This window comes from Quercus robur, chromosome 12 (genome assembly GCF_932294415.1).
Source record: "Quercus robur chromosome 12, dhQueRobu3.1, whole genome shotgun sequence".
In the NCBI taxonomy this organism is placed as follows: Eukaryota; Viridiplantae; Streptophyta; class Magnoliopsida; order Fagales; family Fagaceae; genus Quercus; species Quercus robur.
This window is the reverse complement of record NC_065545.1, coordinates 20055615-20117364: the sequence shown is the minus strand read 5'-3', so window position 1 is coordinate 20117364 and position 61750 is coordinate 20055615. Positions and strand designations below refer to the sequence as shown.

Below are 61750 nucleotides of genomic sequence, written 5' to 3'. Positions count from 1 at the left end.
TCAATGGTATAGAAATTGAGAGGTAGGAGTTGAGGAAAATCCACAAGCAATTATGTAGAGAATTTTGGGTATAACAATCTTTAACTCTCAACGTTTGTGGCTAGGGTTTTCTCTCAAAAGCACTCCTCAACATATGTGGGTAATGAGGGTATAAATAGTGTAGGTACAGAAAGTGTGTATCAGAAATGACAATCTGGTAAAACAGAACGTTTCGCGAGTGTCTTGTGGGAAGGCCTTACCTGCGAGATACTCGCGAAAACCAGCTGTCTCCATCCTGTCTTGACTCTTCGAATTCCAGTCACGTGCAGGGCACATGCATCACTTTGCGAGATGCATACTCGCGAGCTACCCGTGAAAATACTTCAGTCTTCAATGCCTTGAGTCTTCACACACACACACACACACACTCTCTCTCTCTCTCACAACCCTTACAAATAAATCTCACATGAAATACAGGGTACAAAAGATTGAACATAATTACAATCAAATTTGGCACGGAATTAAAGCCAACAAAACATATAGTTGTAAATTACAACTTTACATAAACATATACCAAACTTAAGAGCAATAATAGATAATAACTAAAACATGATGTTCATAAATTAAATACAACCCACAAGTTTGAAACTAAAACATTCCATGATGTTCGGAAATTAGAATACAACTCACAAGTTTAAAACTAAAATAAAATAAAAGATAATCAACAAGACAATCAAATACAACCATCATCATCTTCAAGATTAATAGTTTCACTTTGAACTTCACTTTCACTAGTAGTAACACTAGTGCTAACATTCTCAATAACCATGGCCTCCATCTTTGGCTCATCAAGTGTAAGGGTAGTATTCTCAAGAATTCCAGCTCCTCCATGCATGTCGCTCTCATTCCAAGAATCTCCTATAATATCCCACATCTTTGTTGCTATATTTGCGCACTACTCATTGCGCCTTGACAAGAGTCAAAGATTAGAATGCAAATATACCAAATCCTCAGCGCATGCAGGAGCCATTTTGTTTCTTTTTAAAGAATGAATGAATTTGTATGTGCTCCAATTCCTCTCAGCACACGAGGATGAACAAGGTTGTCCAAGAAGTTTAAGGGCAAGGGTTTGAAGAGTTGGAAACGAGGAGCCATGGTATTACCACCAAACTAAAGGTTGTAAGGCCCACCTATCTGTCAAGGCATCTAGTGAAGGAAACCTTCCTCCTGAAAATACAGCAAACTCAACTTTCATCACCCTTAAGTCATTCTCATCTTCAAAGTATCAATCCAAACACTTGCTCCTTTCCATAGAAATTTCATGATCCCGATGTGGAGAGATGCGTTTTGGATTCTCCGAAAGCCATTCAATGGAGCAATACCTAGTAAAAAACAAATATAGATGAAACGTGTGTTTTACTAGAAGGGGGAACTAAGGAAAATAGAAAATAAATGTACTTACTTAGGATTTAAGGAATGAGTCAAGCAAGGTAGTGGTGTACAATTTTTAGTCCATTGATCAATGAGTATATCATACACCACATCCCAAAATGAGCTATACTCATCATCTTCCAAGCCTTCGTGCCGATATATTGCTACCTTCACCTTCTCTATCATTGAATCCCACATTTCATACACAAGATGAAGACAAGACTTATCTGTGTCGGCTACTCGTAGCATATCATAAATAGGTGCTGTGAATTCAAGGATATAATCAATAGTATCCCACCAAAGATCACTTAGAATCATATCTTTCACCTTTTAAGCTCTTTTCCAACATCATCCTCCCTATAAAAAGCCCATTGGTCACCAATAGCCATGGTTTGAAAGCAACTTTTTATCAACTTCAACCTTTTCAGCATTACAACAACCGAAGCAAATCTAGTATCAGCAACCTTTTCAGCATTCTCAAGGCATTGTATCCAAGAGGAACATAACCCTGAATGCTATGGGTAGCAGCATATGCATAGGAACTATGATAATATGAGTTCCTTGCAAAGTTAAACGGAAGCCCACCGGTGTAAAACGTCCTAGCAATTCTACTATCCAATTCATGTCTAGCATTATTCTGGAATGCTCTCTCCAAATGAGAATTCACAGTCACCTTCCTCCTCTTACCATCAACTGAATTTGTACTATCACTCCCTTCCTGTCTCCAAAATGAGGGAATAGGTATAGGCCCACGGCCTAGGGGAGGTGGGGGTAAGGGAATTTGACTTCTCCATTCTCTCTCTAACTTATCATTCTCAACTTAATCATGCATTCGTTGCATTTTCAACCTATGGCTCGGTGTCACCTTAGGGCGTGCTTTAATACCTTTATTAGGAATTTTTAATAAATGAGCCTTAACCCTAGAATAGGATCCCAAAAAAACTACGCCACAATAGTTGCACTTAAAGTGTGTGTTTCCACCTGATTTAACAGTAGAACCAGGTAGTTTTTCTACTTTATTCACATACTGCCAAAGAGGAGCTTCATCATTTGGAACTTCTTGATTAGATGAAGGTGAAGTTTCTATGCTAGTAACTTCATCCATTGCAAATTCAATAGATTTAATTTAACCTACAAATAATAACTATTAACTAAATAATAAATCAAACCCAAGTCACAACATTACAGCTTATATAAAAATAAAAAAATTAGATCACAGATTCACAATGAGTAATAGTTAGAGGCTTAGAGCATGTAAGAGTATAATGAGCATAATATATACAAATTATTAACCAAAAAAATTCACACAAGCACAAGCAAATCACCAAAGAAAACATATTTCAGAAAAAAAAATTATGAAACTTTTCAAAGAAACAAAAAATCAATAAGCATAATCAACAACACAAAAACTCGAACATTGCTAATTTATTATAAAAAATTAAAATTAAAAAAAAATTGCTAAATGGGTTTCTCATAAAAAAACATTTTGAATCGATAACTGTTACACATATCGGAGATTTAGCTGAGAAAGCAAAGTGTAAAAGAGAATGAGCTAAAGAAATTACCAGAGATAGTTTAGGGGAAACGGAGAGCAGAGAGCCAAGAGGGGAGACGAAGCATAGAGAGTGAGAGAGAGCTAAAGATTGAAGTGAAGAATGGTGCGTTTTAACTGAGATAGTTTAGGGTTTAGTTCAAACGGTGCGTTTTGCACCTTTTTTTTTTTTTTTTTTTTAATAATTTCAGCCTGAATCAAGCAGTTTGGTGTGTTTCGGCAATTTCGCCCAATACGAACCGATTCGACCCGAGTTGGCGCTGAGTCCACACAAGTTGCTAAAAAAAAATTTAAAAAAAAACTGCACATGGCACCGACGCGCAGGTAGTGGCGTCCCTGCCGCGTTGAACACAGGTGCAACGGCCGTTTTGCTGCATCCGTCCATCCTAGCTCATCAGTATACAATACTTGCACTGAAGTTATATTTTCTATATAAGTTAGTGGATATATGGATTGAGATTTGGTAGCTATTGCACCATGCAAAACCACTTTTGACCGCTTTTGATGGAAAAAGATGAAAAGTTCAAAAAGTTATTTTTAATATCAACCAATTGGATAAAAAATTTAAATTTTTAATATTTTTATCACTTTACCTTTACCTTCTTGATTCTTTTCTTCTACAAATGATGTAATAACTAAGGGCTATTGCACCTTATCTGAATCCGTTAGTGGAGAAGCTTCATAGACACCTCTTTCTCTTTCTTTCTTGCTTTATATTGCTCTCAGCACTATTGCACAGAATTGCTTTTTTCATCATATATGCTCTTATTATTGTTGCACTCAATAATCCCTACAATCATTCCACTTATCATGAGTAGTATTTATTACACATACTAATCCACACGCTCTTATGTTCACATACCAGAAATAAACCGAAATTGTGATTTCAAGTCATGATTTGTGGATTAGGGTATGTTTAACTACATTTTCCCTTCCACTCATATACTTCTCTTCCTCACCTCCTTGCAACAACCACCATAACAGCCTCTCAACCTCCCTAGTTCTCTCCTCTCTTACTCTCTCAAATGGCTCCTTAGTCTATTATCTTCCTTATTTTTGAGTTGGTATTACTATTATCACTCTCCTATCTCTCTCAAGCAATCAATAATAACCAGCAGTCTTAGTTTTTCACCCTTATGAAAGAGTCTGTCTCAGGGAAACCCTTGGCTGAGTGGAATGTCTCAGCTGAAGGAAAGCCACACTGCAACTTCAGTGGAGTTAGCTGTGATGATTAAGGCTATGTTGTCAAGATTGATGTCACTGATTGGGCACTTTTTGGTCACTTCCCAGCAGATGTATGCTCTTACTTGCCAAAGTTGCGTGTACTCCGTTTCAGCAACGACGGATTCATTGGCAGCTCTCCTAATAGCCTCGTCAACTGCTTGGTCTTAGAAGAGCTATTATCATGAAAAACGTGAATCAAGCTGGACCACTCCCTGATTTTCACCCTTGAAATTTTTAAAAACACTCGATTTGTCAGAGAACCGTTTTGGGGGTAACTTCCCCCATCTCAGTAACTAACCTTACCAATCTTGAGGTGCTTAACTTCAACGAAAACGAGGGCTTCAACTTCTGGCAACTTCCCAAGAATATTTCTTCAAGGCTGAAAAAGCTCAAACGTATGATCTTGTCAGCATCCACGTTGCAAGGTCCAATCCCTGCAACAATAGGAGACATGACATCCCTTGTTGATCTTGAATTTAGTGGAAATTACCTTGTGGGTCAAATTCCAAAAGAGATTGGATTGTTGAAGAACTTGCAACATCTTGAGCTTTACCACAACCTACTTAATGGAAACATGCCAGAGGAGATTGGAAATCTGACTGAGCTCATAGACTTGGACATGTCAGTGAATTGGTTAATGGGCAAGATCCCCGAATCCATTTGTCACCTTCCAAAGCTCCAAGTCTTGCAGCATTACAACAACAGCCTTGGAGGAGAAATCCCAGGTGTGATTGCAAACTCAACAACCTTAAGTAACTTCTTTGTCACTTTATGACAATTTTCTGACAGGTGAAGTTCCACAAAATCTGGGACAATCATCATCTATGGTTGTTCTAGACCTGTCAGAAAACAATCTTAGAGGTCCTTTGCCAGCGGAGGTTTGCAAGGGAGGTCAATTGCTTTACCTTCTTGTCCTTCAAAATATGTTCTCTGGAAATTTGCCTGATAGTTACACAAAATGTGAGTCTGTTTTACGGTTTGGAGTTAGTTAATAACCTTTTAGAGGGGTCTATGCCTCAAGGACTTTTAAGTCTTCCCCATACTTCACTCATTGACTTGGCTTACAATAATTTTACTGCTCCTCTACCTATTACAATTGAATATCCCAGAAACTTGTCACAACTGTATGTACAAGTAAACTGGACTTCAGGTTTTATACCTCCTAGTATCTCTCGAGCATCCAACCTGATAAAACTAGATCTTAGTAATAATCTCCTGTCTGGCCCAATACCTTCTGAAATTGGCTATTTGGAAAAGCTAAATTTACTGCTGTTACGAGGCAACAAGCTCAATTCTTCTATCCCAAGTTCACTTTCTATGCTAAAATCTCTCAATGTTCTTGATCTCTCCAACAACCTCTCGACTGGAAGCATCCCAGAAAGCCTATCTGAATTGTTACATAACTCCATCTACTTATCAAACTATTTCCTTTCTGGTCCAATTGTTACCCCATTTGTCCACAAATACCAAACTCCATCAAGGTAATTGGGGTTCCAAAATTTGCAATTTGGGGTTCAAGATGATTTTCTGCCATCCGGCCCATCCCCGTCATTGTGATTGCTGTAACATGGAGCATTACTGTGTAGTGGATGAGACTTGAGGTTAAAGTAAAATTATCAGCTAGAGCCACATGTAGCATTTTATGCTTGTAACTTGAGAATGAAACTTAATGTAAGAAAAAAGAAAGTGATGGGTCGGGAACAGCTTTAGTATTTGAGTTTGTTAGGGTCAGATCAGAGATCATATTAATTGTTGGCTAATTAAAACTCTTTCATGTACTTGATTTGTAAGTTTTGAGTGTCTAGATAGTGGTTGAACTTGAATTATGATGTTCTTATTCAAATTAAGTTGAATTGGAAATAATTGATTTCTTTGAAACAAGGTCTAGCAAAAGACGAAAGCTTTTTTTTTTTTTTTAATGAAAGAGACAAAAGTAAAAATTAAAAAACACGGAATCAAGAATATATATAACATATATTCCTCAAAATATATATATATATATATATATATATAACATAATAATAACTCTCCACTTAAGTTAGAGGAAAATAATTATTTATTTGTCCAACTACTCAAGCAACATGTTCATATTTTATTACTATTATTTTAACTTTAATAATTTGTGTTTCCTCTTTTTAATGACTTGTAAAATAGTTGAAGTTGATTTTCTTAAACATACATATATAAACCATAAGATAATTTATTGCAAAATATTTTAAAATGCACCGCACATTACACGGAACATTTGCTAGTTATTCAATAAATGAGGACAAGTAATACAATTAAACTTAATATATATTCAAATTTCATAAATAAAAAATAGGTCTCAAAAATATCAAAATAAACCAAACTAACAAATATAAACTAAGCTTTAAAATCCAAAATAATAAATTTAAATTACACATTTTTTAAACTATTACTAGTGTTGGTTGAGTCAAGTTATTCTGGTTAAAATTTTATCAACTTGAATCTGACTCAACCTAAGTTCAAAAAAATTTAGAACCAACCTATCAATCCTGGAAAAATCAACCCATGGTGTCTAGTTGATGGGTTGAATGCACAAACCTTACACGGAATCCCCTCGTGCATTATTGTAAAGTGAAAGAGTTAGTCTTCCCATTATTATTCATGGAATTATACATGTATTGCACTTGTGACATAATTTAGGAATCCTATAACGCCTTAAATCTTCAAGTAGTGGCTCTCTATGACAAAAAAGAACACAGAAACCAGCAAAGTGAAAAGGAAGCAAGTCAGTACCCTATTAATTTAACTTTAAATTAAAGATAATAATTTTGAAAACCTATATTCTTTTAGGAAAATATTGAAGTTATTACCAATTTTAATACAATAGACTTACAAAATGAGGTTGTGTAAAATATATGAAACCTTTCAAGAGTAAAAATTGATTTTCTATATTCTTAGTAGCTTAAAAAAAAAAAAAAAAAAAAAAAAAAAAAAAAAAAAAAAAAACAAACAACAAAAACAAAATTCTTATCTTCATAATCCTTCAAATGTGACAAAGGAAATTATGATAAGATCATCATATTTTAATAAACGTAATTTTAAATTCCTCAAATAACCAAACATATGCAAAACCACAATCATTAAAAGTTTGACATATTCAACTATATGCCTTTTTTCATCTTGGATCCCTTTAGGTAGTTTTTTGTTTCCAAGATCTCAAACAATGGAGTGCAAAGTTTCACCCTTTTCTTTTCTTTTCTTTTCTTTTTTGAGAAACAAGTTTCCCCCTTTTCAAAGTAAGAATTTGACAATTTTAAGAAGGCATTATAGAGTAACATGAAGCTGTATTGAAAAGAGAAAACTTGCCTTGACAAAAATTGTTATGTGGAATAGTTATTGAAAGTTTCTCTTAATGGATAAAAAATATCACCTTACAACGTATACACACCCTTGCAAATACAATTTCACAGAGTAGGATTATAACAAGACCTTGAATCAGCTATAGAATTTGAAATTCCTACCCTAGCTCCAAGGGATTCTTCCACCCAATAATAGTCATTATTTCAATTGAAAATATACATGCAATATGGAGTTTTAACTTCAAATGTCTAAACTAAAAGAGACCCTTCCATGATGGTAACAGCTTTTCCTCGCAGTAGTACTCTCTGGTTTTGTTCGTCTAGATGAATGTTTAGTACTCCGCTTCTAGCTGATGCCTGGAAACATTGTAAATTAATATGACAAACACAAAAATACAATTATGAGTTTGCGATAGACATGGTGAAAAATACCTGATATGCAACAAGATCACACTTCCCCAGTTTTTTGCCCCAGTATGGTGCTAGTGTACAATGTGCACTCCCACAAACAGGATCCTGAAACACAAGTAGTATACCTTTATTGATATCACAAACTCACCTATTTGGTACTGCATACCTAGTATCATCAAAGTGCTAACGATCAAAGAACTTGGGACCTTACTAGAAAATGTCAAGTAGGTTTTGGGTTCCAAATAATTGAAATGTTATTGAATTATCAAACAATAAATATAACTCATATAAGAACTAGTAAGCTATCCAATGTATGAAGCATATATTCTTTAAATGCTGGCTGTAAAGATAATGAAGTTAAATAACATATCTTGCTTGTTTATGGCAATAGCATTATCATCATAATTCCATTCTGTAGGCAATGATTTACATTAAAAATTATTGAACTTACAAAAGTCCCTTCCACAACCTTTTGAATTATGAATCTCAAGTGATCATGCTAACAAAATTATAAATACACTATTAACACAGTAAAGAGATGCAATAGATATTTAGCTATAACGTCATGCACTTCACAAACATTGCAATTGGTTGAGACCAAAGACTGACAAATTTTACCTCATTGATCCCAAGTTTTGGCCAAAAGATCCGACTGTAAAAATCAAACCCAGATCCTGAGGGAGCAGCCCCTGAAACAATTATCCCCAGTCCAGGACATTTACGTATAGCATCAAACTCTGGCTGTATTTCAATTACACTTTCTCCTGATGGGAGTACAACCTGCAAAATTGATAAGCTTGACTCTTTAAGTACTTAGAAAGTAGTCATGAATCAGTAAAAAATATGATGTTGCTCCATTAAGAATCATTTTAAAACACAAGGATTAGAACAAATATATTAACCAACCACACATCTAAGTCCAATGATTCGAGCAAGAAAGTCATGATTCTCACTTACCGATGAGACACCAACTCATTCATGCATGTCATTTATTTTAAGCAAAGATTAATCTTTTGAAAGTTTTGCAATGCATATGTACAACAACAACAAAGCCTCCCAAAAGATAATGGACTAAAGATAATTACGATACTAACAAATGTATAGAAGAAAAAGAAAACAATTATAAATTGGAATAGAGCATTACAAAGAGGGCATCTGAAGTAGTAATTTTCTTTATATCAATCACAGAAGCACCATTCAAGGCACTGGAAATTGATGAAACTTCTGCAGAATTGACATCAATTGCTGGAACAGTAGGAAAATTCAATTCAATAAGAAAGCACTCTTGCGCTTCACCATTCTGAATATCTGAACTATCAGATGCCTTAATTTCAAGGAACTTCTTAGCAGTTAGAATTCCGGATAGTGTGACAAACTCAATAATATTGGAATTCACCAAACCAGATGAAAACAATGTATGTGCAGCTGCCAATGTAGCATGGCCACAAAGCTCAACCTGCCAAAAAGGCATCCAATATAATTATTAATAATCACTTCTGATCAAGAATTTGCTAACACTTACCTACAAGATCAAGACACACCAATTAGAATCCAAACTATGGCAATAATCGTATTATATCACAATAAATCGTATAGCAAAACACTTACATGCAATTAGATCATGGTGTGATGCTCAATTTTATAAGTACACAACCATAAATACAACAAGGTATATCTAATCCTATAATAATTGAATCTAACTGTGATAATGCACTTAAATCACATTCAAGTAAAATCATACTCTCTATCACAATTTTTAAAGAAAAAAAAAAAAGTATAATAAACCATTTATCATTATTTAGCCCTTATTCTAGCATTCTACCTCGTTTGATCTAGACATTCTCTAAATAAGTAATAAGTGAGGCAAAATATGTAGAATTGTCCAATACACTATTATAATTGTTATTATAATTCTAACACTTCTGCTTACAAGTGACTTAGACTCCATCTTAATGATTCACCATAAGAAAATTATAAAACAAGATAAATTACTACTTTTTTTTAAAAGGATGTATTATTCTAAAGATCTAAAATTAAAATAATTTAGATGAACTAAGAACACCCCACTAAGGCAAATATTAAAATTCAAAGGGTAGCACTTAGAAACAAATACTTTTTTTTAAAGAGTGGAAGTGAAATTAAGAAGTGACACCTCAGCTACAGGAGTGAACCATCTGATATGGAACCTAGGATTGGGTGACTTAAGAGAGTCGGATCCTGTGTCAGTGAGGCGAGTCAAGTAACAAGTCATGGAGATGTTGAACTCAGCTGCCACAGCTTGCAGCCATTGCTCATCTCTCTCTTCCTCTAATAAACACACTGCTGCTGGGTTCCCCTTGAAAGGTGAGTCAGTAAACGCGTCCACCTGCCAAGTCCCACTACAAACTCAGAATCCTATTCATAAATATATAAGACATACATACATATTACACAGATAGAGAGAACTGAGAAGTACCACATAGTACTTGACAGGTTTCTTTGCCATGTTCCTGTGATGTGACAGAATTTCAGAGGAAGTGAAAATGAAGTTGAGTTGTAGGTTTTGTCTTTCTTGTCTTTTCAGAAGTCCAGAACAGAGATTGGTCAACACAGTCAGCTGGTTTGGTCTCAATTGACAGCTGCAATTTCTTTAGTAAATTGAAACACATGGTAATGTCAAATGGAATTTTTTTTCTAAATAGCAATAAATATTAAAAAATTTAGTTAATTGTCAAGTTTTAAAACAATGTTGAAAACTAGCATCTCGAGTGTCTAAAACTCGAGTTCCAAGATAAAAATCGAGTTTTTAAGCCTCGATTTGTATGTGGATGGGAAAAAATCAATCTGAAAATCGAGTTTTAAAGACTCGATTTCCACAAATTGAATAAAAACGCCGCTATAGGTATATAAAACGTCACTATAGGGCTTAAAAACGCCACTATAGGACTCCCTAAACCTATACTTAAAAAAATTTTTTGCATAAAAACGCCACTATAGAGATTTAAAACGTCACTGTAAGACTTAAAAACGCCACTATAGGTGAAATTTTTTTTGCATGAAACTCGAGTTTTAAAGACTCGAGATCTACGTGGCATTTTCACACTCGCCAAGCGAGTCTTTTGAACTTGAGTTCTAATAGGATCTCGAGTTTCTAAAACTTGAGATGCTATTTTCCTTTATTGTTTCAAACGTTGTCTAACTAACTATATACAATCCTTTTGCACTACTATTTTGCACATTACCTCTGTCAAATGTAATCGTCCTTTTTGTCTCAACCAAAAAATATATAATATATGACTAATAATACCGTAACAAATTATTTTACAATATTTTTATAAATTGGTTTTCATTTAAACCTACTATTAATATCACATTTTTATTTACTAATAATCACTCACCACATCAACAATTTATAAAATAATTTGTATCTCTAGCATTATTTAAAATATATATATTATTATTCTATGAACATAATTTATTGGGTAATTTTGTAAAGATGTCAAGAATTTATTCCCTAATTTGGATGAGGTCTCAAGCATTTAATTTTGTCAATTAAAATCCTGAAGTATGAAACTATGTTCATTTGAAACTCATGTTCATATTTGTTATTCATTAATAGTAGTAGTTATGAATTGAAAAATGAGAAATTATTGATAAAACTTTTTGTAAGGACAGAATTTGGTTCCTAAGTACAAAAGGTAAAAGGATCTAGGCCTAAAGAGTCCAATATAATAAATTTGTAAAGAGTGTGTTAGAAAACTAGGCTCTAATGAGTTGGGTAACAACTATAATGGATTCAAATGAGAATAAAGTAAAGATAGACTGGTTTTATCTAAAGAAAATCGCTTTCGGCACAATCGTCCTCACCACATTAGCAATTTGTAAAATAATTTGTATTTCTAGCATTATTTAAAATATATATATATTATTATTCTATGAACATAATTTATTGGGGAATTTTGTAAAGATGTCAAGAATTTATTCCCTAATTTGGATGAGGTCTCAAGCATTTAATTTTGTCAATTAAAATCCTGAAGTATGAAACTATGTCCATTTGAAACTCATGTTCATATTTGTTATTCATTAATAGTAGTAGTTATGCATTGAAAAATGAGAAATTATTGATAAAACTTTTTGTAAGGACAAAATTTGGTTCCTAAGCACAAAAGGTAAAAGGATCTAGGCCTAAAGAGTCCAATATAATAAATTTGTAGAGAGTAGGTTAGAAAACTAGGCTCTAATAAGTTGGGTAAGAACTATAATGGATTTAGATGACAATAAAGTAAAGATAGACTGGTTTTATTTAAAGAAAATCGCTCTTGGCACAATCGTCCTCACCACATCAGCAGTTTGTAAAATAATTTGTATCTCTAGCATTATTTAAAAAATATATATTATTATTATTCTATGAACATAATTTATTGGGGAATTTTGTAAATATGTCAAGAATTTATTCCCTAATTTGGATGAGGTCTCAAGTATTTAATTTTGTCAATTAAAATCCCGAAGTATGAAACTATGTCCATTTGAAACTCATGTTCATATTTGTTATTCATTAATAGTAGTAGTTATGCATTGAAAAATGAGAAATTATTGATAAAGCTTTTTGTAAGGACAGAATTTGGTTCCTAAGCACAAAAGGTAAAAGGATCTAGGCCTAAAGAATTCAATACAATGAATTTGTAGAGAGTGGGTTAGAAAACTAGGCTCTAATAAGTTGGGTAACAACTATAATGGATTCAGATGACAATAAAATAAAGATAGATTGGTTTTATCTAAAGAAAATTGTCCTCGACACAATCCGAGAAGATCAGTTTTTGTATATATCTCTTGAATTTGATTACAAGCACAGTTTTTGTCGCTACAGTGTTTTTTTTTTTTTTTTTTTTTTTTTTTTCTTAATTCTCTAATCCCTTTCCCTCATGATCTTTTTTCTATTTTATACTATCTTCTTTCTTCCATCTCCACCTTCCACATGTAGATTAGATTGTTGGTATTGATCCTTGTCCCATCACCACCTTGTTAAAGTCTTTAGGAGTAGCTGTAAGGCTGAAAATTACTGTTCAGGTATCACTTCCTCATTAATGTGGCCAGAGAGTTAGTTACAGAGTATTCAATATGGTGATAGCAGCTTTCTCTTAGATATATCATACATTTCATTTGTCCTGTGCTTTCATGATGTATATCCTTATCAATAGAATCTCCTAGAACGTTGTTTCTAAATAACAGACCGCACCTTCTGACCTTTACTTTGCTCAGCCGAGGAAGCATCCCTTCTCGAACCACCTTCTTGGACCATCATGACTAGACCCCTTTCTTTACTCATTAATGCCGACTTCCATAATAACGTTTACCCATCCTCAGCTTACTAGGCGTCCTCGGACTGAGCCCCCAGCCCAATATATACTGTTGGGCCTATCATCCCTACTCACATAATCAGTTTTTTTGACAATTAATTTCTCGCTAGAAGTGAAACTTTCTTTTTTTCAATTGGATCTTTCTCTCTCTACCCTTTCTATCAAGCCAAATTGATTTATGAAAATTCTAAGGTTTTTTTTTTTTTTTTTTTGAGAGAGATGAAAAGTCTAAGGTGAAACTCAAAGTTCAATGTTTGATTTTTGCTGATTTTTCACTTTTCTCTATTCCATTACTATCCAAAATAACAAAAACAAATAACAAAAAAAAGTTTCAAATTAAAAAATTTTTATAAGTTTGAAAACTCATTTGACAAAATTAAGAACCTAAGACATATTTTGAAGTTGCGCATAAACTTGGGGCCTTTTATGTAATTTTCTATAATTTTTTCACAATTTATTATTAGTATAATATCATATTTATTTGACTATCATTAACACCAATTATAAGTTAATAACATGTTATTCATTATAAGTTTTTATATATATATATATATATATATATGCTTTCTCTATTTCATTTTGGAATGCACAAAAATATGGTCAAATTAACAAAAAGATAAAAAGGAAAGAAAGAACTAAATTTAAAACAAGACGAGAAGGTATTTTATGAAACAGTCTCATGAGATAATTTTACTAGCAAGACCCGTTATAAACCAACCCTATCCATCTACCAGCAAATACCCCACATCCTTTTCACTAAGAATCACAGATTGCAACTCTTAAACAAATAAAACAGTCACAGACTCTACAGATTCTTAGTCCCAAAGCTGCTTTTGACAGCAAATCATTGGTTCCACTACTACCATCCTTGCAATTCCACAAATCTGCTATCCTACCATCCCTCAATCCCCCATATCTCCCCATTACTGTCCTTCCCATACACTTACTGAGACACCCTCCATCCTCTTCATTTGCTACTTCAAACTCATAATCCAGGTTCTTCAAAATCTTTACCTCCCATCACCTTAACATCCAGCTCCTGACTTCTTTTCACCAAAACAACTCAACCACATAGTAACCATCACCAGAGTATCTTTCCCCAGGGCATAACAGCCAACACATCCCAAACTTACAAAGCCACTCTATTCCAACTCATAATCACCATCTTCTTATCATAATAAACCTCAGCCCAAAAAAACTCAGCAAAAATACAACATACCATAAACGTCCCACTACATATACACATCCCAAGCTCCTAAAAAAGAGACCTCATCCATCAATTTTTCAGACACTAACCGAAAAAACCAAAATTTCACCATGGCAGAACAAGTTGAAGAGATGGAGTCACTGCTACAACAAACTGAAGCCTCAGTTGCAGTGAGGAATGCATAGTGCTGCACTCAAAGCCAGGAGACATCAAAAAGGTTAATAATCAAAAATTGATGGGCAATATCATCAGTGATATAGTTGCTAACAAAGGCAAGACTATAACCACAATGGGAGAAAATGTTTTCCTAATCCATTTTGCCCCTGAAACAGACAAATGAAGAATTATGTCTTCAGTCTGCGGGAATATAGATGGTAGCCACCTAGTTCTCTTAACAGTTGGGGAAAAAATTAGGTTGTTCTAAAAATTCAAATCTTACTGCAAACTCTCTAGCTAGTTGGGCTTTTCTAGTAATTTTAATGGAACACCCTCCATCTCCTTTATCCCTCATTTTTTTTCGGGTATATCTGATGGAGATGAGTCACATTCCCCATGTTGTGGAATACTACTTCTTATTTATACATCAAAAAGAAAGACCTTAAATCAGCAATCGAAACTGAAATTTCAACTCCAGCTCCAGGGAATACTTCTTCCCAGAAATAGTCATTTATTTCAATTGTAAAAGACATGCAATACGGAATTTCACTCCAAATGTCTAAACTAAAAGAGACCCTTCCATGACAGTAACAGCTTTTCCTCGCAGCAGCACTCTCTGGTTTTGCTCATCTAGATGAATGTTTAATACTCCACTTCTAGGTGATGCCTGAACAAAGTAAATACTGTAAATTAATATGATGAAGACAACAATTACAATGATGAGTTTGCATGCACTAGGGATTTTGAGAATACCGCAAATGCAACAAAATCACATTTCCCAAGTTTTTTGCTCCAGTATGGTGCTAGGGCACAATGTGCACTCCCACAAACCGGATCCTGAAAGACAAGTGATATATATTTATTGCTTAAATCCCACTAGTTTTCACTTCAGTTGTAGATAAATTATTGGAGGAGAGCTTTTGTCCCCACTTTGATACTGCATATCTAGCATCATCCAAAGTACTAATGATCAAAGAACTTGGGACCTTACGGGGAAAAAGTCTAGTGGATGTTATGCAGATCTTTTGGGTTCCAAATAAGTAAGAAATGTCACTGAATCGTCAAAAGATAGACATAAGAACTAGTAAGCTATCCAATGTATGAAGCATTTATTCTTTAACATGGTGAAATTAGAGGGAGGAAAAGAACTGTAAGTAAAGATAATGAGTTTAAATAACATCTCTTGTTTATTTTCAGCAAGAGCATCATACAGACGATGATAATTCATAAAACATTATTGACCTTGTAGTAAAAAGACCCCTCCACAACTTCTTGAATCATACATAAAAATATATTATTAACGTAGTATAACATCATGCACTTCACAAACATTGCAAATGGTTGAGACCAAGGGCTGAAATATTTTAGCTCATTGACACCCAATTTTGGGGCAAAGAATCGATTGTAAAAATCAAACCCAGACCCTGAGGGAGCAGCCCCTGAAACAATGATTCCCTTTCCGGGACATTTACATATAGCATCAAACTCTGGCCGTGTTTCAACCACACTTTCTCCTGATGGGAGCACAACCTGCAAAATTGATAAGCTTGACTCCTGAGTACTTATGAAGTAGTCATAAATCAGTAGAAAATATGGCATTGCTCCATAAGGAATCATTTAAAAATACAAGGAATGGTACAAATATTCCAACCAACCATGCATCTGTGTCCAAAGATTTGAGCAAGAAAACCATGAATGAGACACCAAATTGTTCATGTCATTCATTTTAGGCAAACATTAAGTTTTTGAAAGTTTCACAATGAATATTTCACTAAAGATAATTAAGATACTAAGGTATTGAAGAAAAATAAAATAAATATAAACTGGATTAGAACATTACAAAGAGGGCATCTAAACTAGAAGTTTTCTTTATATCAATCACAGAAGCACCATTCAAGGCACTAGAAATTGACGAATTTCTTCAGAATTGAAATCGATTGTTGGAACAGTTGGAAAATCCAATTCAATCAGAAAGCACTCTTGTGATTCACCATTCTGAATATCTGAACTACTAGATGCCTTGGTTTCCTGAAACTTTTTAGCAGTTAAAATTCCGGATAGTGTGACAAACTCAATAATGTTGGAATTCACCAAACCAGATGAAAACAATGCATGTGCAGCAGCCAATGTAGCATGGCCACAAAGCTCAACCTGGCAAAAAGGAAATCCAATGTATATTATTTATTACTTCTGATCAAGTATTCACTACCACTTAGTATATCATAAACACCTCAATTAGCTAAAGATTAAGACACACACCAATTAGAACCCAAAGCACAGAACTAATTGTATCATATGACTATAAACCAAAACAAAACACTTGCATGCAGTTAGATTATGGTATGATCAATGATGTTCATTTTTATAAGTAAACAAACAATCATAAACACAACAAGGTCTATTAATCCTATAATTGAATTTAACTTTGATAATGCACTTAAAAGTTAAATCACATTCTAGTAAAATCATAATCCTTGTCACAAAATTTAAAGGACAAAAAAATTATAATAAACCATTTATCATCATTTAATCCTTATTCTAGCATTCTACCTCACTTGTGTGATCTAGACACCCTCTAATAAGTGAGGCCAAACACATAGAATTGCGCAATACACTATTATTCTAACACTCATGTGGCTCATACTCCACCTTAATATGTAGGGCCCATTACTTGAAATTCTAAAGACCAAAGAGTAATGATAAATATACAATTAATTTTTCTACATAAATCTTATAGACTAATGTGTTAGTAATCACAAAAAAGTAATCAATATATTATTTATCATATCTTTGAAGTGGCAACAATCTCATTCATCCCCACGTCAATAGCATTACCATTTTCCAATTGTAAAACATGATCAACTACTAAACAATATTAAAGCTTAAAAGCTAATAGGAAGTACCCAATTTAAAATTTTTAACTATTATTCTAATGATCTAAAATTAAAATATAATAAGATGAACTAAGAACACCCACAAAGGCAAATTATTAAAATTCAAAAGGTAGCACTTTGAAATTTTTTCTAATTTATTTATTTATTTTTTTTTTTTTTTTTTTTTTTTTTTTTAATTGGAAGTGAAATTAAGAAGTGAGACCTCAGCAACAGGAGTGAACCATCTGAGAGAGTTTTTAGAAGCAGTGAAAATGGAGTTGTTGTCACTTTTTTTTTAGATGTATATGTAACATTGGTCATCAACGCACATCAGCAGGTTGAGAAGGAATCTGGTGTTATAAGGTCACATGGCCTTTGGTGGATCTCACGCCTATGGGGTCCACAACTTATGTGTTATAGACTTGTGTATAGGGTCACATGAAGGAGAAGACAAAGATTACAATTAAGTTTCAACGCACTAGAGATAAGCAACAAAATCACACTTCCCCAGTTTTTTGCTCCAGTATGGAGTGAAGGCACAATTTGCACTCCCCGTAACGGGATCCTAAAAGAGAAGTGATAAGTAAGGAAACCCCACTAGTTCAATTTCAATTTTAGACAATAACAGAAAGAAGAGTTTTTTTTTTTTTTTTTTGAACTGAAAGAGGAGTTACTCTTTTTTTGGATCCCAGTCATAGGGGAATTATTTCATTGCAAAATACATGCAATATGGAGTTTTAACTCCAAATGTCTAAACTGATAGAGACCCTTCCATGACAGTAACAGCTTTTCCTCGCAGTAGCACTCTTTGGTTTTGTTCATCGAGATGAATGTTTACTACTCCACTTCTAGCTGAAGCCTGAACAGAATCACCAATGTCAATTAGTATGATGAAGACAACAACTACAATGATGAGTTTACATGCACTAAAGATAGGCAAGAATACCGCATATGCAACAAGATCACACTTCCCTAGCCTTTTGCTCCAGTACAATGCTAAGGCACAATTTGCACTCCCACAAACATGATCCTGAAAAGAAGTGAAACAGGAAAGTCGAAATCTCACTAGTTTCATTTCAGTTCTAGACAATTACAAGAAGGGGAGGTTCTTTTTTCTCATTTTATTTCTGCATTCTAGTGTCATCCAAGGTACAAAGTCATTACTTTATTAAAAAAATTAGATACAAGAATTACTCAGTTTTTCAACACATGAAGAAGCATCCTTTAACATGGCGACATTTGTTTGAGTAAAGGGTATTACTTAGGTCTGATAACATTCTATTCTACACAAGAGCCGTATTAAGTAAAGGGTATTACTTAGGTCTGATAACATCTCTCATTTGTTTGTTTTTTGCAATCAAATAATATTAATCAATTCATTATACAGGCTCTAATAAGTGCATTAAACTGTGTCAACCTTAAAGTCCCTCATGACTTGTTGAATCATGTATCCAAAGATGTTCAATGTTCATTCTAACATGATCAGAAACATGTTATTAATGCAATAAAGAGACCAAACAGAGATTGATAATATACCAAGTTCTTGAATAACATTACATTGTTTGAGACCAAATGCCAAACATATTTTACCTCATTGACCCGAAATTTTGGGCAAAAGAATCGATAGTAATAGTCAAATCCAGAATCTAGGGGAGCAGGCCCTGAAATAATTACCCCCCTTCCAGGACATTTACATATCAAATCAAACAGAGGTTGAAGTTCTACAACAGTTTCTCCAGATGAGAGTATTACCTGCAAAACATGATAAGCTTTTCAATGAATGAAACAACCAAGTGCTAGTTCCAAAATTATGGGATCGGTTATGATTCCTCAATAGACTAGTCAGGGTTTGATGAATTAGATACATCATTGAAATAAATAGAAATTTTCAATACAACTGAAACTTGCAGCTGAAGGGCTGCTACCACAGGAGCAGGATAAGCTTACAAAACACAAATGCTTACACATCAACTCCAAACATAAAAGGAGAAAAAACAACTAGACAACACATTACAGACCTTCAGCCATTCACTTTAACTATCACTTAGACCTTGGGGACACTAGAACAGATAGAGAAATTCCCCATTTTCCTCTAGCCTCAATTCTTGCTTTTACTTCTCTCTTAATGGATTGAATAATTCTTTATTCTATCTCTAAACCCCACCATGAAGGATAGCATTTTGTTGCCAAATGTGATGGATAGCAGCTGCCAAGGCTAATTTACATATCTCTGCTCTTATAGTTTTCCCATTCCAATGATTTTCCTCCCACAAAATCTTAGGAGAAACATGATAAGCATTACTTTAAGGTGCTTAATAAATATTCTAAAACCAGACAAAAAGATGCCATTTTTTCCTGTAAGATTCACTTAGACACACAACATTTAATAGACATACTACAACTTATTATACATCTAACCCAACAATTATGGCTGCAAATAAGAACGAGCCATGATTCCAATAGATCAACAAATCATACACAAGTTAGTACATATCATTCATTTTAAGTATATTTTATCGAAGATTTTTCAATGCACATATAACTACTATAGTTATGAACTTTGAAAGTTAAGTATGAAAGGAAAATTAAATCAAAGAGAAAATGTTAGGACACGTTACAATGAGATCATCTTCAGTTGCTGTTCTCTTTATATCAATCACAGAGGCACCATTCAGGGCTTTGGAAATGGGTGAAAACTCAGCAGAGTTGAAATCAATCATTGGGATGGTAGGAAAATCCAATTCAATAAGAAAACTCTCTTGTGACTCATGATTCTGAATATTCGAACCATCAATTGTTTGTATATCTGCAACCTTTCTAGCAGTTAATGTTCCAGATTTTGTGACAAACTCAATGACATCACAATTCAACAAACTAGAAGTGAAGAGTGTATGTGCAGCAGCCAGTGTAGCATGACCACATATCTTAACCTGCAAAAGCCCAGGTATCAATTATTCATTTGATCAACAATTCAATGCTAAATGACTTACAAGTAAATAAATAACGGCAAGATGTTCAATTTTGAAAGAAAATAAGCAATGTTAAGTACATTTAAAAGTAATTAATACTTGTATGAAATTTAAGTGATAAGCAATCTTAACTCAAACTCATTGTTAGAAATGGCAAGACATAGCTCTAAATACAATGTTGGAATAATTAAAAAATTAAGAAAGAGCATAAAGAATTCAAGTGGCACAAAAGATCTAAATACTTGTACTTTCATTTCCATACATGACTGAGGAAGCAAAAAACTCTCAAATAAGGAGATATATTTAGTTTAAGCATACTTAGCTAGTTAGCTGTTCTTGATAAAAATTTGGCGTCCCAAGTAATATAATTTTAAATTATAAATCCTATGAATTTTGAATTTCTTTATATTGTGATACGATTATTAACGAAAATTTGAGAGGAATGAGTATTTTTCCAACCCATTCCATTCTATTCCTCTCAATTTTGGAGAATAAAAATTTGAGGTGGTAAGAGGACGGAGAAGAATGAGTGTTCCTCTACTCATTTTATTCACTCCCACTTAAACTCTCAAATAAGGGAATAGACTTTCCATTTCCTCCATTAAAACTCTCAAATAAATATATCTCCTTTTCTATATATTATTGCTTCCTCAGTCATGTATGGAAATGAAAGTACATACCTCAGCAACAGGAGTGAACCATCTAAGACGGAACCGAGGATTGAGAGAGTTGGACTGAGTGAGGTGAGTCAAGTAACACGTGGTGGGGATGTTGAACTCGGCTGCCACCACTTGTAGCCACTCCTGGGTTCTCTGATCTTCCTCTAAGAAACACACCACTGCTGGGTTCCCCTTGAAAACTGAGTCAGTGAACGCGTCCACCTGCCAATACCAACTCAGACTTCCATTCATAAATAGATAACACATACATAAAAGATTATAACACACACACACAGAGTACCACATAGTACTTGACAGGTTTCATTGCCATGTTCCTGTGAGAGAATTCCTGATGCACTGAAAATGAATTTGTTTCTGTAAATATAAAATGGTCAACGGACATCAGAAAGCAAATTGAGGAAAGAATTGGATTTATAAGAAAAAACGAACTTGCCAACTTGGTGGCAGGGCCGGCCCTAGGCTTAGGCCAATTAGGCCTTTGCCTAGGCCCCCTTACTAGAGAAGACCCCAAATTTGGGGGGATTTATATATATATATATAGATATATATTTTTGGGAGATATTAAAATATTTTAGTTTATATTTTTTTTCACCATAAAGAAGGTTTAAAGAATTAAGTAACGTTAGACATAGAGATAAGACAATTTTAAACAAATAGGTCTTTACAAATAGATGTGTTACTAATCACAAGTAATTCAATTAGGAAAATGTTAAAAATACTATAAATTTTACTACATAACTTTTATTTATTTAATTATTTTTATACAAGATAAAAATTTTACTCTAGTCTAATCTAAGTGTATATATATGCGAAACTCTTTTCTAGAGACTTAAAACTTGGCCATTGCCCCCCACATCCCATAAGGTGTGTGGTGGTTTCCATAACTTTTATAATTTGATGTGACAATGAATATGATAGGTGAATTTCAACAAACTATTGAATGCATTTTTAAATGAATATTTGTGATTGGTGATATATCTTTGTAATTCTTATGTTGTAAATTTTATAATATTTCTAGTATTTTTGTAGCCTCATGTCATTGATCGCATTTATTACAACACCAGTTTGTAGTAAAATTTGTTATAATTTTAGCATTTTCTCCAAAAAAAAAATCATATTAAAAAGTAAAAAGAATGGATTTAAAAAAATATTATTATATAAATGCTAGTTAAATATTATTTAAGTGATAACATAAAGGCCCATTTAAAAATTTCACCTTAGGCCTCCGAAACGCTTGGGCCGGCCCTGCTTGGTGGTTTGTGTGTATATATATATTTAAAACTATTCCACTTCGTGTCCATATAAGACATTTTGGAAACCCCATAAACTAGATAGAATCTAACTAATTGACTACCTGTGGCTATGATTGTGAGCTGGTTGGTTTGTATGGGCAAAATTTGCCAAATAGTAACTTTTTAGAAAAAATTTTGCTATATAAGATGCGGATGAAACATTTTAGTAAGTTGGACTGTTTTTGAAACTCGAGTTCCAACCCATTCCCTCTTATTAGATGAAATCTGACATGGACCCAAAAAAAAAAAATGTGGAACTCGAGTCTAAAAAACTCGAGTTCCGTGTGAAAAATCTTGGAACTCGAGTTTCAGAGACTCAAGTTCCATTTTTTTTTTTTAAAAAAAAAAACAGTTTAATTAACTAAAATGTTTGACGCGCATATTATTCACCAAAAATTTTCTAAAATCAGTCTGAATAGCAAATTTTGCCGGTTTGTATGTATTCTCAAATCATATCACACGTGCAACATACATGAGTAAAGAGTAATGATGAAAAGGCTGTATTCGCTTCACTCCAAATGTACAAGGGGGTAAAGTGTAATATTGAAGAAATATCGAGAAAACTGATATATCTCTAAGTCCAAGGGAGTAAAGTGTATTTTTCAAAAACAAAATATGAAAAATATACTTATTCAATCGCATCTTATTGGTCTTTTATTCCAGTTTAACATATAAGCAATATATATTCCTAGGCCAATAGAGATATGTTAATAAATCTCCTAATTTACCCTTTATTTTATTTGAAATTTTAATTTTTTTAATTCAAATTTAAATTAATTTAAGAGAATTATTTTGAATATTTTACTTTTTCAAGAAAAGTAATAAAGTTATAACCAATTTTAGTATTCAACCTTTGTTTCATTTCAGTCCATTTGGTCATATTTCATCTACTTTGGTCTTATTCAGTCCATTTTGGTCTTGTTTGGTCCTCTTCCGTCCATAATGGTCCTATTCAGTCCACTTTGGTTCTATTTGGTTTGCTATGGTCCTATTCGGTCTATTCGGTTCTATTCGCCTATTCAGTGCATTTTGTCCACTTCGATGCTATTCGGTCCAATTCAGTCTTATTCGGTCAAATTTGTTCTTATTCGGTCCATAATGATTCTATTCGGTCCACTTTAGTTCTATTTGGTCCACTTTGGTTCTATTAGATCCACTGTGGTCCTATTCAGTTTAATTTGGTCTTATTTGGTCCATTCGGTCCTATTCAGTCCACTTTGGTTCTATTAGATCCACTGTGGTCCTATTCAGTTCAATTTGGTCTTATTTGGTCCATTCGGTCCTATTCAGTCAACTTTGGTTCTGCTAGGTCCACTGTTGTCTTATTCCGTCCTATTTGGTCTTATTTGGTCCATTCGGTTCTATTCAGTCCAGTTTGGTCCTATTTGGTTCATTTTGTCCACTTCGGTCCAATTCGGTCCTTGTAGGTCCACTTCAATTCTATTCGGTCCACTTCGGTCCTATTCAGTCCACTTTTGTGCTATCTGGTCTACTTTAGTCCAACTTGTTTACTTTGGTCCTATTCAGTCAACTTCGGTCCTATTCGGTCTGTTCTATCCACTTTAGTCCTATTTGGCCCTATTTTGTCCACTTTGGTCCAATTGGTCCAAATAGATCAATTTTGGTCCACTTCAATCTATTTAGACCACTTCAGTTCATTCCGTCTACTTTGGTTCATTTCGGCCCATTTTTGTGCGCTAACATAATGAGAAAATACAATTTTGGATTAATAGCACCTATTCTAAATCTAAATCTATTAAAAACATATATAAAGATCTCAAACTCATAAAATCTAAAATTTTAAGTATAATATTTATTGTTCCTACGCTCTTGTTGAGCCACATTAATGGCATTTTGAACCACTTTTGTCTAGCTAAATTTAAATGAGTCTTTTTAAACACGAAGGAAATGAATATACAAATGTAATCTTTAAGGCAGTTACTCATTTGTTTTAATATCATTACTTTAAAATGAATTGCATGAGGTTGATTATACATTCAAGCAAAACAAATATATATATATATATATATCTCTAAAAACTAAAGCGTAACATTTATTGTTACTTCGCTCTTTTTGAGCTACATTAGCATAGTATTTTGGTCAATTCAGTCCATTTTAGTCAACTTAGGTCCATTGTGTCCATTCACATGATATTTAAACCATCTAATAATATTAATAATCTAGAAGAACATTTTATACCAAGAGACTGAGGGAGACATAAAGAAATGGTGATAAAGTTTACCATAAAAAAATTATGATAAGGCGAAATGCTTAATAACATGTTATAGTTGATTTTTAAATAATTGTACTTACCCAATAAGATAAAATAAAATAACTGCAATATTTGTATGTATTTGCTAAGTATTAAACAAAACTAAGATCATTTTGTAAGGTTGATGCACATGATGTTTGAATATTTTTCCAGGTTACTAGTTTGTTCTAAATTCTTATAGAAAATCAATGAAAACTTAAGTTTTTAAAAAGCAAATGCAATCATTTTGTCTCCCATATCTCAAACAATGGAATGCAAAGTTACACCCTTTTCAAAGTAGGAGTTTGAAAATTTTAGGATGACATTATAGAGAAAAATGAAGCTGTATTTGAAAACTTTCCTTGACAAACATTGTTATGTGGAACAGTTATTGAAAGTTTCTCTTCAAGGGGGAAAAAATATCACCTTACAGCTATAGAATTTGAAATTCCAACTCTAGCTCCAGGGGATTCTTCCACCCCGTAATAGTCACTTATTTCAATTGTAAAATACATGCAATATGGAGTTTTAACTTCAAATTTCTAAACTAAAAGTGACCCTTCCATGATAGTAACAGCTTTTCCTCGCATTAGCACCCTCTGGTTTTGTTCGTCTAGATGAATGTATAGTACTCCACTTCTAGGTGATGCCTGAACAGAGTAAACATTGTCAATTAATATGACAAAGACAAAAAATACATGAGTTTGCGATACACATGGTGAAAATACCTGATACGCAAGAAGATCACACTTCCCCAGTTTTTTGCTCCAGTATGGTGCTAGTGCACAATGTGCACTCCCACAAACAGGATCCTGAAAGGCAAGTTATATAACTTTATTATGCAGATGTTTTGAATTCCAACTAAGGGAACTGTCATTAAATTATCAAACAATAAATATAAGAACTAGTAAGCTATCCAATGTACGAGGCATTTATTCTTTAAATGCTGTTAGTAAAGAGAATGAGGTTATGTAATATCTCTTGCTTGTTTATGGCAATAGCATTAGCATCATAATTCCATTCTGCAGGCAATGATTATTACATTAAACATTATTGAACTTTTTGAATTATCTCAAGAGATCATGCTAACAAAGTTATAAAATATTATTAAAACAGTAAAGATCTAGCAATAGATATTTAGCTATAGCATCATGCACTTCACAAACATTGCAATTGATTGAGACCAAAGACTGACAAATTTTACCTCATTGATCCCAAATTTTGGCCAAAAGGCCCGACTGTAAAAATCAAACCCAGACCCTGAGGGAGCAGCCCCTGTTGCAATTATCCCCATTCCAGGAAATTTACGTATAGCATCAAACTCTGGCTGTATTTCAACCACACTTTCTCCTGATGGGAGTACAACCTGCAAAATTGATAAGCTTGACTCCTGAGTACTTAATTAAGTAATCATAAATCAGTAGAAAATATGGCATTGCTTCATAAGGAATCATCTAAAAACACAAGGAATGGTACAAATATTCTAACCAACCACACATCTGTGTCCAAAGATCTGAGAAGGAAAGTCATGAATGAGACACTATATTGTTCATGTCATTCATTTTAAGCAAACATTAAGCTTTGGAAATTTTCACAATGAATATTTCACTAAAGATAATTAAGATACTAACTAAGGTATTGAAGAAAAAGAAAATAAATATAAACTGGATTAGAACATTACAAAGAGGGCATCTGTAGTAGTTTTCTTTATATCAATCACAGAAGCACCATTCAAGGCATTGGAAATTGAAGAAACTTCTTCAGAATTGAAATCAATTGTTGGAATAGTTGGAAAATCCAATTCAATCAGAAAGCACTCTTGTGATTCACCATTCTGAATATCTGAACTATTAGAGGCCGTGGTTTCCTGGAACTTTTTAGCAGTTAAAATTCCGGACAGTGTGACAAACTCAATAATGTTGGAATTCACTGAACCAGATGAAAACAATGCATGTGCAGCTGCCAATGTAGCATGGCCACAAAGCTCAACCTGCCAAAAAGGAAATTCAATGTATTTATTATTAACTACTTCTGATCAAGAATTCACTACCACTTATCATAAACATCTCAATTAGCTAAAAGATTAAGACACACACAAATTAGAACCCAAAGTACAGCACTAATCATATCATATCACTATAAACTGAAGCAAAACACTTGCATGCAATTAGATTATGGTATGATCAATGATGTTCATTTTTATAAGTAAGCAAACAATCATAAACACAACAAGGTCTATCTAATCCTATAATTGAATCTTTTTTTTTCTTTTTTTTTCTTTTTTTATTTATTTTTTTTTTTATGGGAATTGAATCTAACTTTGATAATGCACTTAAAAGTTAAATCACATTCTAGTAAAATCATACTCCTTGTCACAAAATTTAAAGGCGAAAAAAAAGTATAATAAACCATTTATCATCATTTAACCTTTATTCTAGCATTCTACATCACTTGTGTGATCTAGACACCCTCTAAGAAGTGAGGCCAAACACTTAGAATTGTCCAATACAAAATATTCTTCTAACACTTTCTCTCATATGTGGCTCATACTCCACCTTAATATGTAGGGCCCACCACTTGAAATTCTAAAGACCAAAGAATAATGATAACTACACAATTTTTTTTTTCCTGCATAAATCTTACAGACCGATGTGTTAGTAATCACAAAAAAGTAATGGATATATTTATTTATCATATCTTTGAAGTGGCAACAATCTCATTCATCCCCACGTCAATAGCATTACCATTTTCCAATTGTAAAACATGATCAACTACTACATGATCTAAAAGCTAACAGGAAGCACCCAATTTAAAAATTTTAACTATTATTCTAATGATCTAAAATTAAAATATAATAAGATGAGCTAATAACACCCACAAAGGCAAATTATTAAAATTCAAAAGGTAGCACTTTGAAACCTTTTCTAATTTAAATAATAATAAAAAATTAAGTGGAAGTGAAATTAAGAAGTGAGACCTCAGCAACAGGAGTGAACCATCTGAGATGGAACCTAGGATTGGACGAGTCAAGAGAGTCGGACCCAGATAGCCGAGTCAAGTAGCAAGTCTCGGCGATGTTGAACTCAGCTGCCACAGCTTGCAACCATTTCTCATCTCTCTCTTCCTCTAACAAACACACCGCTGCTGGGTTTCCCTTGAAAGCTGAGTCAGTGAACGCGTCCACCTGTACCCAATACACCCAACTCAGAATCCCATTCATAAATATCACATACATAACAGAGAGAGATAGAGAGAGGTACCACATAGTACTTCACAGGTAGCTTTGTCATGTTGCTGTGAGAGAGTTTTAGAAGCAGCGAAATTGGAGTTTGTTGTCAAAACATTTTCGTAGATTTATACGTAGCATTGGTCAACGCACATCAGCTGGTTGGTGAAGAGGCGTCCTCCACTCCTCCCTCGTACCCCACACGTGTGGGTCCACATGAGAGAGTTAGTAGGATATATAATGTATTTTATGATATCAGGTATGCATCCACATCAGTTGGTGGATAGTATTTTATAATATAAAAACTCCTTCATTTTACACATTTTGATCAAAAAATCTCCCTCATCAGTTGGTGGATAGTATTCTATAATATAAAAACTCCTCCATTTTACACATTTTGATCAAAAAACCTCCCTCATCAGCTCATGTAAAATTGTGAAAAGTCTTCTAAAAATTTTCCTGAACTACAGTAACCGTGTAAATTTACACGGTTACTGTAGCTCTTCTATAGATTTTTTTCTCTCTCCTCTCTCTTGCCTTATCAGACCCTCTCTCACCCACTGATCAATGCCAAGAAGAAGAAGAAGCAGCCGACCATCACAACAACCCAGCACCGCTAACCGCTAAGCACCACCACTGCAACACAGTACCGCCAACCACCACCACTGCAACACAATACCGGCAACCACCACCACAACAACATGGACACACCAAATCTAGATCCAAATTCATCAAACCCATATACAAATTCATATAAATAATCAAACCAAAATTGAAAAAAGAAGAAGGAGAAGAAGAAGAAAGAAAGAAGAAGATGCTGAAGAAGATGCCAAAATCACCATTTTCTCCGCCCAAAATTTTTGCTTTCTCCGCCCAAAATCCCTGCCTTAATCAAACCCAACCCAAAATCATCATTTATAATAAAAGTATAAAACCCAAATTGTAAAAGAAGAAGAGGAAAGAAAAAGATTCTCAAAAAAAAAAAAAAAAAAAGAAGAGAAGAAAGAGTGGCGGAGATAGAGATAAGAATAAGAAGAAGAAAAAGGGACAGGGGGTGTATTCAGATATAAAAGAAAGGTTGGTTGGGTTAGGTGGGAAATAATAAAAAAAAAAAAAGTAAGGAAAATATTATTTTAATAAAATTGTGTGTATAATAGATAAACTGATATGGATGTTTTATAAAAATGATGGTGTAAAATAGAAAAAGTAAGTATTTTGTATAAGATAGACGAAATCTTTTAGACACGCTGATACGGTTGCTCTATAGGGTTCACATGGCCTTGGTGGATCTCACATTCTCACCCCTTTTATGTGTTATTGGGTCACAAGACAACATGGGCTTGGGTGGATCTGGTTATGTACCAAGGAGACTCCTTTCGGCCTTATCTAGATCTAGTGCTTTTAGTTAAAGGGGTGCTGTCAAATGATTCTACACCGTTGTTATAGTGAATGATTTGCTCCTTAAAAAATAATGCATATGCAGGTCTATTTGGGATTCGGGTTCTACTTATTTTGTTGAAATTGAAAATTTTTTGTTAAAAGTACTATAAATAAAGGTAAAAGTTAGCTGAAATAGTATAATGAAACCTATGAATAGTACCAAAAAGTGCAATGAGACCCATATATAGTAACAAAAATAAACTGAATGGTGAAATAAATTGATAAAATTAATCATGTCAAACGGACACGTGATCATGGATTTCTATTTCATAAATGTCTAATGCTAGCACCTGGGTGTTTTGGCAAATTCAACACATCTCTCTCTGGTGTCATATCATATGTTAACACTATTCTTCAAATGAGCTACATTGTGACCAGTCACTAGAGTATCACCGCAATGAAGCTATATTTAAGTGAGCGTTTGGATAGGAATTATCTGCGTCTGGCGTTTTGTGTTTTCCTCTTCTTTCTTTTTCTTTTTTCCACGCGTTTCAGCTTTTAGGAGACAAATTTCACTATTCATGCACTGTTCACAGGATCTACAGCCACTTTATTCAAAAAAAAATATTAAAAATAGGTTCCACAATACTATTCACATATTTAAAAATTATTTTGTTACAATGTTTTCAATTTTCAGTTTTCCACGAAATAAGTTACATCCAAATGGAAGTGTAAAACAGTCTGCATTTATGAAGCGCTAGCGCTAGTGCTCAGTAAAGCTTTAGTTTTGTAGGTATGCAGATGCCTATGATGTGCAAGTGGTGGATCAAAGTAACTGCTGGAGAGTACCAGTGCAAGTGTCTAGTTGTGGAGGGACGCCGGCAGAGATGGTGCAAATGGGTTGGCTTTTTCCCATGCAGCAAAATCATGTTTTGGCAGGAAAAGTTTCTGCAGGTTGCAGTTATGCCATTTGCAACCGAATGGCAGACAGATGCCTGGCTGTTCGAAAAACATTAATCAAGGCTATAGAGCTTGGTTTTTGCAGACTTGTTTCAATAAGTTCTACAGGAGTTGAGGACCTCTTTTTGGGAAGGAAGGTTCCTTGGCAACTTCTTGTGCTGATTGAAGACGAAATTGGAGAATGCTATTGGTGTATAAATGTTGTGCATGGGAGAGTCACTGCAGAGGATATGGTGTACAAATGGTTCTGTTATAATATTGAGGGATCCATTCCTCTCTCTCTCTCTATGGAAAATGCACAACCATATTCAACTGCATATTGGTCAGAAATTGGGGGCAAAGAACAACATTTATTACAAGTTGTGTTGCCTCTCCCTTCCATTTTCTGCGGTCAACAACCCAACAACCCAAATAAAATTAATACAGCACTTGTTGACCATGTTATTTTATGAAGCAACCAACATTTGACATATTGGTCATTGTACAGAAAATAATTACAAGTAACCAATAAATTGAAAGTTCAAACTACACTACCCATCATAAACAATATCTTCTAAAAACAAATTACGTTAAAAAAAAATTTTACAATTTCCTTTATTGAGCCTAGGCCCTAGCCACAATCAACTTCTTTTGCTGATTAATGGGAATGAAGCATTCACAAGCCAGCTGTTCCAAAGCTACATGTCATTCAACTACTTTTACAGATAATTGGGGATGAATATGATACATATGCATACTTTTATAATAAAGTATGCTCTTATTATATTGACATGAATCTGTGCCCCCACCGGATGGAATCACCAAATTCCTTCCTTGGACATCCTCAGAAAATGTATCAGAGTGATGTTTGGGAGCTCAGCAACACCCTTTTTCTTCTTCGTTATCCTCGTCATCTTTGGTGATTCCGCATCCTTGGGCTCAGTCACCGTCACTGAGACTAAGTTGTAGAACTGTTTCAAGGACAGCATTCATGTATATTATACCAAGAACAACCTCAAAAAAAAAAAAAAAAAAAAAAAAACGAAAAAAAAGAAAGACAGATACTAACAAGAACACTTTGATGTCATACTTTCAACAAATCTTTTAACAATGCATTAACTGAACCAAGCAACTTCTTGGTCATGGTGAACCTTAAATTGATGGATGATTTTCTTTCTTTTTCCAAGTTTTAAATATAGTGGCAGCTAATAGTTGTCTTCCAAAACAAATTATTCCTCAATGTCTAGATAAGGAGCTCAGCAGCACCCCATAAATACCCATTTAGGATATGGTTGCCATACTTGGTCAGAAGCTAGTATAGCTCCAAACCTCAACATGAATTAAATCCTTCCAAATCCAGAATGATATAGTAATATTTGGAGAACATACCTCACAGACACCATGTAACAATAATCTATGAAAAGGATCTTGAACTCGTAGCTCTAGAGCATCCCTATCTCCACTGTCCATGATGAATGCTCGAATGCATTCCTAAAAAAGGAAAAGAAAATAAATTAGTTATTGACAACAAACAACATTAGTTAAATTGCAAACGATGTAGGTACCAAAAGTCCAATCCACAATTAATTGAGATGAAAGTATGCTAAGAATAAAATAGCTCTGACAAAGAAGGAAAACAAGAAAGTGGGCCATTAATAGAAAAAAGATGCAATTTGTGGGGAATTATGGACAGAAAACTGAACTGTAGCAGAAACTTTATAAAGAGACCAGCAAGATTGGGGCAGGCTGCGCTGAATACTTTTTTCCAAAATAACCAAGCAAAATAATCTTTAATAATTTGATAGTTTATTATTATTATTATTATTATTATTATTATTTGCAGATTATTGTCAAGAGTAGACACCAATTACATTAATCTTTTCTTTAAAAACACAAGAGGCAAAAATACTCTTTTTTTTTATAAGTACAAGAGGCAAAAATACTCATAAGTCATCATACCTTTATAAAAAGGAAATTTGCGTCTTATTAATCAGATATACCTCGTATCCCTGAACAAGTTCTGAAAGAAAGCTACGCCGAAGAGCCTCTCTTGTTTTACAATTAACTCTATGCCATGCGTTTAATACAGCCGTCTTATCAGCATCAACACGACCTTTCCTTTTTGTGGACAATCTTTCTGAGGCATCAATAATATTCGCCTACCAAAAAGAAATGGAAGCTAGAGTTGGAGCATGTTGCTACATTGCATGTAAGAATTGCACAACCGATAACACAAGTTACATACCATATGAAGTATATTAAAAGCATTTTATACACTCAAGAACAAATGTCTTTCTCAACATCAAATTACATACCATATGAAGTATATTAAAAGCATTTTATACACTCAAGAACAAACATCTTTCTCAACATCAAATTCAATAACATTGAAATGTGCTTTAGAGAAGCAAAAAGACCTCTTTATCCATGTCTATATTCCTAAATTTGTCCCACTCTCCAACATTAGTCATGCAAAATGGTGACAGCGGTACGTCATCACCTGTAAAATGAATTTCATATCAATATTAATATGAAACATGATAAAACAGTAATGGCCATAAAGACACATCTGTAAAGTGGGAGTTTGTGAGTTCAAACCCGCTTAAAAGTACCAAAGCCCAAGGGGTTTAGTAATAAGGGTACAAGATTCAATATTTCAATTACTATGTAGCGATAAAGTAGTTTCCAGATATTACTTCCCTTATCTGTAGCTCGCTTCTCACATTTTTCAGAACACGTTACATATAAACGAGTAACAGCATCAAGTTCAGAACATGTTGAGGCTTAATCATATATCTTTCATGAATGCACAGAATAGTAGTTATTGCCCATAATAATAAAGGAAAATAATATGGTTGATTTTATTCATATATATAATTACCAAAAGGTGGTGGTGCAAACAAGCCTCTAATTTCTTCTGCATTTAAGCGAGGAACAAGTTCCATAAGAAGACGATCATTTAACCATCTGCGAGACCGTCGGTTGCTAACCTGCAAAGTAAAAAGAATTAGCATTAACATGACATGCAAACTTTTAATGGGATCAAAGTATGACTTTCCAATAATGGTCAACAGCATGATACTCTAGAAGAATAAATACAATCATGATGAGGATTTAAAGAAAAAGGCAGGTGGGACATTTGGAGAAGCTATGATGAGCAGCACAAATCCTAACAAGAAAAGTTTCCATGTAAAGGATTATTGGAACTTCTTGACCTCCAAAATTACTCAAGTTGCCATTTTGATCACTTGGTTTAAGTTAGAATTCCATGAAAAGTAAAAATATATGAGTCAATCTGTAACATAAGATAACTGTGACATAGTCTTGTGGAATACACCAAATGCCTCCATTGGGATGTGCATATATTAATGAAAATGAACAATTGTTCCACCCACAAATAACAAATTAATAAACCAGAGAGCTATACTAATTTCATCCAAATTTGAGATTCCAAGATGAAAAAGAGTCTACAGATCACAAATCACAATGGTATCAGGCAATAATTACAGAAAATGGACTAGAACAAGTTCTAGCACGATCCAATTCATTTCCAATTAAAATCTGAAAAAGAAAAAAAGATCCATTATAGAAAATTACCGGTCCAGTCAAGCTCTCAAGAAACTCGATCTTCTTCTCAAGTGACATCCCTTGAGACTTGGCAGCACTCTCTGCTGGTACAAAAACCAATCAATTACTAAACTTTTTTCCTAAAGGGGGATCAAATTAATTATTAAAGGGGGATCAAATTAATTATTAAAAAAAAAAAATTTATCTGGGTACTCAAATTTTTTTTTTTTTTTTTTTTATACCAAAACTAAGCATATCGAACAAATACAACAAAACCCAATACTCTTCACATAGTGTTTCATCATTCACAGCACAAGTAAAGGCCAAATTCCACAACTTTATAAACATAATTTTTTGTACAGTCAGCTACATTTCAATTGCATTTACGAAAACCAAGAGAGAGAGGAAAAAAAAAAAGTACCTTTACGAGGATCAAAGTGCAAAAGGTCATCTTGTTGCTGAAGAACTTGTGGGGTCGCCATGGTTTGATTGGTTTTGAAGCAGATCTTGGAGCTGTGTGTTTTCTGGGTATTTGAGGGATAAGGAATATTTGAACAAGGTTGAAACTTGAAATGAAACAACAATAAAAGGTCAAGAGTACCAAGGTTATTTAGATATATAATATGCTTTTCTCTGATGCCAATTTAAGGTTAAATGTTTTACTTGTACAACTTGTCTTTAGGTTGGTAAATGCTATACGTCCACGCAACCCGGTTGATTGACACGTGTCCTTTTTGGGTTGGTTTATCTATGTTCTTTCCTTTTGTGTGTGTCAAGAAAAAATAAATATTCAGATCTTCTACCCTCTACCAAATAAATTTCTCTAGGGGTGTAATAGGTCGGTGTTGAAGTCAGTTTTTGCACCGAACCGATAATATTGGTTTCAACATATTTGGCACCGAAACCGACATCTAAGGAACGAATGCTAAACTGACCGATTACATTCGGTCGGATTTCGGTGTTTGGAAGGGGAGAAAAAAAAGCAACAAGAAAAAGAGAAGAAGTTGAGTGGTTTTGGAATGAGAGAAACAAAATCAAGAAGAAACAAAGAAGAAAACATACCAATAGCAAAATCAAATCATAATTGCAGCATTCGGGAGGGGTTGGCGTTGAGAAGAAGAGAAAGGAATAAAATGCTAGGGTGAGAGAGAGACAAAATGGTGGAGGGGCGATTCGAACAAGAGAACACTTAGTCATTAAAACCACATCATACCACTAAGCTACAAACACCGACAACTTAGTGTTACATAAATATATATATATATATATATATTAGTTCGGTTCGGTTGGTTTCGGGTGAAAAAATCAAACACTGCCACCGAACTGAAAACCGAAAAATTTATAACTCTAAACATTAAAACTAAACTGGAATAACAAAAAACTGCCCGAAATTCTAAAATTTCGATTGGTCAGTTTTTCGCACACCCCTAAATTTCTCTAAATCTTAATCATTCTTTTTATGATTTAATGATTTAGATTTTGCTATGTTAGTATTCCACTAACAATAATTTTAATTGTTTTGTTTATAATATTCTTTTATTATTTTAAGAGTATTGTTAGTGGAATGATAACATGACAAAATCTAGACGCTTAAATCATAAAGAAAGAGTGGTTAGGATTTTTTTTAAAATCTATTGATAGAGTACCATAGGAAATTTAGAGAACTAATCCTAGCAAAAAAATGTTATTTCTTTTTGTGAGTGTTTTCTTGGGCCAAACCCTTGTAGTTGATAAGCACAGAACATTTGAGTTTGAGCCCAATCTTGTATGATCTTCTTCTTTCGGTTGAACTCATTTTCAAACCCATGGTGCAAAGCAGCACATTGAACCCCAAAAAATGTATACAAGTGGGCCAGGCATACCTTATGGCTTATGCAATTATATAAATATATGTCTAAGATCTATATTTTTTAATAAATTTAAATTTAAAATAGGCACTCTTCACTTAAGGTCTGTTTGGTTGGAAGGGTGGAAAAGTAAAATGATAGAAAATGGTGGGAGAATGGAAAAGTGGAAGGATAGAAAAGATTTTAATTTCTCTCATTTTTATTTAGTTGGGAGTGGAAAACTGAAGAGATAGAAAAAAACGAATTTGAATAAATTTATCCATATACCCTTGTTAAAGAAAGATGTCTAATTAAAATAAAAAAGTGACAAATAACCACACACAAAAAAAGAGCAATCACCCAAATTTATTTTAAAAGAAATCATGTCCCAAAAAAAAAAAAAAAAAACCATGTCTAGCTATAAAAAAAATAAAATAAAATAATTAAAAAACAACAACAACTATCACGTCCAGCCCTAAAAAATCAAAAGAAAAAAAAAAGCCAACTAGACGAAGCCCATGATGTTCACTTGCACATAGGCATTTTTGTCAATTTAGAAAAAATGCATCTCTACCTAGTTTTCTCTATTTTTGGGAGAAAACATTTTGGTGGGCCAAAGGAGAAAACACCCGGGCCCCATCATTTATTTTCCTTCATTCCCACCTAACCAAACACACACCAAAAAAGTTTTCCTTTCCATTTTCTCTTTAAAATTTTTCATCCACCCTATTTCACCTCCAAACAAACACACCCTTAAACTTGTATTTTCTCATTTTTAAGTAAATGCACATATCTTTTTTGAGTAATGCTACAAGCACAAACTATTCTACAAACATTTTACAAACTACTGATGTGGTATACTCCACCTCAGCTTTTTAAAAACCAAAATACCACATCAGATATTAAAAAAGAAAATTAATAAAAGAAAAAAGAAACCCAGATTTGTTTTGCTTCTAAACCCTTTCTTTGTGCCTCCCTCTCTTCCTAAACCCAGGCCTCACACTTCGACTAACGCCTCTGAAGCACAAAATTTTAAAAATAAAATTGTCCCATAAAATTCTGTCAAATAGGATTGCAACACTTTAAAAATAAATTTGTCACATTACGGAAAACAACAAACTTATTCGTTGGATATGAATGAATAATCACTAATACCACTTGCAATAATTTCACTACTGAATCTCTTTGAATGACGAAATTGTATGCTTACCTACCAAACTGATTTGTAATCATATAATATATATAATTTCCTTTTTTCTATAGAATGAATACTTTTTGAATAGCAGAATGTTGGCCTGTTTGACTGCGAATGGGTTTAAGAAGAGAGGGAGGCGTCGTACGTTTGAGGCAGAGAAGGAGGCACAAAGAGAGGGTTTAGAAGCAAAACAAATCTGGGTTTCTTTTTTCTCTTATTAATTTTCTTTGTTAATATCTGATGTGGTATTTTAGTTTTCAAAAAGTTGAGGTGGAGTATGCCACATCAGCAGTTTGTAAAATGTTTATAGAATAGTTTGTGCCTATAGCATTACTCATCCCTTTTTTTTTTGTAAGTAAGTGCACATAATTAGGCCAAAGTGGATTAAATAGATATAATGGACCGAAGTGTACAAAAGTGGTCTAAATGGACCGAATTAGACTGAAGTGAATTAAAATGGACCAAATAAATTGAAGTGCATCAAAGTAGACCAAAATACTATATGATTCAATAGGAGAGTAGCAAAAATAAATAATATGCTTCAAATTTTAGATATTATATAGATATAAATAAGATTGGATTTTCTAAATTTCATGAATAAAACTGAGCTTGTTTAAAAAGATATTAAATCAAGATTAAAAATGTAATATAAGTTTGAACTTGAACAGCTGGATTCGTATCCAAATTAAAATAAAACAAATCAAGGATAAACTTTAAATACTCAATTCAAATTAGCTCATCTACTACTCTGTGAAATTCCATTTAAATTGCCATTCAAATTATGAGTATATAGATCTCCTATAAAACCATAAGATTTCCGACAATTAATTTAAAAGGTTTGCACCTGGCTAAGGCTTAGTTTTGGCCTTTTAGATGTCTTGGAAAAGTAATGTAGGTTGAATATTCATTCTTTGATGCTAATGTGTGAGATGGAAGAAATTGAACATAACTAATCAAGGGTTTAATGTGTGACAAGGGACCAAGTTTTAGATTTTTTTTGTTTTTTTAATGTAAGATAGCCACATAGGCCATTACAGCATTAGCATAACAATTCCTAACGTACAACTTACAACATCTCCTTTGTTGTCCAAAAACTGCAACCTAAACACATCATAAAACCCAAATACGGCATGTCGTTTACTTGACTTCGATCATTCTCTCTTTCCACCAGCTCATCACATGAACGTACCAATAGTACAGCAACAGAGTATACGTGAGAGCCAAGGGACGCACGCACCATCTCTCTCTCTCTCTCTCTGACACCCACACACACACACTCATTTTGGCTTCCTTCATTCTCTGCATCAAACTCTAACCCTCTCGGAGCTCACCCACCTCCTCCTCAAGCAGGTGATTCTCTGTTTCCATTTTACACTAGTTTCTAGCAATAAGTACTCAAATATTAATAAAGGGCGTTCCTTTTTCTTTTTGGTTTAAAAAATCAAAAGGACCCCTTTTTAAAATTTAGTGTTTTGGCAAACTTGGCTCTCCTTTAACTGTGCTGATTGCATTGTTGACAAGCACGAGTTGTTTGCATTTGCTAGATGTAATATTGGCTTACCATTAAATTGTTTGTTAAAGACATGTGGGTTTTGTTTGCAACTAAAGAAATGTGGGTTGTTGATCCAGTAAAGAAATGGACCAAACTCTTGGTTTTTCTTACAAACACTTGTGCTGCTACTTCTATTTTTGTTTATTTGTTATAAAATTTGTTGGGTTTCTTTATGCTGGGTAAAGTTTACATTTTTAGTAGGTTAGCTTAGCACAAAGACGGTTTTTAAATATCAACCTGAAAAAAAGAGGAGGCCTATAGTGCCAATGGGCTTTAACACTAGACCAGACAGCATATTCCATTCATGATCAAGTTACTTTTTATATGGTTTTTTAATTTCTCTGTACTTTTTAACTTTGTGCTCTTGTATCATCATTATCCACGGCTTCAATTTATCTTAGTTGTGCAAGCATTAACATGGTAAGAATCTTGTGGCTTATGGTAGAGTGCCCGGTTTCTCCTCTTAGTTGATTGTTATAACTTATTAGTTGATAGTTATGGTGTTCAGAAGCTTATTATTCTTGTTTTGCTCATAGTGTTGCAATTTTTATGAGGGGTTGACTGTTAAGCTTACTTAACCATCCCCCTCCTGCCCCCCCAAAAAAAAAGAAGTGTTAAGTTAGTTGGAAGAATAATTAAATGATTAAATTCACCATTTCCTAATAGCTTTAGGTTTTGGGAACAAGGGGTAATTTATCAAAAGCCTATGAGAACCTTTTTAGATACTATTTCATGCCATTTCCTTGATTGTGACTAGTAAAGGTTCAAGAAGTTTGTGCCCTGAGAATATGGAAGGACGAAGTGGCAACGACAACCCTTGGGATTTGATGTCTATGAGTGTTGATGGCAAAGCCAATAAAGCCTCTCCTGTACCTGAAGATTGTCGAACCCAGCACTTCTTTTTGGCAGATGGAAAATGTGGAAATCAGACTAAAGCTCTGCCTTTACCTCAGTGGATTCAGACCCCACAATTGTCTCACAATTATGTCGAGTATCTTGCAGAAAGTTCAAGATTTCTCCCAAAGGCTACTACAGAAGGTTTGTTAGAGAGCATTCCTTCAAGTGTTGGTGGAATACAAGCTGTTGTTGAAGGGGTCTCTGAAATTCAAAATGACATATTATACAACAAATTTGGAGAGGCTCCTGCATCCGAACCTTCTGGTTCTTTCCATGACATGGATGTTTCTAAGGTAAAGCTACATCTATCTACAACTTCTGCATATGCTGCAGGTTCTTTTTGTTTTGGTCTTATGAAGATAATAGATGGTGAGAGATGTAATGGTCCCATAGTTAAGAAATTCTGCCCCTTCAATTGAGTTTTGCTGCATATATTTGCATCAATGTTCCCTTGCAATTGCATGCATAGTATTTCTTAATGTGTTTCTTCCCTAATGCTTCCATATTTTTAAAATTAAGTTCTTTGGTTCAACAGGCATGGTTTCTTAGGCCGCATGATGATGGAGAACCTCTGAACAGATTCACTAGTACACAATATCAGATCCATGCTCAGGTGAGCCTTACTTACCTTTACTTCTTTATTTAGTTTCATTTCCTGCTGAGGTTGTTGCCTTAACTGATTATTTCATTTTGAAGTTTCCACATTTTTTAAAAGATTTTAGAATCATAACACCTACAGAATGCTGTCAAGAATGAAAATTCATGGCCACCAGAACTGATGAGAGAGAATTGTAACGTTCATCAACCTGATCCTGGAGCAATGGTTACTGCACCTGGTTTCCTGTCCAAACCACGTCACAGTGCACCAAAAACAAAAGCTATGATGACTGATCGTGTAAGCAAAAAATCTTTACTGACCACTTGACAAGAAAATGGCTTTTCCAAAACCAAAATTGGCAAAATAAATACATCACATGCTGTCTTAGTTAAAGTGAAGATGTTGTCATTACATTCTTTTCATCTTGATTAATTGTTTTATAATGGTTTGATATCATTACATCCTGCTTGGATCTTTTTAGCTATTTTGACTCGGTGTTTCTTAATTCAGCAGCGCAGACTACGAATTAGTGAGAGACTCAGTGCGTTGCAAGAATTGCTACCACATTCTGCAGAGGTAATCTATTTGAGTATGGAAGCATGCAGACAATTGTGTATTGTGCTTGCTCCCTGAAGATGTTTTTTTCTAAATGACTTGTTAGTATGAATTCTCAGTGTCTAGTTTATTTTGAAATATGCCTTTTTTAACTTAATTATCTCTTTGCAACTTCTTAATCTGATTCTTTTCATCTATAATAAATTTTCATAAGCCACAAATAGAATTAGCATAAACAGTGAATTAATGGATACATGAGCGTCCATCAAACATTATTTAATTCAATGCATAGTTAACTATTTATTGTCATCATGAGTAGGCTTTCAAGAAGAGAAGGTACCTGAATTTGTTGGGTGTAGACCATAGAGAGTAGTGTTGGAGCATGAAAATGTTGTATCATTTACAAATTCTAGTGCAGAGCCTCTAATTGTTATTGTTTCAATTTAGATAGTGGCTTTTTTTTTTTTTGGGTACAATAGGCATTCAGCAATAGTTCCTAGATTTAATTTGGGCAAAATGCATCACATTGATAAGTAAACCTCCTTAGTTGATGCCAAAAACTGGAAATGAACTGTATCTAAGAAGACTGCATTGTTTAAAGATTTAAGTTTCATGAACTTCATGATAATAATTGTGCTAAACATTACTGGCATTAGTGTCATTCAATCCTAACACTAAAGCTACTATGGTCAAGCCTATGTCAGGTAATCCACGGACTGCCCCCTTGTTATTTTCTTGAGGATAAAAAAAAAAGTCATTCAATCATGGATCGACTCTAAATAAAGTGGGACAACATAAGAGGCGAATCTGTTATAATATCATGTTGGCTGCCTCATAATTTATGTTGTTTTTTTTTTTTCTTTTGTTGTGAAGGCTTAAGGCTAGCCAGAAAAAAATAAAATAAAATTATGGCCATCCATTAATTACTTTGGAATGTTATCAAAATCCATCTATATGATATTAATTTTGGTTTTTAGGGTGGTCAAGCATCTGTACTGGATGATATCATTGACTATGTCAAGTATTTGCAGCTTCAAATAAAGGTAATTTTTTACCTTTCCACTCTTAAAAACTACCATCACAGGTACATATTCATGTATATACGAGACGATACTGATTGTTGATTTCAAAGGGAACTTTATGTGCAGGAACTGGGTCGAAGTAGATTGGGAGGTGAATCAAGTACTGAATCTTTCATTTTCCTTGAGGTATTAGTCATCTATGCCTAATCATAAACAGTTTACACAAAATTGTCATGGAAACAATACTAAGCCAAAGCAACCCTTCATGCAAATTAAACCTTCATGTTTCTGCTCATACTATGTATAGAATTTATGTATTTTTATGCTTTTCAGGGGTATGGCCACTACATTAGCAAGCAGATTCTGAATGAACCTCTCGAAGAGATGATGGGAAAATTGCTAGAGGAAAATCCAGCAGCAGCAGCTCAGTTTTTGGAGAGCAAGGGCCTTTTCATGATGCCAATCAATTTGGTTGAAGGACTACAACAAGCCAAATAGACACTTGGCATGCTCATACATGCAAAATTTTCACTTTTGTTTTCATTTCCCTATCTTCCCGTTTGTGGATTTGCACCAGATAATTTCTTTAACAAAAACTGGTTTTTTGCTCAAACAGTTTATCAGTCTTCTACAGATAGTCACATGATTGATGATAGTCAAATTAGTGGCAATGATAGCCCCAAGTGATGTTGCTCCAATTACAAATTGCCACAACAAATTTTGAAAAATTGTGTTTCTAGCTCATGTCGACTTATATTTCTGCATTCTTAACAAGATTCTTCCGCTACATGGTTGGATCCAAGCACAGGTGTATACAAAAGATTTTAAAACAAATGAGTGAGCATTTGTGCCAACAAGCACACTTGCATCATAAATTGGCGGCAGTGATCACCCCTGCTGGTTGTTTCCTCATGGCCAATGGTCTCACAACTCTAAATTATTGAAAATTATTCACAGCTAAAAATAAGCAGAGTTGGCTTTGATCGTGGTGTCCTAGGGTGGGAGAATTTTTTTCTTAGCCTTCTTATCATATTTTTTATGATTATTATTTGTTCCTTAAAAAGAAATAAGAGTAGAAGGCTAGAAGCCTATGGTTTAGGTTTTTATAATTTCACTTTACTTGTACTGTAGAGAGAGAGGTAATATCAAAATTGAATCAAGATAATTTTTTTTTTTTTTTTTTTAATGAATAAAAAGACTTCATAGACGGAAAAAGGAAACTACGCAAAAGGGCCAGCCTCCTTTACAATCACATCTTCAATACTAGGAGGACAATGACCAAGACCAAAACTACCAAAATAAAAATGACTATGGGGGCATATCATGGTTCTTAGTCATTGGCCTATAGGCATATCATGGTTTGTAGTCACATTCACTTGATAAAGTTAAGACAAAACTATTGTTGATTGTTTGCGAATGTTTCAGTTGTGTTGTGCTAATCATCTCAAGAACTTGAAGCAGTCGAGGCAACCTCAGTTCTGTTTGTTCTCTTGTAGTATTCAAAAATCATGCAAAATGTGGATGAAATTAGGGCAATCTTCTTTTTCTATCTTTAGGATTAATCATTTTTGTTCATTTTGTTCGTTACTAGGCTGGTGGTACCAACATTATAGAAGATAAAACACCAACAAATGGTGCGGTTACCAATACACATGCACTCCTATCTCCTTCTCCCCTCTCCGTCACAACCAAGTCCACATTGTCTTTATATTTATTCTCCTCAACTCTCTTCCTTACTCTTTCTACCGCTTTGGTCTGAAATTTGATGAAACAGTATTCAAACATAGGAATTGCAAACCCCGCAAAAATGATATTCACTTTTCACTCTTCTTCACATCAACTCCAACTCCAATAGTGGCAGCTCTAAGAATTTTTTTCAAGGTGGTCATTATAAAACTTAAATTATATAAAATTTAATTAAAAGATAACTTAGTATATTGACAAAAAAATACACACACACACACAAAAATACATAAAGTCCTACAATTTCCTTCTATGAGTTTTCTAATTTTGAAATCGTTGTATGATAGTCTCTTAATGTTGTAAGCTACATCTCTTTCAAAATTTTAGTTCAATAAAAATTTTCTTATGCTTTTATTTTTTGTTTGTAAGGGCCTAATATATTGTTAAGGGGACCAAAGTTGAAGGACAACAAAAATTAGTTGTAGCCTAAGGTTATAACTTTCATTAAACAAATTATTATGACTACATATTTTGAAAATCTAACCATTGAATTGCATGATCTTAATTTATGTTTTTAAAACACATGTTAGATTTCATGTCAATCGGATGCTATTTACTATTCAATCCATTAATTTTTATTTTTATTTTTTATGTATAATTTTACATTACAAAAACTTGAAATTTAAACATTTGATTGATGGCTTGGCTACTGATCTTTGATCTTATTGCAAGCATGAAGAATATAATAAAAAAATCTATCCAATGGTGAATTTATCAAAATTCACATACAATAAAAAAATCTATCCAATGGTGAATTTATCAAAATTCACATACAATAAAAAAAAATAAGTGGCATTATAGCATTAATCTACAACCAAATTTGTTGCCAAATTTTATCCAAAATTTAATTATGTTGGGCCTAAAAAAAATTTAGGGTGGTCACAAATTTTTTTTAACTTTTTTTTCTAAGTCAAAGTGGTCCTGTGACCACCCTGGCTTCAATGTGGAGCCGCCCATGAACTCCAAAAACAATAACAATAGATCCCAATAAAAACTGTGTGAAAATGTATAATGAAATTGTAACTATAAAACTATTCAAAAATTGTATGTGAAAAAATACCTTCAATTCATCATAATTCAGGCTGCTACATTTTTCAATCATAAAAAGTGTGATGAAAGAATCGAGTTGGCTCCAGTACACTAAAAAGTAAGTCGACTCATTCTTTTGCTCTCCCCTGTAGGAGCCTCTCTCTCTCTCTCTCTCTCTCTCATTCCCATGGTATGAGTCCTCTCCCTCCCTCAAATCTGAGTCTAGGTCTTCTCTGGGCATACAAATCCTTTGGATACGTAGTGGTCCTAAAGCTCTCAAGTATGGAACAAGAAGTGATGGATAGTTTACAGAAGCTGCGTCTCACAAAAGAAGAAGAGGAAGATATTCTTATTACAAATACAAGTAGATCTGATTTGATTGAAGAATGCTCTCTTAGTCTTTTTGGGCGTCTTCTCACGAATCGCCATCAAAACCAGAGGGCTCTTAAGAATACTCTAAGACAGGCACGGAAGATGGGATCTGATCTAAGAATTGTTGAAGTGGGCAAAGACATCCTCCAATTTAAATTCAACTCTATGTATCAATTAGACTGGGTTGAAAAAAGTGGGCCGTGGAACTTTGATAGCAAACTTCTCCTTCTATGCTGGTGGAGGAAAGGCCTATCTGTTTCAAATATTACCTTTACCCACTCTCCATTTTGGGTTCAAGTATGGGGCCTGCCTTTCAAGCATATGTCTGAAGAAGTTTGGAAAGATATTGGTAGGAAGATTGGAAAAGTCATAGAAGTAGATAAATGGTCACTACAAGCAGATCAGGCGAAGTTCTTGAGGAAGAGTGGATATGCCCATTGATAAGCCTCTGAGGAGAAGAGGTTATGTAGCTATCGAAGAATAGGGAAGAAGTCGGGTCACCTTCAAGTACGAAAGACTCCCCACATTCTATTTCATCTATGGCAAGCTGGGGCATGATGATAGGTACTGTGCAGCAACTCCTTTAAAGCAATCTCTGGAATGACAATATGGAGAATGGTTAAGGGTAGGAGGAATCAGTAGATTTGGAGGTGAGAAAGCAAAAGCAACAAGTAATAAAAGCTGGGAGTCCATGGGAAGTGATGATTCAAGATTCAAATTTCAGACGATGGCAGAAATTCCGGTGAAGTCAATACAATCAGAGGCAGTGGCAACTCCCGAAATTTTTTCCTCGGTGTTCCTCAACAAGCATAAATTACAAAATCTAATAAAAAGAAAATTTTATATATTGATAACAACAACAATAAAAAAACACGCAAATACATATAGTTTACAATTGTCTTCTACGAGTTTTCATATTTTGAAATCGTTGCATGATAATCTCATTATCAATGCTACAAGCTACATCTTTTTTAATATACACAACCAAGCAATCATTCATCCACTGATCTCTCATTCGATTGTGCAATTCATTTTTTATATATTTCATTGCTGAAAAACTTCTTTCTACTGTTGCAGTAGCAACAGGAAGGGTCAAAGCTAACTTCACAAGCAAATAGACTAATGGATAAGTCTCATGTTTCCTTATGTTCACTAACTTATTAGCAAGTTCATTAACTCCTTGAAGCTCTAAAAATAAGTCATTGTTGCGCATATCAAAAATGTAATTCTGCAGTTGAGAGTCAAGTGCCAAGATATCTATCCCAAGAAAATCAAATGGATAGAACTTTGCTAGACGTATCAACTTTTCCTTATCAAAAGCCACAAATGAATTACTCGGATTCAAACAAGCCATACAAAGTAGCAAATCGGTATTCACCTCTAAAAACCGGTTATTAAGCTCTTGAAGTTGCATATCTATGACTGTGCAGAATAACTCAACATGATAATGATGTAAATTTGTATTTTGTTGGGTGTTGCGTCGTGGCCTCCCACTAACTACAAATATTTCATCTGTGTTCAAGATAGGAATATCATGTGTGGTACAAAATGAAGACACTTCAGTTAATAAAGACATCCATTCATCATCTCTCATCACTTGCAATCATTACTTAGACACTTTAACAAGATCCATAGCATTTACTATATCTTGATTTTTTTTTTTTTGGCAATGCTATTGACAACTCATTTGTGATCCCTAAAATGTTTTTCATCAAGTGTAGAGCAAAGACAAATTCAAAAGATAGAATTAACCTCATAATAGATTGAGCTTCAACTTTTTGGTCGGAGATGCCATCTTTTTCAATAATCTCAAGTGCATCAACAACAGCAGAGAACATTAAAATCAAGTTGAGAATAGTCTCATAATATGATCCCCAACGTGTATCACCAGGACGTTTAAGATTTGTCTCTTGATTCAAACCTTGCCCACTTCTACGTACACCATTCTCTAAATCTTCTTTAATTTTGGCAAATTGTGTATCTCGAAGAGCATCTCGTCTCTTACAAAAGCCTCCAACAACAGTTACTAAATTACTAACCACATAAAAAAATTCAGCAATGTTAATGTGATTTTTAGCAACAGCAACAAGTGTCAATTGAAGTTGATGAGCAAAACAATGGACATAAAATGGTGACTTATTCTCTTTCAAAATTAAAGTTTTGAGACCATTGATATCATCTTACATATTACTAGCCCCGTCATAACCTTGCTCATATAGGTTCGATAAACTCAAATTATGTTCACAAAGTAAACACTCAATAGCATGTTTGAGTGACAAAGCGGTGGTACTTGCTAAATGTACGATACCAAGGAACCGCTCATTAATAATTCCTTTTTTGTTCACATAACGAAGAACGGGGGCCATTTGTTCTTTCACTGAGATATCACGTGACTCATCAACTAATATTGAAAAGAACCCATTGTCAAGATCCTTGATGATGGCTTTGGATGTTTCACGTGCAATTGCATTCACAATGTCTTTTTGAATATTAGGGTGGGTAAGCTTGCAATTTTTCAGAACTTTTTGCAACACTTCATTGATAGATTCATTGTGATCTCCCAAAAATTGTAGAAGCTCAAGGAAATTTCCTTTATCACTTGAACCTTGAGATTCATCGTGACCACGAAAAGCTAATCCCCGGCATAAAAGGAATTGTATGCAATCAACTATTGCATTTAATTGAACTCGATATTCAATTTTATCTTGATTTGATTGCTTAACCAAAACACTTTGAATGTGTTGCTTTTCCTTCAATAGATCTTCTCTCTTTTGGATAGCTTGGTTATGAGCACTATTAACTCCTTCAACATGGGAATTTAACTTCTCTTTCTTATTCCAAAGTTTGAATCCCTTCGTTACAAAAGTATCACCTCCTCCTTACTTACCAACATCTTACCCAAATAGGTAGCAATAAAAACAAAATACGGCATCCTTGTCTACACTATATTCCAACCAGTATCTATACCATTTGGATATAAATTGACGGGGCTTTCCAGAAAAATATGATATAGGGTACTCATCACAGAGTGAAACAGGTTGACAAGGGCCTTTTTATAAATAATATCTTCTTATTTCATCATGATGATTAGGATGATAAGATGATATCTTTTCTCGTAGCCCAGGATTTGAAGGAAGATTTTCTAAGTTAAAGTCAATTCGAATTTGCTTAGAAGATGAAGATAAATCTTGCACAGGAGATGAATCTTGGGTACGTGGTTTTCTTTTCAAATATTTGTCCATAATTCTAGCAAAAGAATAAATAATAAACTATAAGTTCATTTAAAATATTAATAAAATTATTAATTATTGTTGTTTAGTTGTTTCATTAATTTGTTTGTCTATTATAAACTATAATTTGTTATATTGTTGTTTCATTAATTATAAAATTATTAATTATTATTTAGCCTAACATAATTTAATTTATTTGTCTTTTATAATGTATTGGTTAATTATATTGCTTTAATTATTGTTGTTTAGCGTAACAATAAACTATATTGCTTTAATTTGTTTGTCATTAATTATACTGCTTTAATTTGTTATATTGTTTAGCCCCTTGTGCACATTATACTAAAAGAGCCAGACATTACACATCTCATGTGCAACACAATAATTAAAGCAGTGTAATGTGCAGCACATTACACTGCTTTAATTATTATTTACCCGGCCCTATGTGCCCATCAGCCCATCTACCCCTACCCCACTCAACAGACAAGCACAAGCCTCCTGATGCCCCCAATCACACTAGCCGGCTGCCAATCAGAAAATTTCACAATCACAAATCACAATACACATTACACTAAAAGACAATCAATATCTCACCAACGGTCCAACACAAACACCAATACCAACACCAACACACACTGACCAACACCAACGGATAAGATAAAGCCAAATTCAAAAAGACAAAAAACAAAATATTAATAAAGCTAAAGAGTAAAGATTTGGCCAGCCAAACAGAGATCACAGTTCAAAAGAAAGAGAAAGAGTTACTGAGTTAGACTCTTAAAGAATAAAGAGAGAGAGACTCATTCATTAATTTCATTTCATGGTTTTCATTTCAATGAGATAAAGAGATAGAGAGTGAGAGAGTGAAAGAGAGTCAGAGAGAAAGAGAGAGAGATAAATACCTTGAGGGAGGGATCACCGAGCACCGAAGTAGAGCGATCTGCGATGAGGGGTGAGTGATGACAACGAGTGAGTTGCGAGCGACTAGGTTTGTTTTGCTCTGTATTGGGGTTTGGTTTTGGTTTGCTCTGTATTGGGTTTTTTTTTTTTTTTTTGATAAACACCTCTGTATTGGAGTTTGTTTTGCTTTTGCTCTATATAGACTGTATTGGGGTTTGGTTTTCTCTGCCAACGATGTGACCGTGGGTTTGATTTCTGATTCTCTGTATTAGGTTTTTTTTTTTTTTTTTTTTTTTTTTTTTTTTTTTTTTTTTTTTTTTTTTGAGAATATGTGGGTTTGCTACCTCTATAATCTGTTGGGCTCGCCATGGGCTTGGCTCTATTACAATTTTTTTTTTTTTTTTTTGCTTGAAAGTAGAACAAATAATTTTTTTTTTTTTTTTTTTTTTAAATTTGAGGGTGTTCCTTAAACAGATTAAATATAAAATTTTTTATTTTTATTTTTTTCAGGTCAGGGTGTTCCTGCGAACACCCTGACTTGTATGTGGCGTCGCCACTGATCAGAGGGCGAAAGGAACGAAGGTCTAAACGGTAGTTACAACCTAGCTAGTGGAAATGCCTTGGTAGCAGAAATGGAAATAGATACATCACATCAGATGGTGCCGAATAAACTAAGCAGATGGGACAAATTTGGAGATTTCGGGGTAAGATACGGTGTTAGACCATGAAGTATGTGACAAGCAAAAGGTAACTAAAATTGACTTAGTAAGGGAACTGTTCAAAAGGAACAATGATGCCCAGTCAGCTACAGGTAATTAAGCCACTTGTGCTCGATAAGGAAGATCAAGAGGTGACCAACCCAATAAACCCAAAATAGAAGTAAAAAATTGTGGGACATCTGAGGGCCCAAAACAAGGCCCAGACAAAGGAAAAAAGGGCACAAATGTACTAGATCCGGTGGTTGGCAAAAAGAGAACTGAAAATATTGAAACTCATATTGTCTCTGAAGGAAAAGCTTTGAAACGTGTTTATGAAAAGCAAGCTTCTGATGATATTTTCCCCTATGATAAAACGGCGATCGTTGCTTTGCAGCACCGCCAAGAGCCATGATCGCCCTTGGATGGAACTGTTGAGGGCTTGGGGACCCTCGAATAGTTAGAGTGTTGCACGAATTTTTGCAACAATGGGATCCCAAAATCGTCTTCTTAACGGAGACAAAATTGAAGAAAAAGACTATGGAGAAAGAGAAAGAAAAGTCAGGCTTCACTAATGGCTTAATCATACCAAGCTTAAGAAGAAGTGGAGGGTTAGCATTACTCTGGAAAAAAGACATTACGGTGGAAGTTCAGGGTTACTCGGCTAACCATATAGATGCGATTGTCACTGATCCCTCATCGAGATTTAAATGGCGCATTATCGGGTTCTATGGCCAACCTGAAACACACCGGAGAAAGGAATCTTGGGATCTACTTTAGGCTCTAAACATAAAGTTCACACTTCCCTGGATGTGTTTTGGGGACTTCAACGAAATTGTATCTATGGAGGAAAACTTGGGGGGAGTTAGGAGATCGCAGAGGCAAATGGATGACTTTCGGGTTGTTATTCATCAATGTGGCTTCAAGGACCTAGGGTACTACAATCCTGACTATACTTGGTGTAATATGCAAGAAGGGGATGATAAAGTGTATCTAAGCTTGGATCGTGCTCTTACCACACCTGAGTGGATTGATCACTATAAAGACATAAGATTTCACCATCTGGTTGACTCTACATCAAACCACTGTGTCTTATTGGTCTTTGACACTATTCTTCTACAGCCACCTAAAAGGCGAAGGTTCCATTTTAAAGCAATGTGGACTAAGAGAGAGGAGTGTAAAAATATTATCAAGGTGGCCTAGGATGAGTGTACAAAGCTGAATACTCCTAATGGAATTGCTATGAGCCTCAAGCAATGTGCTTCCAATCTTGCAATGTGGAATAAGGCTGCTTTTGAACAAGTCCCAAGACAAATTCATAACAACAGAAAGACTCTCAATGAGCTGGTTCTTAGGGACCATAATGGAAGTTTGGGTGGTAAAAATGACCTCTTAAATAGTCAGGAAATCATGTGGCACCAACGATCCAAAGTTCAATGGTTGAGTTTGGGAGATCGTAACACAAAGTACTTCCATTCCAAGGCATTAGAGAGGAAAAAGAAAAACATCATCTCTAAGGGTCTGTTTGATTGGAGGGATGGAAAAGTGAGAGGATAATAAATGAGGAAGGGATAGAAAAGGGGAGGATGGAAAAGATTTAGTTTTCTCTCATATGTGTTTGGTTGGGAGGATAGAAAATGGAAAGATGAAAAACTCATTTGTTTGTTTGAGAAGAAAAATGGAAGGATGGAAAATGTAATTCAAATAAATTTACTCTCATGCCCCTACTATATAAAACTATTAAATCATTATAATTTTTTATTATATTTCCTTTCAAGTATATTAAATACATTTATAAGTATTAACTCTACTTTTTTTTCAATTACACAAATTATTTTTTATATAAAAAAAACCTAAATACAAAATAAAAAATAAAATATGTAGACTGGGTTTCATTAAAAACAAAAAACAAAACAAAACAAAACACATGTTCACTGGGTTTCACTTTCATCCTCTCTACCCATTGAGCCAGGCTTAGAAAAAACAAAACACATTAATAATTTTTTCTATACCCAAATGCAATAGTAATAATGACTCCCTTGATTTGGATAGCAACTTTTAAGGGTATTTGTGTAATTCTATACTTGGTTTATCTTTTCTCAGTTTTCCTCCCAAATCGGAAGGATAAATATTTGTGGGCTCGGAGTGATTTTTTTCTACAATGTTTTCTTTCCCTCTTGTTTTCTCTCCTAACCAAACAAGGGAAAACAATATTTTCTTCCCTATTTCCTCTCCTCCTTTTCCATCCCTCCCATTTTCACCCCAACCAAATGGAGCCTAAAATCAGGGATGAGGATGGAAACTAGTGTAAGTCCCCTAGAGCCATTGTAGAAGTTGATATTTCCTATCTTGAAAAGCTTACACCACATCCAACCTAAGCAGCATCTCTAAGGTTACCAGCTCAATCTCTACTAGAGTCACTGAAGATATAAACCATAACTTAATCAGGGAGTTCACCAGGGAAGAAGTTGATGTTGCCTTAAAGCAAATGCATCCAACCAAAGCTCCTGGCCCCAATGGTATGTCAACTATTTTCTTTCAAAAATATTGGGATGTTGTAGGTAATGATGTTTCTGGCATGGTCTTAAATGTGCTAAACTCAAACATGTCTATAGCAAAAATTAACAAAACTAATATTACTCTGATTCCAAAAACAAAAAATCCATCTAGAATGACAGAGTTTAGACCCGTAAGTCTAAGCAATGTTGTTTATAAGCTTATATCAAAAGTGCTAGCTAATCGCCTTAAAATGATCTTACCTCACATTATTTCTGAAAATTAGAGTGCATTCCTTTCTGAAAGGCTTATTACTGACAATGTTCTTGTTGCCTTTGAGCTCATGCACCACCTTGACCATAAGAGAGACGGCAAAGATAGTTACATAGCTATTAAATTAGATATGAGCAAAGCATACAATAGGATTGAATAGGGCTTTATTGAACAAGTTATGGAGAGAATAGGTTTCCATGAAAGATGGATTAGTCTTGTCATGCATTGTATTACCACAGTGTCATATTCTATTCTAATAAATGGTGTTGCTCATGGCAATATAATCCTTACTTAGGGCCTTTGTCAAGGTGACCCCCTGTCCTCCTATCTCTTTTTGTTGTGTACATATGGGTTCTCTTCCCTTATTAATGAAGCTACTAGGAATCAATCTTTGAATGGCATAACTATTTGTAGAGGCTGTCCGATGGTCACCCACCTTTTCTTTGCAAATGACAGCCTCTTGTTCTGTAAAGCAAATAGCTAGGAATGTCAAAAGCTCATTGAAATTCTCTAGCTTTACAAAGCTACATCAAGCCAGAAAATAAATGCTAACAAATCATCAGTTTTCTTCAGTAATAATACAACCGAAGAGACGAAGAATGAAGTGTTGAACGTACTTGGGCCTATGCATGACACTCAGCATAGCAAATATCTCGGCCTCCCTTCCATTATTGGCAAGTCAAATATAGAAGTCTTTGCTGAGATTAAGGAGAGAGTGGGGAAAAATTTGTTGGGGTGGAAGGAAAAGATGTTATCAATGGGTGGCAGGAAAATTCACATAAAAGCAGTAGCCCAAGCAATCCCCATCCATACTATGAGCTACTTCTAGCTCCCAAAAAGCCTATGTGAGGAGATGGAAGGGATGATGAGAAAATTTTAGTGGGGACAGCACAATTAGGAGTCAAAAATTGCGTGGATGGGTTGGAAGAAAATGTGTAAGTCAAAACTAAGATGTGGAATGGGCTTTCGAAACCTCCAAGCTTTTAATCTCGCTATGTTAGCCAAGCAAGGGTGGAGACTTTTAATGAATCCCAAATCTCTGGTGGCTCAAATCTATAGGGCTAGACACTATCCACATGAGGATGTTCTCAAAGCTAAACTCGACTTCAGCCCCTCGTATGCATGAAGGAGCATCATGAATGGATTAGAGGTGATTAGAAGAGGAATGCGATGGAGAGTGAGGAATGGAAATTTAATCCACATTTAGGAGGACAAATGGCTGCCTACCCCACAATATACAAGGTAATTTCTCCTCCCAGGCTCTTTGACAATTCCCAATGATATCAGCCCTCATTAATAAAGAATCCAGAAGATGGAATATCGACATTGTTTTATTCCTTCCCTTTGAAGAAACTATAATTCTCAATATCCCTCTAAGCTATAATCTCCCAGATGATAAAATTATTTGGGCTGGTAATAACAGAGGGGTGTTTACTGTGAAGTGTGCCTATTATATTGCTACTAAATTAATAGAAAAAGAGGAACAGGGGGAATGCTCTATAGGAGACTATAAAACCCCACTCTAGAAAAGGATGTGGCATTTAAACATCCCAGCAAAGACTAAAATATTCACCTAGAGAGCATATATGAATGGCTTGCCAACATTGATAAACTTAAAAAAAGAAAAAAGAAAAAAAAGAAAAAAAAAAGAGGAATTATAGTAGATGAAGTCTGCCCGTGCTGTGGAAGAGAGCTTGAGACTATTTCTCATTCCTTGGTTAGTTGTGACTTAGTTAGAAAATTGTGGAGCTACTGGATGGATTGCCTAGTGGATAGCCTGGAAAATTGGTCAAATTTTTCTGACATAGCTTTGGAAGTTCTTGCTAAAGGGACACCCATGGACCTTGAGATTTTTTGTGTGACTGCCTGGTCTATATGGTACAATAGGAATCAAATTGTTTTTGAATCCACATGTCAACTCCTAAATCAGATATGAAATTTTGCTAAGAAGCTCCATCAGGATTTCAATAGAGCTAATGCAGACATGAGCCATAACCGGCCCTGCGAGACCAGTAAATGGGTTGTTCCACCAGTTGGTTTTTTCAAAATCAATGTGGATGGGGCCACCTCGAAGGATGGAAGGAATTCTAGCGTGGGAGTAATTATTAGAGATTTTAAAAGAAGGATTGTAGTAGCTAACTCTAAATATCTATCAGGCCACTTTTCAATGTTAGAAGTGGAGACTATAGTTGTTGAGTGTGGCATCCTCCTAGCCCGAGAAATGGAGCTGCCCCAAATCATCATTGAAATTGATGCAATTGCAGTTGTTCAAGGCATAGAAGCAGGTGGTTCAGATGGCTATCTTGGCCATTTGTATCAAGGCATTGGCTATCTACTCAAGTCCTTTAGAAGCTGGAAAATCAAACATCTGAAAAGGGACTACAACAAAGTAGCGCATGAGCTTGCCCAATGTGCAAGAAGAAGTGAGGAGACACAAGTTTGGAATTGGGGGTCTGCCCACCCTTTGTACACCATCTCACCATAGATGATGTTTGTGCCTAATGTTATGTTTTAAGCTCTACTTCTTTTGTTGTAATTCAATTTTGGATTTCAATGAAATCTTTCACAATTTCCTATAAAAAAAAAAAGGTGTGATGAAAATAATAAAAACAATAGCCTCCACTTAAATGAAGCTGATGCAACAATATAGTTTCATCAAGGAAAAATTTTAGAATGTGGCATGTAATTAGAGAGTAATAGAAATATTTATTTTCTGTAATAGGAAAGGCAGCTGCTTTGCCTTTTAAAAATTAGCATTCATGTGTTCATCATTGGAAGATTATGGGTAGCATTACAGGAGTTTAAGCATTTAATGTTGCTAATGAATAATGCTTAGGTGTTCCAGTTCCATGCACTTAAGACATTGTTTTCCTATCAATAATTATAGTTCTTAAGAGCTAAATATGAATTAATATCTCTTAAAAACTACTTAACATTTGCAAGCAACATTTTTTTTTTATACCATTAAGAGAATACAGAGTTTTACAAAGTGGTTGGGGTAACCCAACTGTGGTGGATTGGCATATAAGCTGCTATATTTGCTAGATTATATACATTACAAACTACAACCTTGGGAACAAAACAAGAATGAAACATCAGTCCATTCTAGTATAAGTGCAAAAGAATTGCCATCATATTCTGTTCCTGCCAGCTAGGAGATCGAGCCTTGTTCATAACTTGAACTGTTCTCTTGCTATCACTCAAAAATAGAATACAGGCATATCCAAGGTTCCTAGCTTTAATAGCTGCTTCCACCACTGCTTCTTGTATTGCTTGGGTTACTTGTGCTACAACACAACTTGAAACACCAGAAAAAATGAGGTTCCCTTGCAAGTCTTTAGCTTCATAGGCAAATCCACTCCTTTTGGTTCTCCTTCTTCTTGCTCTAGCAATTAGGATGACTAGCTGCTAGGGGCCACCAAAGCGTTGGACTGTATGGTTATAGTCTGCAGGCTGAGTCATAGGAGTAGGGTGCTGATTAAAGACCTCCTGATACCTGAGTGAAAGAAAGCATGGACAGCATGGAGAACATCAGTCTTAATAGTGCACCAAAAGTTTTGGTAGAAGAAAGCAGGAATGCCATCAGGGCCAGGGGCTTTGTGAGCTCCAATTTGAAACACAGTGCTTAATTTCTTCATCAGTGACAGGTCTGTTTAGGAGAGCACACTATTGATCAGAGAGCTGAGGAATTGGTAATATCCTGATCTCTTCAAGAATGGAATCAAAGTCTCCAAGAGTAGGACCTTCATAATATTGCTTGAAGTGGTTTACCAAAGTGTTTTCAATTTCAACTGGGTTATCCGTAAAGTCTCCTTGAACTGTTTTAAGGTTCAAAATTCTACTTCTCGCCCTTCTTTGTTTGACCACAATTTGGAAGCACCTTGTGTTTCTATCCCCTAGGACAATCCAATCACTCCTTGCCTTTTGTGCCCACATCAATTCTTCTCAGTGCATTAGGACTTCCAACTCCTCCCTAATAATCTTTTCCTTTCTCACATCATCCACAAATAGAATGGAATTTTGCATTTCTTGAAGTTGTATTTGCTTCTTGTGAATTTCACGATCAACCTTACCAAAAACCTCCATATTCCAGACAAGAAATTCTTTCCTAACCTTGTAAAATTTTTTCCTAAGTTAGGTAGCTCTAGATCCATTAGTGCGAAAATTCCAAGCTTGTTGGACCACATGCTTGCATAAGGGATAAGTGAGCCACATGCGTTCAAAATGAAAAGGTCTATGATGAAAGGGTAACCTGAGCTCAAAATCAAGCATTATTGGTCCATGATCAGAATGTATGATAGGCAAATTCTATAGAGCATAAGAAGGGTAGGTATGAATCCAATCCACAGTAGCAAATGCTCTATCTAGCCTCTCCATTACAAAGTCATCATCCTCTCTGTTATTCATCCAAGTGAATCTTTTGGCCAAAGGCAGCCAATTCACATAATTCCAGGTCAGAAATCAATTGATTAAAAGATTCAGACCCTATAATCCTACCCTCATTAAAGGAAAACTTATCATCCCTATTTAGAATCTGATTGAAATCCCCAATGCAAAGCCAATTGGGGTGAGTAATATTTGCAAGCAACATTAAGATTCACACCCCTTTCAAATAACCAAAGCACATTTAATACCCTCTAGACCTCTAGTAGTTTAGGAGAAAGTTAAGAATAAAAATGTTCATTGAAATCAAAATAATTTTTTTTTTTTTTTTTTTAAAGAGAACATGAAAGACCTCTTAAATTTTAACAACATCCACATAAAATGGGTGAATATTTTGGAATCCAAAAAAAACTAGGAATTAAGTTGTTATTAAAAAATAAATAAATAAAGGAGAGAAAGTATTTACCTCCAAATTGGTCTCCAATGGAAATTGTAACCCTCTTAGAAGCCTCTCCCTTGGGCTTGACCATAGAGATTCACAACAGTGTTAAATTATTGCATCAACAGTAATAAGTTGCAATAACTTATAATTTTTAGTTGCAATAGAAATTTTAATACATTAGAAAAAATTGTTTCAATAACTTAAAATGAAGATATTGTTTCAATAAATTGATATCACTTATAGCAACGAAAATTTCGAATTAATAGCCTATTGCAACAAAAATTATTATTGCAATAGTGATAGTATATTGAACTAACTGAAAAAGAAAATGGGCCTCTTTTGTTTTACACCATTGATAAAACATAGAAAAAGTAGCATTATAGGACAGCTGGACATATCCAGCACTGATGCAATGGAGTCCTAGATAGGCTAAGTCTAATTACACAAAACAAACTTAGGAACCAAAACAGTGTACATGGTTATACCATGTTGAGTGAGATAATGAAAGTCAGTGTCGATGCCTCGTGGCGGTTCGACCTCCCATCACAACGACACTCGCGTAGTTCTCTTTGGAAGGATATGCACGTGCATATGAAGCTCGGAGTTCGGGTGTTGTGGAGGAAGGTTGTACCTTGGATGTGTGACTAGAATATGAGTCAATTTTAAGGAAATTACCAAGAGTAAATGAAGTCGCCACCAATCATTGGGTTTTTTCTAAAGTGTGATTGGTCACCTGACTCTATTTGATTTTATTACCGATCCTAGGCTAAGAAAAATGTCATTTTTCCTAATCTAATATGGATGGGTAAAAAATCTTGATTCTTAAGTTTGGAAGTCTGGTTACGTGTAGGAAAAGGTGTTAGGCACCCCACAACACCTGTCCGTAGACAGTCCTTTGTTTTGGTAAAATCTTAATTTTTAGACAATGACAGTTGCAAACGAACTATTGGCCCGGCTTTAAGCGAATTGGGCTTTAAGGTTTGGATTCAGAAAGGATGTGGTCTCGATCAATGCTTTCCTAGTGTGTTTGGAATCGTTGCCAAATTTCCAAGGCCAAAATCCGGTAGCATTTTGCCTTATTTTTGTGGCGGAAATCTGGCAGTGCTTCGCCTTAAGTGCATCATAGCACACAAAACACTATCCTCACCAAGCTTTTGCCGTGAGAATATGGCAATGGGGATGCCCCATTTTCAAAGCAAAAATCCTGCAGAGTTTCACGTTTGGTGCGCTATGGCACACTGACAGGGTTTCATACTTGTGTATACAACGCGTGCCAACATGCTCATGCTAGGACGAGTCAGAGCCCCTCAAAGCATTAAGCACATTGATACGTGTCACATACACGGGGAAACCGATGTCACTTTGGTGACATGGATTGGGACGGTCACACTATGATGATTGTGTAGATGGCGATGATTGTGCAGACAATATAACATGAATATGCACTTGCAGTAAATGCCTTGAGTACATCCTCATGCCACAAGGTTAAGAGCTCTCATGACTAAAGAGGGTCATTCACCCACACACACGCAAGCATATATATACATACATCATGCACAATACTATCACACAGAGCAAGAAAGTAAAACAAACATTGCCAACGTTCCAATGGTATGGCCCAACAAGGTACAGGAAATGTAAAACAGACATTGCCATACCCAGAGAACGTGGCCCAAACAAAGAGCAGGAAAAGTAAATAGGGTACATGGAGGGGAACCCTAATACATGCTCTAGAGAAGAGGTTAAGAGAGAGAAGGAAAGAAAACCACTTAGGAGTGGCTAGGCCTCCTAATCTACTAAGCATTTCCCTTTGTGGGCTTGCGTCTTCTTGCTTGCATCCTTACTCTTTTTGCTTGCACCTAGGACGTCGCACCCCTGCTCCAAGTGTCCATGCTCCAAGTGTGTACATTCAATGACAAAGGAAACAAGCCAGCAGACAAGCAAAGAAACAATTAGAAGGAAAGTATGCTAAAAGACAAACTATCAAAGAGAGAGTCAAACGAGGGCAAACAAACATGTTATCAAACAAAAAGGGGTGTACTAGGAGGATAAATGTAGGTTTGGATTGGGTGTCCATAGTTCCATGAGATTGGAGTATAAACGACACACAGACTCATGCATGAACATGTAGGCAAGCGTGCAAAAATGCAAAGAAGCAAAGAAAGCCAAATGGATGGCACAAAGCAAGCAAGGCAAGCAAAACATCGCATAGAGTGGAGAGCATCAAGCAAACCGACACCACAGAGGTGTATCTCACGAGTGGTCACACCCAAACAATCTGCAAAAGGGACGGTTGCAACCACAAAAGCAAGTGGCCTCAAAGACCAACAAGCACAAGCCCACAGACGGCACAAAGCATGGAAAAGCCTAGATCTAGACAGGCAAACATGGAGATAAAGACATGCATAAAGGAAATTATCCAAACCCTTTGATATAGGCCTAGGTGTATCGATGTAGGCCTGACCACAAGATCTAGATCTACACCCTACCTAAAGGGCCAAAACACATGAAAAAAAAAAAGAAAAAAAAGATAAAAAGGCTATAGAAGCACATGGCATAGCAACCAACATGTAGATCTAGACACATGAAAATGGCACGGAGCACACAAAGATATAGATCTAAGCATAAGCATGGCAAGGAGCACATAAACATGTAGATCTAGGCATAAGCATGACAAAGAGCACATAAACAAGTAGATCTAGGCATAAACATGGCAAAAAACACCAAGGCATATGGATCTAAGCACAAACACAATATTTAGGCATATCCTAACCCAAGAAGGTTAGGCCAGCATCATCAAAGCGGTAAAATATGGCAAAAAGTAAGGAAACATGCTAAAAATGCTATAAAACATGCTAGGAAGCAAGATAAAGCAAAAATATACTATAGAAAGCAAATAGACATGCTATAAAGAAAGATAAAGTAAACGGTGTAGATTGTAGCTAAAAAGCTACATCTACACCCTTAAAACCTTAAATCCAAGGTCCTAAGACCAAGGAGAGGAAAAGGAGTGTAAGAACACTACCTCTTGATTGTTGAGAAAAGAGAGAAATCAAAAGTTTTTTGATGCATTTAGGAGAGAATTTAGAGGGGAAAAGAGAGAAAATTTACCTAGAAAAATGCTCCAAATTGCCCAATTTTGTTCCTTTTTTGATCTGATGGGGGCCTAGGGGTATTTATATTAAAAAAGTGACTAAGTGACTGCCGACATGGAAGGGATTGATGAAGGCCTTCCTGGACTTGGATTGGGCTGATCTTAGTGTCCCTGTAAAGGTTTGGATGTGTAGTTTTTAGAACACTAAAGAAATTGGAAACCCAACAATCGAATCAAAAGTTATGGCCTCGAGAAGCAAGCTGACGCACTTTGCACGGTTTTTAGGATATCTCAACCGTTTTAACTCCAATTTCAACCCATGAATAGTCGTTGGAAAGGAAATTCAATAATCTTTGCAATGATGTTGGTCTTAACCCGTTTTGATGGTTGGATCAAAATTAGGGTTTGATGTAGAAACATGAAAAATGTTGTTTTAGAATGATTTTGACCAGTTTTGACTTTCGGTCAACCTAGGGTTGACTAGGGGCATTTTGGTCAATTTGACCTGAAATGGCACTTTCAGTGCTCCAATACCCGAACGGGTTGCGCCACGTCAATTTAGATGTTTCCGTGGCCCCATAGAAGAAAGTTAATATTTTTGGAATTTTCGGAGTCCTGCACGCAATTAAGGGCAGACAAAATATGGTATCTACAATCAATCAACATGGTTTGTTCACGCCAGCTTGGTCAAATTTTCTTATTGCAAACACTTTCTATTCTTTTGCAATATGTGAGAACCAAAATCTGTCTAAAACCAAGGTCTCTAGCCTTTATTGCAACCTCCACAAAAGCTTCTTGGGTAGATGAAAATTAAGATACGTCGATGTATATATCATATGAGAATAAATATAGGTTGATGTGAATAGAGCAACCTACACAAAAGCTTCTTGGGTAGATGAAAATTAAGATACGTCGATGTATATATTATATAAGAATAAATATAGGTTGATGTGAATAGAGATAGAAATAGAAAATATTTAAAAATTAAGATATTATATAAGAATTAAGGTACATTAATATATCTTTATATATATATATATATATATATATGCTTCCACCTTCCAATGTAAGCCATGCACTTCACTCTTTACATCATGGCATCCACTCGTGCTTTTGCTTTCGAGAGAATAGATATAGGTCGATGAGAATAGAGATAGAAATAGAAAAGATTTAAGAATTAAGATATTATATGAGAATTAAGATACATTGATGTATATATATATATATATATATATATGCTTCCACCTTGCAATGTAAGCCATGCACTTCACTCTTTACACGTAGCATCCACTCTTGCTTTTGTTTTCAACCTCATTGGCGCATAGCTAAACTTTCACTACAAGAAAAAAAAAAGTTTATTACAATGAAAAAAATTGTTGCAATAGCATTAGAGTTATTGCAATAGTTGATTTTGTTACAATTATATATATATATATATATATATAACATTAGGGTAATATTTCTTACCTAATTTTTAAATTTGTACACTATTTCTTACGTTTTTAGTTGTATCTAGCGTGTTTTCATAATTACACTCATTATTGTTTGTATTATAAGTTGATAATGTATGATTTGTTTTTTTGACTACAAATTTATACAACAAAAAGTTGGCAAAAATGGCAAAATACCCCTTTCGCCCAAAAGTTCCAGCA

General features: G+C 34.6%; 6 protein-coding genes and 2 pseudogenes across 13 annotated transcripts; 2 read left to right on the top strand and 6 right to left on the bottom strand.

The window, feature by feature from the left end:
• The first annotated feature begins 1027 nt into the window (after positions 1 to 1027).
• Positions 1028 to 5990, top strand: LOC126708264 (receptor protein-tyrosine kinase CEPR1-like; annotated as a pseudogene).
• A 1540-nt stretch (positions 5991 to 7530) lies between these two features.
• LOC126709106 (uncharacterized) lies at positions 7531 to 10543 on the bottom strand. The gene is made up of 6 exons (XM_050409200.1): positions 10379 to 10543; positions 10076 to 10288; positions 9068 to 9379; positions 8542 to 8703; positions 7945 to 8028; positions 7531 to 7869 (listed from the first exon to the last, which is right to left on the bottom strand). The coding sequence occupies exons 1-6, from the start codon at positions 10406 to 10408 to the stop codon at positions 7762 to 7764; spliced, it is 909 nt and encodes a 302-aa protein (XP_050265157.1). The 5' UTR covers positions 10409 to 10543; the 3' UTR covers positions 7531 to 7761.
• A 4476-nt stretch (positions 10544 to 15019) lies between these two features.
• LOC126708263 (uncharacterized) lies at positions 15020 to 16803 on the bottom strand (annotated as a pseudogene).
• Positions 15772 to 21567, bottom strand: LOC126709105 (uncharacterized). 4 transcript variants are annotated; one of them, XM_050409198.1, is made up of 7 exons: positions 21425 to 21567; positions 21145 to 21345; positions 20114 to 20425; positions 19086 to 19247; positions 18170 to 18525; positions 17719 to 18060; positions 15772 to 16773 (listed from the first exon to the last, which is right to left on the bottom strand). In XM_050409198.1, exons 1-5 carry the CDS (start codon positions 21524 to 21526, stop codon positions 18247 to 18249), a joined length of 1056 nt encoding a protein of 351 aa, XP_050265155.1. In that variant the 5' UTR covers positions 21527 to 21567; the 3' UTR covers positions 15772 to 16773; positions 17719 to 18060; positions 18170 to 18246. The 4 variants fall into 4 exon arrangements, with proteins under 4 accessions (XP_050265155.1, XP_050265156.1, XP_050265152.1 ...); XM_050409199.1 differs by having other exon boundaries at positions 17719 to 18354; positions 18442 to 18525; XM_050409195.1 differs by having other exon boundaries at positions 17719 to 18525.
• Positions 21568 to 25012: 3445 nt separating this feature from the next.
• Positions 25013 to 28898, bottom strand: LOC126709107 (uncharacterized). The gene is made up of 6 exons (XM_050409201.1): positions 27948 to 28898; positions 27665 to 27871; positions 26369 to 26677; positions 25892 to 26053; positions 25416 to 25499; positions 25013 to 25337 (listed from the first exon to the last, which is right to left on the bottom strand). The coding sequence occupies exons 1-6, from the start codon at positions 27975 to 27977 to the stop codon at positions 25230 to 25232; spliced, it is 900 nt and encodes a 299-aa protein (XP_050265158.1). The 5' UTR covers positions 27978 to 28898; the 3' UTR covers positions 25013 to 25229.
• Positions 28899 to 30665: 1767 nt separating this feature from the next.
• On the bottom strand, positions 30666 to 34417 carry LOC126709108 (uncharacterized). 2 transcript variants are annotated; one of them, XM_050409202.1, is made up of 7 exons: positions 34221 to 34417; positions 33830 to 33903; positions 33114 to 33222; positions 32650 to 32732; positions 32233 to 32391; positions 31622 to 31723; positions 30666 to 31203 (listed from the first exon to the last, which is right to left on the bottom strand). In XM_050409202.1, exons 1-7 carry the CDS (start codon positions 34279 to 34281, stop codon positions 31051 to 31053), a joined length of 741 nt encoding a protein of 246 aa, XP_050265159.1. In that variant the 5' UTR covers positions 34282 to 34417; the 3' UTR covers positions 30666 to 31050. The 2 variants fall into 2 exon arrangements, with proteins under 2 accessions (XP_050265159.1, XP_050265160.1); XM_050409203.1 differs by having other exon boundaries at positions 33830 to 33900.
• A 3622-nt stretch (positions 34418 to 38039) lies between these two features.
• LOC126710132 (bHLH transcription factor RHL1-like) lies at positions 38040 to 42186 on the top strand. 4 transcript variants are annotated; one of them, XM_050410512.1, is made up of 8 exons: positions 38040 to 38170; positions 39135 to 39562; positions 39805 to 39882; positions 40009 to 40164; positions 40378 to 40443; positions 41400 to 41465; positions 41571 to 41630; positions 41778 to 42186. In XM_050410512.1, exons 2-8 carry the CDS (start codon positions 39161 to 39163, stop codon positions 41940 to 41942), a joined length of 993 nt encoding a protein of 330 aa, XP_050266469.1. In that variant the 5' UTR covers positions 38040 to 38170; positions 39135 to 39160; the 3' UTR covers positions 41943 to 42186. The 4 variants fall into 4 exon arrangements, with proteins under 4 accessions (XP_050266469.1, XP_050266470.1, XP_050266471.1 ...); XM_050410513.1 differs by having other exon boundaries at positions 38042 to 38170; positions 39130 to 39562; positions 40381 to 40443; XM_050410514.1 differs by having other exon boundaries at positions 38043 to 38170; positions 39130 to 39562; positions 41555 to 41630; positions 41778 to 41926.
• A 3122-nt stretch (positions 42187 to 45308) lies between these two features.
• On the bottom strand, positions 45309 to 47520 carry LOC126708262 (uncharacterized). Its single transcript, XM_050408066.1, has 4 exons — positions 47476 to 47520; positions 46773 to 47419; positions 46341 to 46622; positions 45309 to 45411 (listed from the first exon to the last, which is right to left on the bottom strand). The coding sequence occupies exons 1-4, from the start codon at positions 47518 to 47520 to the stop codon at positions 45309 to 45311; spliced, it is 1077 nt and encodes a 358-aa protein (XP_050264023.1).
• Positions 47521 to 61750: the final 14230 nt, after the last annotated feature.

Bases quoted from the DNA above. Each gene is read 5' to 3' on its own strand.
- LOC126709105 (XM_050409195.1), bottom strand. From the start codon at position 21,526: ATGTCCGTTGACCATTTTATATTTACAGAAACAAATTCATTTTCAGTG. The intron at 19,248-20,113 runs GTAACGTGTCCT...CATGTTTTGCAG, and splicing joins CAACTGAAGATGATCTCATT to GTAATACTCTCATCTGGAGA. The intron at 18,526-19,085 runs GTAAAATATGTT...ACTTCTTTTCAG, and splicing joins CAAAATTTCGGGTCAATGAG to GATCATGTTTGTGGGAGTGC.
- LOC126710132 (XM_050410512.1), top strand. From the start codon at position 39,161: ATGGAAGGACGAAGTGGCAACGACAACCCTTGGGATTTGATGTCTATG. The intron at 39,883-40,008 runs GTGAGCCTTACT...TAACACCTACAG, and splicing joins AATATCAGATCCATGCTCAG to AATGCTGTCAAGAATGAAAA. The intron at 41,631-41,777 runs GTATTAGTCATC...TATGCTTTTCAG, and splicing joins AATCTTTCATTTTCCTTGAG to GGGTATGGCCACTACATTAG.
- LOC126709108 (XM_050409202.1), bottom strand. From the start codon at position 34,281: ATGGCGACCCCACAAGTTCTTCAGCAACAAGATGACCTTTTGCACTTT. The intron at 33,223-33,829 runs GTAATTTTCTAT...TTTACTTTGCAG, and splicing joins TTGAGAGCTTGACTGGACCG to GTTAGCAACCGACGGTCTCG. The intron at 31,204-31,621 runs GTATGTTCTCCA...TCCTTGAAACAG, and splicing joins TGTTACATGGTGTCTGTGAG to TTCTACAACTTAGTCTCAGT.
- LOC126708262 (XM_050408066.1), bottom strand. From the start codon at position 47,520: ATGCCGTATTTTGTTTTTATTGCTACCTATTTGGGTAAGATGTTG. The intron at 47,420-47,475 runs GTAAGTAAGGAG...CTTTGGAATAAG, and splicing joins CCTATTTGGGTAAGATGTTG to AAAGAGAAGTTAAATTCCCA. The intron at 46,623-46,772 runs GTAAGATGATAT...TTATGTGGTTAG, and splicing joins TATGACGGGGCTAGTAATAT to TAATTTAGTAACTGTTGTTG.
- LOC126709107 (XM_050409201.1), bottom strand. From the start codon at position 27,977: ATGACAAAGCTACCTGTGAAGTACTATGTG. The intron at 26,054-26,368 runs GTAATGTTCTAA...TCAATTTTGCAG, and splicing joins CTACTACAGATGCCCTCTTT to GTTGTACTCCCATCAGGAGA. The intron at 25,500-25,891 runs GTAAAATTTGTC...CTTGCCTTTCAG, and splicing joins CAAAATTTGGGATCAATGAG to GATCCTGTTTGTGGGAGTGC.
- LOC126709106 (XM_050409200.1), bottom strand. From the start codon at position 10,408: ATGGCAAAGAAACCTGTCAAGTACTATGTG. The intron at 10,289-10,378 runs GTACTTCTCAGT...GGGACTTGGCAG, and splicing joins AACCTGTCAAGTACTATGTG to GTGGACGCGTTTACTGACTC. The intron at 9,380-10,075 runs GTGTCACTTCTT...CCTTTTTGGCAG, and splicing joins GGTTCACTCCTGTAGCTGAG to GTTGAGCTTTGTGGCCATGC.